At 47.5% G+C, this 69,947-nt stretch overlaps 3 protein-coding genes across 12 annotated transcripts; 2 read left to right on the top strand and 1 right to left on the bottom strand.

Annotated features, from left to right (window-relative positions):
• The first annotated feature begins 14,908 nt into the window (after nt 1–14,908).
• Nucleotides 14,909–26,455, top strand: LOC147349085 (interferon alpha-inducible protein 27-like protein 2A). Of its 3 annotated transcripts, none has more exons than XM_086363123.1 (6): nt 14,909–15,048; nt 15,678–15,799; nt 16,166–16,303; nt 24,437–24,466; nt 25,515–25,676; nt 26,212–26,455. In XM_086363123.1, exons 2-6 carry the CDS (start codon nt 15,727–15,729, stop codon nt 26,319–26,321), a joined length of 513 nt encoding a protein of 170 aa, XP_086219249.1. In that variant the 5' UTR covers nt 14,909–15,048; nt 15,678–15,726; the 3' UTR covers nt 26,322–26,455. The 3 variants fall into 3 exon arrangements, with proteins under 3 accessions (XP_086219249.1, XP_086219250.1, XP_086219248.1); XM_086363124.1 differs by having other exon boundaries at nt 14,928–15,048; nt 15,548–15,799; XM_086363122.1 differs by having other exon boundaries at nt 14,932–15,048; nt 15,674–15,799.
• Nucleotides 26,456–35,022: 8,567 nt separating this feature from the next.
• LOC147349084 (interferon alpha-inducible protein 27-like protein 1) lies at nt 35,023–43,375 on the top strand. Of its 8 annotated transcripts, none has more exons than XM_086363112.1 (6): nt 35,023–35,106; nt 35,952–36,101; nt 37,567–37,695; nt 39,513–39,542; nt 40,335–40,496; nt 43,116–43,375. In XM_086363112.1, the coding sequence occupies exons 2-6, from the start codon at nt 35,978–35,980 to the stop codon at nt 43,211–43,213; spliced, it is 543 nt and encodes a 180-aa protein (XP_086219238.1). In that variant the 5' UTR covers nt 35,023–35,106; nt 35,952–35,977; the 3' UTR covers nt 43,214–43,375. The 8 variants fall into 8 exon arrangements, with proteins under 8 accessions (XP_086219238.1, XP_086219239.1, XP_086219240.1 ...); XM_086363113.1 differs by having other exon boundaries at nt 35,934–36,101; XM_086363114.1 differs by lacking the exon at nt 43,116–43,375 and adding an exon at nt 40,982–41,222.
• Nucleotides 43,376–50,916: 7,541 nt separating this feature from the next.
• Nucleotides 50,917–53,429, bottom strand: IFI27L2 (interferon alpha inducible protein 27 like 2). Its single transcript, XM_086363121.1, has 4 exons — nt 53,006–53,429; nt 52,841–52,870; nt 51,916–52,077; nt 50,917–51,137 (listed from the first exon to the last, which is right to left on the bottom strand). Exons 1-4 carry the CDS (start codon nt 53,010–53,012, stop codon nt 50,935–50,937), a joined length of 402 nt encoding a protein of 133 aa, XP_086219247.1. The 5' UTR covers nt 53,013–53,429; the 3' UTR covers nt 50,917–50,934.
• Nucleotides 53,430–69,947: the final 16,518 nt, after the last annotated feature.

The raw sequence follows: 69,947 nt of genomic DNA, 5'->3' as shown, positions 1-69,947 counted from the left end.
AATGTAGTAATAACACCGATTCTGTGAATGCCAGTGTGTCACCAAAGCTAGGCACAACAAGGGAAATTCACTCCCTTAGTCACAACTACAGATTCCTCCCCAGGCACTGGTCAGAGATGGTGCTCTTGACCATCAACCTGCTCTGCCTCCTCAGTTATTACAGATATGAGATTAGGGCTCTCTGCATTTGTTAGTAAGGAAAAACGTTTTGTATTGTAAACCTGCAAATCGTGGAGGGCAGGGAAAATAAAGTTCACAAGAATTGCAGGTAAGTTTTATAAAAAGGAGGACTAGGGATTCATCACATATCCAAGAAGGGGAATCTGAGAGGGAAAGTCATGCTCCTTCAGAAGCCCTGCCCCTCATCCTCCTATTAGCATGCAAAGGTGAGGTCTACATGGCACCCAGCCTGGGATGAAGGGGACTCACCTCTGCCTTGGACTCTTGGGATCAGAGGTCTTCCAGAGAGGGACTATTTAGCCGGCTGGAGTTCTCAACAGCCTCACTAAGTGCAGGGCTTCACACACTACTCTTCGATCCCCAACAATTATTAAGCAGCGTAAACAGGGGCCTGGGAGGTGGGGAGAGGAGGAAGCAAAGGGACTCCGCTCTCAGCCTCCCTCTCCACTTCCATCAGGACTGCTGTCCCTGTGACCAGAGCTGAATGTGCAGAGGGGGCTTGAGCCCACCTTTACCATGGGGTGTTGGGAACCTCTGGTCTTGTCTTGACCCAGGTTACTATGAAGCCCTGAAACTTAGACCAGCTGGGCAGTGAGCAGGGGACAGAGATGGGGTGTTAGAAGTGGCCAGGATTCTGGAGATCAGGGAGCCAAGCAAAGTCATTATTAACTTCAAAACTGTGGTCTGACCAGATTAAAGGGGTGGGCTGGAAATGGTCCATAGGCTGCAATGGGACAGAGGGCAGGGCTGGAATGGCAGAGAGATACCCCCCTGAAAGTCGCTCAGTCATGTCCGACTCTTTGTGACCCCATGGACCCCAAGACCATGGAATTCTCCAGGCCAGCATACTGGAGTCAGTAGCCTATCTCTTCTCCAGTGAATCTTCCCAACCCAGGAATCAAACCAGGGTCTCCTGCATTGCAGGCAGGTTCTTTACCATCTGAGCTATCAGGGAAGCCCGAAATCAGGCAGAGCAGTTTTAACTTCACACTCTGTTCCTCAGAAAGACAGTGGGGTCCTTGGCCCCAGAACCATTGTTCCCACACTGCCTCCAGAATGTTAGATAAAGCCATAGAGAGTGGGGAAGGCGATGCCTTGGGCCCGCTCCTGCCAGAATTGCTGTCTGAAGGTGAGTGCCTTTGGGAAAGCTCCTGAGGGTGGGTGGCCCAGAGCTTGGGGTTCCTGGACGTGAGCAGCGGGGGTCTGGGTTCTGGCCTGGTGCTGCCACCAGGGGCTCTGGGCCCATCAAGGCTCTTTCCCCTGGGCTTCAACCTCCTGCTCTGTGCAGTCAGGACCCCCAGCTCTCCACTGGTGCTGGGCCTCCCTGTCTCTGTCTTCTCCCTGGTTCACCTCTAAGCACCCTTGACACCTCTCAGCTCAGCTTCCCCTGAGGTCCCCTCCCTACATCAGAGATCCTGGGGTCTTCAGGAAAGGGTGGAGGGGGCTGTGTGGAGTCTGTTCCTGCAGCTGCTCCCCCCCACCCCCCCGCTGTGTGCTCCCCCATTATTTCTTTCTTCCAGAGGGAGAAGAACCTTCCTAGTCAACCAACCAGGCCTCCTATGGCTCTTCTCCTGGGAAGGCACCACAGGGACCACTTCAGCGGCCAGATGGTTCTGGCTCTCACCCCAGAGACCCATCCACGTTGGAAGGCAGCAATGTCTACCATTATGCAGGTAATGGGTCTCTGAGCACCAATCCATGGATTCTCACCCCACACCCACTGCTCAGCTCTACCTGCTAAGTTGTCAGTGTAAGGACAGTCTTCCTGATGGAATCTCTCTGACACACTGTCAGAAAAAAGCCACAGTGTCCAGGAGATGAAATAAATGATGCTGTAGAGTCAGAGGGACCACACTTCAGGGTTTAGCTCTGCCTCTGACTTGCTGAGTGACCAAGAGCCAGTCACTTGCCCTCTCTGGGCTTTCATAGGTTTGTTTTTAAGCACAGGGATAGGATGAGGTCACTCTTAGGGGTCTCTCAGTGTCGTGTCACCTCCAATAAGGTGGGGCAGAGGTGCTGCTCAGGTTAGATGCCTGACAGCCATCTGGCACAGGCTGGGCATGGCTCTTTGCCAGTTGAAGGTCACTGCCCATGATTGCCCTGTTGCCCCACAGCACCCAAGGCAGGTAAGTTTCATTTCTCCATTTGTGCTCCTCCCTTGATACCCTAGAGCCTGGTCCTCCCAGAACACACCCTCCAAGAGCAGTGTTGTCTCTAACATGAAGGCAGCCTAGGGCCAGGCCACCAAAGGTATCAGCTTCTTTTTTTAAAATCAGGTGACAATACACAATACAATGTAATTCGACAAGATGACAGTCTGTCAGCAGAGGTTGAATAGTGTTAACTACATTTGCATTGCTGTGTACTTGATCTCTAGAATTCTTTCCATTACGGAAACTGAAAGTCTATACCCGTTAAACATTCACCTCCTCCTGCCCCCAGATCCTGGCAACCACAATTCTTTTTGTCTCTCAAATTTTGAGTAATGTAATCTGATTTCCATATCAGTGGAATCATACAGTATTTGTATTTTTCTGACTGGTTTGTTTTACTTAGCATAATGTTCCCTAGGTTCACCCATATGTCATAACTTCCTCTAAAGCCAGAATGGTATTCTCTTGTGTGTATCTACCACATGTTTATGACTCATTTATCCGTTGATGGACACTTAGATTGCTTGCACTTCTCGGCAAATGTGAAAAATGCTGCTCTGAACATGGGGTGCAAATATATCTTCAGACCCTGTTTTCCATTCCTTTAAAACTATATCCAGGAATTGGCTCACTGGATCATATGATTTTCTATTTTAATTTTTTCAGGAACTGCCATACTGTTCTCCATAACTCCTGTAGCATTTTACATTCCTACAAACCTCTCAGCTGGAGTGCTACCTCCTCCACATTCTAACCAAGACTTGTTATTTTATGTTTTTTTTTGTTTTCTTAGTAGTAACTATCCTGATGGATGTGAAGTGGTATCTCATGGTTTTGATTTACATTTCCCTAATGTTGACTGAATTCAAGGATCTTTTCATATGCCTGTTAGCCATTTGGATCTTTAGGGAATCAGATATGACCTAAATCAAATCCCTTATGATTGTACAGTGGAAGTGAGAAATAGATTTAAGGGCCTAGATCTGATAGATAGAGTGCCTGATGAACTATGGATGGAGGTTCATGACATTGTATAGGAAACAGGGATCAAGACCATCCCCATGGAAAAGAAATGCAAAAAAGTGAAATGGTTGTCTGGGGAGGCCTTACAAATAGTTGTGAAAATAAGAGAAGCGAAATGCAAAGGAGAAAAGGAAAGATACAAGCATCTAAATGCAAAGTTTCAAAGAACAGCAAGGAGAGATAAGAAAGTCTTCCTCAGCGATCAATGCAAAGAAATAGAGGAAAACAACAGAATGGGAAAGATTAGAGATCTCTTCAAGAAATCTCTTGAAGAGATACCAAGGGAACATTTCATGCAAAGATGGGCTCGATAAAGGACAGAAATGGTCCTTTATCAAAAGCAGAAGATATTAAGAAGAGGTGGCAAGAATACACAGAAGAACTGTACAAAAAAGATCTTCACGACCTAGATAATCACGATGGTGTGATCACTCAGCTAGAGCCAGACATCCTGGAATGTAAAGTCATGTGGGCCTTAGAAAGCATCACTATGAACAAAGCTAGTGGAGGTGATGGAATTCCAGTTGAGCTATTTCAAATCCTGGAAGATAATGCTGTGAAAGTGCTGCACTCAATATGCCAGCCAATTTGGAAAACTCAGCAGTGGTCACAGGACTGGAAAAGGTCAGTTTTCATTCCAATCCCAAAGAAAGGCAATGCCAAAGAATGCTCAAACTACCGCACAATTGCACTCGTCTCACATGCTAGTAAAGTAATGCTCAAAATTCTCCAAGCCAGGCTTCAGCAATACGTGAACCGTGAACTTCCAGATGTTCAAGCTGGTTTTAGTAAAGGCAGAGGAAGCAGAGATCAAATTGCCAACATCCATGAAAAAGCAAGAGAGTTCTAGAAAAACATCTATTTCTGCTTTATTGACTATGCCAAAGCCTTTGACTGTGTGGATCACAATAACCTGTGGAAAATTCAGAAAGAGATGGGAACACCAGACTACCTGATCTGCCTCTTGAGAAACCTATATGCAGGTCAGGAAGCAACAGTTAGAACTGGACATGGAACAACAGACTGGTTCCAAATAGGAAAAGGAGTTCGTCAAGGTTGTATATTGCCATCCTGCCTATTTAACTTCTATGCAGAGTACATTATGAGAAACACTGGGCTGGAAGAAGCACAAGCTTGAATCAAGATTGCCGGGAGAAATATCAGTAACCTCAGATATGCGTATGACACCATCCTTATGGCAGAAAGTGAAGAGGAACTAAAAAGCCTCTTGATGAAAGTGAAAGAGGAGAGTGAAAAGGTTGGCTTAAAGCTCAACATTCAGAAAACGAAGATCATGGCATCTGGTCCCATCACTTCATGGGAAATACATGGGGAAACAGTGGAAACAGTGTCAGACTTTATTTTAGGGGGCTCCAAAATCACTGCAAATGGTTATTGCAGCCATGAAATTAAAAGACGCTTACTCCTTGGAAAGAAAGTTATGACGAACCTAGATAGCATATTCAAAAGCAGAGACATTACTTTGCCAACAAATGTCCATCTAGTCAAGACCATGGTTTTTCCAGTGGTCATGTATGGATGTGAGAGTTGGACTGTGAAGAAAGCTGAGCGCCAAAGAATTGATGCTGTTCAACTGTGGTGTTGGAGAAGACTCTTGAGAGTCCCTTGGACTGCAAGGAGATCCAACCAGTCCATTCTGAAGGAGATCAGTCCTGGGTGTTCTTTGGAAGGAATGATGCTACAGCTGAAACTCCAGTACTTTGGCCACCTCATGCAAAGAGTTGACTCATTGGAAAAGACTCTGATGCTGGGAGGGATTGGGGGCAGGAGGAGAAGGGGACGACAGAGGATGAGATGGCTGGATGGCATCACCAACTTGATGGACAAGAGTTTGGTGAACTCTGGGAGTTGGTGATGGACAGGGAGGCCTGGCGTGCTGCAATTCATGGGGTCACAAAGAGTGGGACACGACTGAGTGACTGAACTGAACTGAATGATAGCAATTCTAGCATACTGCAGAATTGTTCTCAGGGATTCTCCTGGACAGAACCAGTGCAAGTGAGGGTCCCTGAACTCAGGCTTCTTTCAGTTTAATTCAGTTCAGTCGCTCAGTCACGTCCAACTCTTTGGAACCCCATAGACTGCAGCATACCAGGCCTCCCTGTCCATCACCAACTCCTGGAGCTTACTCAAACTCATGTTGGTGATGCCACCCAACCATCTCACCCTCTGTCATCCCCTTCTCCTCCCGCCTTCAATCTTTCCCAGCATCAGGGTCTTTTCCAACGAGTCAGTGCTTCACATCAGGTGGCCAAAGTATTGGAGTTTCAGCTTCAGCATCAGTCCTTCCATTGAATATTCAGGACTCATTTCCTTTGGATGGACTGGTTGGATCTCCTTGCAGTCCATGGGACTCTCAAGAGTCTCCTCCAACACCACAGTTCAAAAGCATCAATTCTTCGGAGCTCAGCTTTCTTTATTGTTCAACTCTCCCAGGCTTCTTTCATTGAATGGTGAACTGGTCTTTGACACTAGCATCAGTGGCCACATAGATGTCTGTTACTCAGGGGCATAAAATTATGAGTCCTTGATTTCGTCTTGTTTTAAAGGTTTGCTGTCCTGAATAACACCATGAAAATCAATCACGTACAGATATTTTTGTGCACATATCTGACTCTTTTCTTACAATGAATTCCCAGAAAGAGTATTTCTGAATCGAGTGGAGTGACAGCTGTTATTACACATTTCTGTGTTGCCGGTTGTGACCTAGGTATCAGAGCACATCCCACCCAGCAAGGCGTGAGCATTCAGCTTTCCTTGCCCTGAGCCAGCACTGGGTGTTTTGATTTACTATCTCTGGAGCAACTGTGGGGGTCGTCCTCACTCAGTTCTGCTTCACCCCTGCTGTGACCCCCAGGACAAGAGTAATGACCATATTCCCTAGATTCTCTGGCGACACCGGTTCTGCAAAGGCACTGGATCTTGTGTCAGGCAGGAAGACAGGGCTGCTGCTTTGCTGCCAAGCACAGTAGCGAGGACTAGGTCTTCTGCAGCAGCAGTGGAGTCAGAATCCAGCTCTCACCTGACTGAGATGCATGGTTGTATCTGCAGACATGACATACAAGGCAGTTTGGTCCCAGAGTGGCTTCCCAGTGTCTCTGGTTCCTGATCACGGCAGCAGTCCCAGCATGCTCGGTGCCCAGTCCTTCAGTATTCCTCTAGAGGGTGGGGTGTTCATTCCTGGAGACTCAACCCTGAACCTTCTTCTCCAATCCTGGGGTGCTTTTATAGGCATGGAACTCCTTGTGTAAAAACACATTCTGCTTCAGTTAGCTGGAGTGAGTCCTGATATCTGCAGCCAAATTCTAACTGAATGATTCATGGAACACACACACACACACACAGAGCTACTTTTTTTAAAAATTATTTTTACTCTCAGCAAGATTGAATGTCTTCTCAAACATTCATTGGTAGTAAACAATTCTCTCTTTAAGAATCACCTTTTCTAGGCTGACTTTTTTTTTTTTTTTTGGCCACATCTCAGCATGCTGAATCTTTTCTCCCAGATAAGGAATGGAACCTGTGTCCCCTACAGTGGAAGGACAGTGTCCTAACCTCTGGATCTCCAGGAACTCCCAAGGCTGAGTTTCTTTTCTTTTTTTTTTTTTTAATATTTATTTATTTATTTGGCAGCGTTGGGTCTTAGCTGTGCTGCTCAGGTCTTTGTTGTTCCGGGTGGACATTTACTGGGTGCACACAGACTCTCTAGTTGAGGCCCGAGAGCTCGGTAGTTCTGGCACTTGGGCTTAGTTGCTCCTTGACATGTGGGATTTTAATTCCCTGACCAGGGGTCAAACCTGTGTCCTTTCCACTGCAGGGCAGATTCTTAACCACTGAACCACCAGGGAAGTGCCCTGACTTCCTTGTTAAAGACTTTAAAATAGTATTCCGTAAGCACTCTCTTTGGGAATTCTAATAATGCAAAGGTTTTGTTTTCCTTTCCCCTCAGTAGATCACTTCTCTCTTACCCGTGTTCACGAGTTTGTAATGTCACATGTACTCTGAAGGCACCAGTCTTTTCTGTTCCATGAGGTGTCTTTCTAGCTACCATCTCGGTTCAGTTCAGTCACTCAGTCGTGTTCGACTCTTTGCGACCCCATGAACCACAGCACGCCAGGCCTCCCTGTCCATCACCAACTCCCGGAGTGTACCAAACTTATGTCCATTGAGTTGGTGATGCCATCTAACTATCTCATCCTCTGTCGTCTCCTTCTTCTCCTGCCCTCAGTCTTTCCCAACATCAGGGTCTTTTCCAATGAGTCAGCTCTTTGCATCAGGTGGCCAAAATATTGGAGTCTCCACTTCAACACCAGTCCTTCCAATGAACACCCAGAACTGATCTCCTTTAGGATGGACTGGTTGGATCTTGCAGCCCAAGGGACTCTCAAGAGTCTTCTCCAACACCACAGTTCAAAAGCATCAGTTCTTCGGTGCTCAGCTTTCTTTACAGTCCAACTCTTACATCCATACATGACCACTGGAAAAACCATAGCCTTGACTAGACGGACCTTTGTTGACAAAATAATGTCTCTGCTTTTTAATATGCTGTCTAGGTTGGTCATAACTTTCCTTCCAAGGAGTAAGCATCTTTTAATTTCGTCTAGTTTAATTTCCTCTAGCTACCATCCAGTGACAGGAAATTCAGAGAAACGAATCTGCCTGCTTCTGTAGGTGGCAGGTGTCTCTCATGCCCTGAATTTTCCAGGAAAGTGGAGCCAATACCAAGTGACAACAAGGTGCTGCTGCTGCTGAGTCGCTTCAGTCGTGTCCGACTCTGTGCGACGCCATGGACGGCAGCCCACCAGGCTCCCCCGTCCCCAGGAGTCTCCAGGCAAGAACACTGGGTGGATTGCCATTTCCTTCTCCAATGCATGAAAGTGAAAAGTGAAAGTGAAGTCGCTCAGTCGTATCCGACTCTTAGCGACCCCATGGACTGCACCCCACCAGATTCCTCCGTCCATGGGATTTTCCAGGCAAGAGTACTGGAGTGGGGTGCCATTGCCTTCTCCGACTCCTGCAAACTCTCCGCTCTTAGCCCCATGGACAGCATCTTGCAGTGTCTCAGGGAAACTGCAGCAGGATTTGCTGAAATGTTTGGAGCTGTTGTCCTAAAGCTTAAGCAGGGGTGGGGGTGGGGGACAGACAGCGCCCTGCCTCTGGCCCCTCCTGTCCTCCTCTGGAAGGAGGGACAAGGCCCCCATTCCCAGGACAGTCACCTGTCCCAAGCAGTGCCCTCTTCCACCCCTGATTCTGCCCTTTCTTTCATTTCCTGCCCCTTGTCCTCCCACCCCAGCCCAACTTCACACTCACTGTCACTTTCCCCTTTCTTGTCCATATTCATTCTGTCATTCAAATCATATTTACTGAGCTCCAGCCCCAGGAGAAGGAGACTGACAAATGTACACTTTTCATGAGACTTATTCCACTGGGGCTAAGGGACAGAAAGAAGCAAATGTAGTCATAGCACCTAATATGTACGTGCCTGTGTGCCACCAAACTAAGGCACACCAAGGGTAAATCACTCCCCGAAGGTCACAGGTAAGGATTCCAACCCAGGCACTGGTCAGAAATCCTGCTCTTAACTGCCAACCTGCACTGCCTCCTCGGTTATTACAGATATGAGATTAGGGCTCTGTGCCATATGTCAACCAAGGGAAAAATGTTTCGACTGTAAACTTGCCAATCATGGGGAACAGGGAAAATAAAGTTCCTGAGAATTGCAGGTGAATGTTTATTTAGCATTTTATTTATTTAGTTACTTTTGGCTGTGCTGGGTCTTTGTTGCTTTGCACGTGCTTTCTCTAGTTGCAGAAACAGGGGCTACTCTTCAGAGCAGCAAGAGTCGTGGGCAGGATTCTCATGGCAGTGCCTTCTCTTTAGCAGAGCACGGATGTAGGCGCGAGGGCTCAATAGTCGGGGTGCTCGGGCTTAGTAGATCCATGGCATGTGGGATCTTCCAGGAGCAGGGATCAAATTGTGTCTGCTGTCCTGGAAGTTGCACTCTTCAATGCTGGACCAGCAGGGAAGCCCGGTGAGTTTTATAAAATGGAGGACTGTGGATTTCAAACATATGCAAGAAGAGGATTCTGAGAGGGAAAGTCATGCTCCTGCCCAAGACCAGCCCATGGCCCTCATCGTCCCACTAGCCAAGTAGGGGAGAAACCACAGCTGGAAAGAGACTGACTCACTTCCTCCTTGGACTCTCGGGGTTAGATCTCATCCATGGTGGGACTATTCAGCCGCTTAGAGGCCCCAGACTCATTCCGTGCAGAACTTGCCACACTGCTCTTCCTTCCCAGACACTTACCAACCAGGATCAACAGGGACCTGGGCAGTGCGGGAGAGGAGGGAGCACAGGACTCCACCCACAGCACCCAGGGCTGTGGTCACTGTGACCAGAGGTTAGTGTGGGGAGGGGGCTCGAGCCCACCTTTACCATGTGACTTTGGGAGCCTCGGGTTTTGTCCCAAACCTGGGTGCTCTGAACCCTAAGACTTCGACTGGGTGGGCAGTGAGCATCGGACAGAGATGGGGTGTTAAGAGGTAGACAGGATTCTGAAGGTCAGGGAGTCAAGCAAAGTCATCACTAACTTCAAAACTGTTTTCTGAGCACATTAGCAGGGCGGGTGGAAGTAGCCCACAGACTGTCATAGCACAGAGAGCAGGGCTGGGGCAGTAGAGAGGTGCCCGCCCCCTAGTCCTTCATAAATCAGGAGAGCACTTCTGATCTTCTAACTCTGTCTGTGAGAAAGATAGAGGTGTCCTTGGCTGTGCATCCTGTTTCCACACTGCTGCCAGGATGATGGCTAAAACCATAGAGAGCAGAGAGAGGAGCCACCTCTGACCTCACAGGGGTAGGATGAGGTCACTCTTAAGGGTTTCCCAGATCCAGGTCATCTCCAATTAGGTAGGACCCAGAGGCTGCTCTGGCTCCTGGTCAGCCGGCTGGCACGGCTTCTTGCCACGCCTGCCCTGTTGCCCCCAGCACCCAAGGCAGGTAAGTTTCATTTCTCCATTTGTGCTCCTCCCTTGATACCACGGGGCCTGGTCAATAATGTCCTCCAAAGACACACCCTCTGAGGGCAGTGTCACCTCTAAGACAGGGCCAGCCCAGGGCCAGGGCACCAAAGGCACATGCTTTAAAAATGAATCATGGCAGAATGCACATAGCCTTAAATACCAACATGACCTTTGTCAGTGTGCATCAAACGGTGTTTACTGTATTCACATTTTGTGCACCCGATCTCCAGACCTCCTTTCCCCACCCCACAACCTGAACTTCTATAAGCATTAGTCTTTAACTACCCTTTTCCTCCTGCACCCAGCTCCTGGCAGCCACAGTCCTTTCTGCCTCTATGAATCTGACCAAATTAAACTAATTTCCAAGTAAATGGCATCATGATGTATTTTTCTCTTCCTGACTGATTTATTTCAATTAGCATAAGTTTCCCAAGGTTATAGAAATAAAAACAAAGGTAGACAACTGGGAGCTGATTACACTTCAAAGCTTTTGCACAGCAGAGGAAACTAGATGGGAGGTGAAAAGACAACCCTCAGAATGGGAGGAAATAATAGGAAATGAAACAACTGACAAAGGATTAATTTCCAAAAGATACAAGCAGCTCATACAACTCAGTGCCAGAGAAACAAACAACCCAGTCAAAGTGGGAAAAAGACCTAAACAGACATTTCTCCAAAGAAGACACACCGATGGCTAACAAACTCAGGAAAGGATGCTCAGGATCGCTCGTTATTAGAGAAATATGAATCACAACTACAGTGAGATGTCACCTCGCACCAGTCAGCATGGCCATCATCAAAGAGCCTAAAAGCAGTAAATGCTGGAAACGATGTGGAGAAAAGGGAACGCTCCTGCAGCGTTGGTGGCAACGTAACCATAGTACAGCCGTATGTACAATGCAACCATAGAACAGCCGCTATGGAAGACGGTATGGAGATGCCTTAAAAAGCTAGGAATGAAAGCACCATGTGACCCAGCAATCCCACTCCTAGGCATATACCCTGAGGAAACCAAAATTGAAAAAGACACATGTATCCCATTGTTCATTGCCGCGCTATTTACAATAGCTAGAACATGGAAGCAACCTAGATGTCCATTGACAGATGAATGGAGAAAGACAGTGTGGTACATATACACAATGGAATATTACTCAGCCATAAAAAGGAATGCATTTGTGTCAGTTCTAATGAACTGGATGAACCTAAGACCTATTATACAGAGTGAAGTAAGTCAGAAAGAGGAAGATAAATATCGTGTTCTAATGCATATATATGGAATCTAGAAAAATGGTACTGAAGAATTTATTTACAGGGCAGCAGTGGAGAAAGAAACATAGAGAATAGACTTACGGACATGGGGAAGGGGCAGAGAGGGTGAGATGTATGGAAAGAGTAACATGGAAACTTACATTACCATATGTAAAGTAGACAGGCAACGGGAATTTGCTGTATGGCTCAGGAAACTGAATCAGGGGCTCAGTATCAACCTAGAGGAGTGGGATGGGGCAGGAGATGGGAGGGAGGTTCAAAGGGAGAGGATATATGTATACCTATGGCTGATTCATGCTGAGATTTGACAGAAAACAACAAAATTCTGTAAAGCAATTATCGTTCAATTAAAAAATAAATTTACAAAGATACAGGACAGAGAATAACATTTGTGTAACTGGATGTTTCTACCTGGGAAATGCCACGGACAGAGGAATCTGCCGGGCTACAGTCCATGGAGTCACAAAGAGTCGGACACACCTGAGCAAGCAAACAACAACATCGGAACCTTGTGACCAGACCTACCTGGATAGCTGCAAGAAGAAGGGCATCAAGAAGGTTCCAGTAACCAGCTACACCATTCTTTCATTATCAGAGAAGACTGAATTGCAGCCCTGCGAAGAGAGTTCTTGGGAACACTGGTCTACCATCTTCTCAGTCTCCTGGCATTTTGAATAAAGTCTCTATTCATTGCCCAAACAATTTTTCTCTCAATTTCTTGCCCTGTCATGTGGCAAGCAATATGAGCTTAGATTCTGTAACAGGTGTAGACTTCGTGGTGGTGGGGGATGGGGGTGGAAGGCACACACACAGATGATGTCATTAAGGGTCATTTACCATACCCCCTCGATTACCAGGATGACCATATTCTCCATGCCCTTTCAATGTATCTGTAGCGCTTCTGGATGTCACCTTGCTTATTTAACTCATATGCTGAGTACCCTGTGTGAAATGCCAGCCTAGATGAAACACAAGCTGAAATCAAGATTGTTGGGAGAAATACCAGTAACCTCAGATATGCAGTTCACACCACCCTTATGGGAGAAATTGAGGAGGAACTAAAGAGCCTCTTGATGAAAATGAAAGAGGAGAGTGAAAAAGCTGGCTTAGGACTCAACATTCAAAAATCTAAGGTCATGGCATCTTGTCCCATCTCTTCTTGGCAAATAGGTGGGGAACCAATGGAAACAGTAACAGACTTTATTTTCTGAGGCTCCAAAATCATTGCAGATGGTGACTGCAGCCATGAAATTCAAAGACGCTTGCTCCTTGGAAAAAAAGCTATGACCAACCTAGACAGCATATGAAAAAGCAGAGACATTACTTTGCTGACAATGGTCCATCTAGTCAAACTAAGGTTTTTCAATAGTCATGTACGGATGTGAGCTGCTGCTGCTGCTAAGTCACTTCAGTCATGTGTGACCCCATAGACGGCAGCCCATCAGGCTCCCCTGTCCCTGGGATTCTCCAGGCAAGAACACTGGAGTGGGTTGCCACTTCCTTCTCCAATGCATGAAAGGGAAAAGTGAAAGTGAAGTCGCTCAGTCGTGTCTGACTCTTCTCGACCCCATGGACTGCAGCCTACCAGGCTCCTCCATCCATGGGATTTTCCAGGCAAGAGTACTGGAGTGGGGTGCCATTGCCTTCTCTGATGGATGTGAGAGTTGGGCTATAAAAAAAGCTAAGCACTGAAGAATTGATGCTTTGGAACTGGGTGTTGGAGATGACTTTTGAGAGTCCCTTGGATCGCAAGGAGACCAAACCAGTCAATCCTCAAGGAAATCAGTCCTGAATATTCATTGGAAGGACTGATGCTGAAACTCCAAAACATTCACCACTGGATGAGAAGAACTGAGTCTCATCAGTTCTTAATCACCCACCTGTTGCTGGGCACTAGGACTCTGGGGCAACAAGCCTGGTTTGCATCAGGTGACCCTCAAGTCTCTAGGCGGGGTAGGCATGAGATGGGCAGGGAAGAGACAAGCGTTAGGAGGGAGCAAATAAGAGCCATTCCAAGACCTCACTTTGGAAGCAGCTGGACCTGCATTGGGTCCTGCTTTGCATAACAAAAATAGTGAAACAAAATTAAGGGTAAAACAACTAATTTGCTATTCTTTCTTCAGTTCAGTTCAGTTCAGTCACTCAGTTCTGTCCTACTCTTTGTGACCCCATGAATCGCAGCATGCCAGGCCTCCCTGTCCATCACCAACTCCCAGAGTTCACTCAGACTCACGTCCATCGAGTCAGTGATGCCATCCAACCATCTCATCCTCTGTCGTCCCCTTCTCCTCCTGCCCCCAATCCCTCCATCATCAGAGTCTTTTCCAGTGAGTCAACTCTTCGCATGAGGTGGCCAAAGTACTGGAGTTTCAGCTTTAGCATCATTCCTTCCAAAGAAATCCAAGGGCTGATCTCCTTCAGAATGGACTGGTTGGATCTCCTTGCAGTCCAAGGGACTCTCAAGAGTCTTCTCCAACACCACAGTTCAAAAGCATCAATTCTTTGGCGTTCAGCTTTCATTTCCTTTTAGCAGATAATGTAAAATAAGTAAAATATATACACATATAAAATATATAATATTTACATATGTCATATAATAATAAGGAACATATATATATATATGTCTTAGGGGGCTTCCCTGGTAGCTCAGCTGGTAAATAATCTGCCTGCAATGCAGGAGACACTGGTTCAATTCCTGTGTCAGGTAGATCCCCTGGAAATAGGGAACCCACTCCAGTACTCTTGGAGACTTTCATGGACAGAGGAGCCTGGCGGGATCACAGAGAGTCAGACATGATGGAGCAACTAACACTTCCATACATCAAGGGACAAAAAGAAGTAAATGTAATAATACCACCAATTCTGTGAATGCCAGTGTGTCACTTAAGTAAGGCACATCAAGGGTATTTCACTCCCTTAGTCGCAACTAAGGATTCCTCCCCAGGCACTGGTTAGAAATGATGCTTTGACCATCAACCTGCTCTGCCTCCTCAGTTATTACAGATATGAGATTAGGGCTCTGTGCCATTTGTCAGCGAAGGAAAAATATTTTGTACCATAAACCTACAAATGGTGGAGGGAAGGGAAAATATAGTTCACAAGAATTGCAGGTAAGTTTTATAAAAAGGTGGACTAGGGATTCCTCACGTATCCAGGAAGGGGAATCTGGGAGAGAAGCTCAGCCCCTCATCCTCCCGTTAACATGCAAATGTGAGGTCTACGTGGCACCAAGCCGGGGATGAGGGTGACTCACTTCCCTCTTGGACTCTTGAGGTCAGAGGTAATCCAGGGAGGGACTATTTAGCCTGCTGGAGTTCTCAACAGCCTCACTTTGGGCCGGGCTTCACACACTACTCTTTGATTCCCAATAATATTAAGCAAGGTAAGCGGGGGCCTGGGAGGTGGGGAGGGGAGGGAGCAAAGGGACTCCACTCTCAGCCTCCCTCTCCACTTCTATCAGGACTGCTGACCCTGCGACCAGAACTGAATGTGTGGAGGGGGCTTGATCCCACCTTTGCCATGGGGTGTTGGGAACCTCTGGTCTTGTCTTGACCCAGGTTACTATGAAGCCCTGGAACTTAGACCAGCTGGGCAGTGAGCAGGGGACAGAGATGGGGTGTTAGAGGTGGCCAGGATTCTGGAGATCAGGGAGCCAAGCAAAGTCATTATTAACTTCAAAACTGTGGTCTGAGCAGATTAAGGGGGTGGGCTGGAACTGGTCCACAGGCTGCAGTGGGACAGAGGGCAGGGCTGGAACGGAAGACAGATGCCCTCCTGAAAGTCGCTCAGTCATGTCCAACTCTTTGTGACCCCAAGGACTATACAGTCCATGGAATTCTCCAGGCCGGCATGCTGGAGTGGCTAGCCTTTCTCTTCTCCAGGGGATCTTCCTAACCCAGGAATCGAACCCAGGTCTCCTGCACTGCAGGCCGATTCTTTACCAACTGAGCTATCAGCAAAGCCTGAAATCAGGCAGAGCAGTTTTTACTTCACACTCTGTTTCTCAGAAAGACAGTGGTGTCCTTGCATCCAGAACCAGTGCTCCCACACTGCCTCCAGGATGTCAGCTAGAGCCATAGAGAGCGGGGAAGGCGATGCCTTGGGCCCCCTCCTGCCAGAATTGCTGTTGGAAGGTGAGTGCCCTTGGGAAATCTCCAGAGGGAGGGTGGCCCAGAGCTTGGGGTTCCTGGACGTGAGCAGCGGGGGTCTGGGTTCTGGCCTGGTGCTGCCACCAGGGGCTCTGGGCCCATCAAGGCTCTTTCCCCTGGGCTTCAGTCTCCTGCTCTGTGCAGTCAGGACCTCCAGCTCTCCACTGGTGCTGGGCTTCTCCCTGGTTCACCTCCAAGCACCCTTGACACCTCTCAGCTCAGCTTCCTCTGAGGTCCCCTCCCTACATCAGAGATTCTGGGGTCTTCAGGAAAGGGTGGAGGGGGCTGTGTGGGGTCTGTTCCCCAGCTGCCTGCCCCGCTGTGTGCTCCCCCATTATTTCTTTCTTCCAGAGGAAGAAGAACCTTCCCAATCAACCAACCAGGCCTCCTATGGCTCTTCTCCTGGGAAGCCACCACAGGGGCCACATCAGGGACCAGATGACTTTGGCTCTGACCCCAGAGACCCACCCAATTTCTACCATTATGCAGGTAAGCTATCTCTGAGCACCAATCCATGGATCCTCGCCCCACACCCACTGCTCAGCTCTACCTGCTAAGTTGTCAGTGTAAGGACAGTCTTCCTGATGGAATCTCTCTGACACACTGTCAGAAAAAAGCCACACTGTACACAGGAGATGAAATAAATGATGCTGTAGAGTCAGAGGGACCGCACTTCAGGGTTTAGCTCTGCCTCTGACTTGCTGAGTGACCCAGAGCCAGTCACTTGCCCTCTCTGGGCCTTTATAGGTTTGTTTTTAAGCATAGGGGTCACTCTTAGGGGTCTCTCAGAACCAGGTCACTTCCAATTAGGTGGGGAAGAGGTGCTGCTCAGGTTAGATGCCTGACAGCCACGTGGCACAGGCTCGGGCATGGCTCTTTGCCAGTTAAAGGTCACTGCCCATGATTTCCTTTTGCCCCCCAGCACCCAAGGCAGGTAAGTTTCATTTCTCTATTTGTGCTCCTCCCTTGATGCCCCAGGGCCAGGTCACTAATGTCCTCCCAGAACACACCCTCCAAGAGCAGATTTACCTCTAATGTGGGGCCATCCTAGGGCCACGGCAGCAAAAGTCACAGAGTTTTTTAAAGTCCTTTCAGAATACACATAGCATGAAATTTACCAAAACAACTGGGCTTCCCTGGTGGCCAGGTCACTAATGTCGTCCCAGAACACACCCTCCAAGAGCAGATTTACCTCTAATGTGGGGCCTTCCTAGGGCCACGGCAGCAAAAGTCACAGAGTTTTTTAAAGTCCTTTCAGAATACACATAGCATGAAATTTACCAAAACAACTGGGCTTCCCTGGTGGCTTATATGTTAAAGAATCTGTCTGCAATGCGGGAGACCTCGATTCGATCCATGGGTTGGGAAGATCCCCTGAAGAAGGGAGCGGCTGCCCGCTCCAGTATTCCTGCCTGGAGAACTCCATGGGCAGGGTTACAATTCATGCAATCAGAAAGAGTGGACTGGACTGAGTGACTAACAAACATGACCATTTGTTAGCATACACTGAATTGTTGTTTTTTGTTGTTCGGTCACTAAGTCGTGTCTGACTCTGCAGTCCCATGGACTGCAGCACGCCAGGCTTCACTGTCCTTCACTATCTCCCAGAGTTTGCTCAAACTCATGTTCATTGAGTTGGTAATGCCAGCCAACCATCTCATCCTCTGTCACCCTCTTCTCCTCCTGCCCTCAATCTTTCACAGTGTCAGGGTCATTTCCAGTGAGTCGGCTCTTGAACAGTGGTAACCATATTCGTGTTACTGTGCCTCCCATCTGCAGAACTCTTTTCATCTCCTCATACTGAAACTCAATTAGACATTAACTATTGTTTTCCTCCTGCCACTTCCTGGCAACCACAGCTCCTTCTGTCTCTTTGCTCAACTAATCTAATCTAATTTCCATGTGACTGGAATCATACAGCATCTGTTATTTTCTGACAGGTCTATTTTAGTTAGCATAAGGTTCCCCAGGTTCCTCATATGTCAGAAGTTCCTATTTAAAGTTGAATGATATCCTCTCGGGCATCTATACTACTTGGTAATGATCCATTCATCCATTCATCGACACTTAGTTTGCTTCCTCTTGGCAACTGTGATCACTGCTGCTATGAACGTAGGATGCAAATATCTCTTTAAGACCCTGTTTTCAATTTCTTTGGATCTATATCCAGAAATGGGATTGCTAGGTTATATGATTTTCTATTCTTAATTTTTTCAGAAACTGTCACACTGTTTTCCATGTTTGTTGCACCATTTTATATTCCTACCAACAGTGCACAAATGTTCCAGTTTCTCCACATCCTCACCAACATTTGTTATTTTCCATTTTTGTTATTTTTATATAGTGGCTTTCCTGATGGGTGTGGTGTGATATCTCGTTGCAGTTTTGATTTGAATTTCCTAATGCTTACTGATATTAAGTATATTTTTCTATTCTTGTTGGCCATTTGTATATCTTTAGGGAAATGTCTATTCTGATTCTTTGCCCGTATTTTCTTTATTTTTTTTTATCTGCACTGTGCCTTCATTGCTGCATGTGGGCTTTCTCCAGTTGCGCTGCACATTTGCCCATTTTTAAATCAAATGATTTTAAATCAAGTTTTCTGTTGTTGGAGGAATTCTTTATACTATGTCCTGAATATGAACCTCTAAACAGATACATGCTTTGCCAATATTTTCTACCATTCTGTTGGTTGCCTTTTCACTCTGTTGATTGTGCTCTATCTTAGTGAATTAGGGCTGCTATAACTAAATGCGGTAAATCCGATGGCTTAAAAAACCAGAAACTTATTTTCCACAGTTCTGGAGGCTGGGAAATCATGATCTAGGCAGCAGTGCACTCTGTGTGTGATGACAGCTCACATCCTAGAACAACCATCTTTTCGCATTAACCTCCCATGTTGGGAGGAAAAGAGGAACTCTCTTGGATCTCTTTTATAAGGAAATTGATCTCAATCAGGAGGGCTCTGCCTGCAAGTCTTAATCAGCTCCCATAGGGCCACCTCCTAACATCATCATATTGGGCATTAGGTTCCAATATATCATTTTTTGGGGACACAAACATTCAGACCATAGCATGACTTAGGATGCCCAAAGGTGCACTTTGGATTAGTACTTCTTTCTCTGAACTCCTCCTTCGGTGCCTCCTTGATCCCAAGCCTGTGCCTGGCACAGGAGAAAGCAGCAGTGAATGCAGCTTGGCCCTTGACCTGAAAGAACTCAAATTCCAGCAGAGATTCCAGAGAATCATATTGCCTTGTGGGAAATTTTGTGGCAGCAGGAGCACAACTAATTCACACTTAGGAGTCTATAGGTGAAGGTGGCCGAGGAAGACTGGGAACGTGTGCTCAGAGCAGGTTCTGGAAGATGTGTTGGATGGCAGAGTCCTTAAAAATGTGCCTGGATTTGGCCAGCAAAAGATTGAACATCAGGAGGCAGGAAGGTGGCTTCTATTCATTCCCTAGTATCTAAGCAGAAGCCTGATCATGCAGGGACCCCCTCATGCTCATGGAACAGGTGGACTTTAACTTACGGGCCACAGGGGGCAAAGAGGGGATTTAACACCTTCATTCTTCTTCCCTGTACCCAGTGGCCAACATCCTCTGTATTGTCCCCTTCCCTGTTCTGGGACTACAAGAGGTGATGGTAACTAGGATGGCAGTGGTAGAGCCAGAAACAGATTGGAGAGATGCGGCCACAAGTCAGAGTTTGTCACCAACAGCTAGACAATGATGCTAGAGAGATAAGGAAGGATCCTCCCCTAGAGCCTTCAGAAAAAGCCTGACTCTCTTTACACCTTGATCTTGGATCTCTGACTGGGAGAAAACATGAGAGAATTAGCACAGTTCCTGGTAATTCCTTACTGCAGCCTCAGGAAACTAACACAGGCACGCGCTTTGTAAGTTGAAGATTTGTAACAACTTAAGAGTTGGCAGGTGGAGGTTCACATTTTTAGCAATGAAGTATTTTTAAGGTATGCACATTGTCTTTTTAGACATAAGGCTGTCACACCCTTAGCAGACTAGGGTATAGTCTAGTTATGCATAAATATAACTTGTATATAGACATAACTTTTATATGCACTGAAAACCAAAAAGTTCACTATATTCCCTTTACTTTGGTGATCTGTAACCTGATCGACAGTATCGCCAAGGTGTGCCTGGACAGAGATTGAAAATCTCATTGCGTTTGCTGAAATGTTGAAGGCTGTGTTAGAGTCAGAATCTGTAAGAGGAGGAGGTGAGAGTGTCCACGGGAGCGCTGGTCATTGATCATAGAGAGAGGGATTTTTCACTGGTGATGGGTCTAGGGCAGCACTCTCTGGTAGTGCCCTCTGTGATGGTAAGCGTGTTCCCTGCGTGATCCAGTATGGTAGATCACACTAGCCAGATGCAACTATTGAGCACTTGAGCAGTGGTCCATGCAATTCAGGAACTGAGTTTTAAGTTTCATTAAGTGAGATTTAACTCGAACACTCGAATGGGTAGTTGTTCCCATAGTGGTGAGCTTGGGCTAGGGCCCTAGTCCCCAACCTTTTTGGCGCCAGGACCAGTTTCAGGGAAGATACAGGCACGGAGAGGGAGGATGGTTTGGGGATGATTCAAGCACATTGTATTTATCATGCACTTTATTCATATTATTATTGGATTGAGATATATAATGAAATCATTGTACAACTCACCATAATGCAGAATCAGTGGGAGCCCTGAGCATGTTTTCCTGCAGCTAGATGGTCCCATCTGAGGGTGACAGGGGACAATAATACCTGAAGTGTCTGACTTATGTCCAGTCTACCCGTCATCTCCTTTGGGTTACTGTTACTGCAGAAAACCCTGCTTCACAAAGATAGGCTGTCGGAAACAGAAGCAGGCTTTTCAGTGCTTTTGTGGCAATCTCAAGCTATTCTGCCTTGATTTTAATCTAGAACATATGGAGATTTGAAATCATCTCAAACATACTTTCGGAGAAGGCAATGGCACCCCACTCCAGTACTCTTGCCTGGAGAATCCCATGGACGGAGGAGCCTGGTAGGCTACAGTCCATGGGGTCGCTAAGAGTCGGGCACAACTGAACAACTTCACTTTCACTTTTCACTTTCATGCATTGAATAAGGAAATGGCAACCCACTCCAGTGTTCTTGCCTGGAGAATCCCAGGGACAGAGGAGCCTGTTGGGCCACCTTCTATGGGGTCGCACAGAGTCAGACATGACTGACGTGACTTAGCAGCAGCAGCAGCAGCAAACATACTTCCAAGGCCACTGTTATTTGTGATCTCAAGCAGTTGATCCTCTTCTAGCAGGCACAAAGTCAGTTTTCCTGGATTATTTACAAATGGGTCAGGGATCCATTCCTTCCCAGTTCAGGGGTCTTCTGTGGTTGAGAAGTAATGGTCAAACTCTTTTGAAAGCTGAAATAAGTGGATCATGCACCAGTTGGGAGAAAGACGACCCTGACCGAGTCTCTTTCCAAATCTCTGCTAATATTTGAAACACGTCAAAATTCCCAGTGTTCATTCATTGCCTGCATAATTCCAGTTTGGCTCTAAATGCAGCCACTTGACCTGGTGACTTGAACAGTTGACATTCTCCCCTGAAGTGTCAGACTGAGTTCACTGAGCAAGTTGAATACGTCACACAAGTAAGGATGTTTTTCGACACCTTCTGTGTCACTGAAATATGCTGCCAGTGGTGACTGCTTTTCTAAAAGAAATCCCTGGAGCAGCTCTCACAACTCAAAACTGCTGGCCAGTGATCTACTTTTAGAAAGCTGTCTCATTTCTGTGTGTAAGAGAAGACATTTGTGCTCTGCATCCATTTCCTCACAGAGCTGCATGAACAGACATGAGTTAAGGGCATGTACTTTAATGTGGTTGATAATTTTCATCACTTCCTGCAAAACGTTAAGTTCAGGTGACATTTTTCAGCGGGTGAGCATTTCTCTGTGGATGACAGTGTGTAGACTCACATTCAGAGGTGACCACTTTGATCAATATAGTGAAAACCAGAATTCCATCCAGTCATGGCACGCACTCCGACCGTGCATATAGCAATGCAAAATGACCAGTTCAGGTTTCCTGATATGTAGTCATTCAGAGACTTGAATAGTTTTGAAGCTGTGGTTTTGCTTGGCAAGAAAAGGGTACGTAAAACATCCCCGTGCACATCCTCCTGAAGAATATATCGCACAAAAACAAGTAAAGTTGCCTTGTGGTCAACATCGGTAGATTCACCAACCTGGATTGCATACCACTGCTGCTGCTGCTGCTGCTAAGTTGCTTCAGTCGTGTCGGACTCTCTGCGACCCCATAGACGGCAGCCCACCAGGCTCCTCCGTCCCTGGGATTCTCCAGGCAAGAACACTGGAGTGGGTTGCCATGTCCTTCTCCAATGCAGGAAAGTGAAGAGTGAAAGTGAAGTTGCTCAGTCGTGTCCGACTCGTAGCGACCCCATGCACTGCAGCCCACCAGGCTCCTCCGCCCATGGGATTCTCCAGGCAAGAGTACTGGAGTGGAGTGCCATTGCCTTCTCCGATATCATACCACGGTGACTCATTAATCCTTTCTAACAATTGGCCTCAACATGTCTGCTGTTTCACATGCCAGCTTTTGAACTTCAGCCTCTCCTAAAGAGGAACACATGCCAGCTTTTGAACTTCAGCATCTCCTAAAAGTTCATGACAAATGACGTTAGCAGCAGGCAGGATCAATTCTTCACCAATAGTAAACAGTTTCTTAGATTTAGCAATGCAGTTAACCACTAAGAATGATGCTCTCAGTGCAGATACATTTGATAAAGTGAAGGCCTTTGATAATTGCTTCCGTTCTTCATGTTCACATTTTCTTTTTAAATTTTGAAAAACCACAAAGGCTTGTCTTTTAATGCAGGGTGCTTGGTCTCCATGCGGCAAAGCAGTTTTAAAGGTTTCAAAGCTTCATTGGGTAGCTGGTCCCACGTGTTACACAAAGCAGGATTGGAGAACGTGAATCACCTGCTGCAATGAACTTGTACTTTAGCAGTCTTGGTATTTTCTTTTGAATGTAGCTTTCTCTTCGTTGGCCATCTTAGAGTCTTCTACAGTCTCATCATTGGGTCTTTCTCCATTTTCAAAGAAACCCTTCAGCGACATTTGCTTAAAAATTTTTTTTTTTTTACTTATTTTGTCAAGGGTTAGCTTGTGGGCTTACCAAAACTGTGACTAAAACAAGTGCACAGTGCAGGAAAGAGGCAAGGATGGAAGTGGTAAAGAAAATAGTGAGTGGGACATGTGGGGACTAAAATAAGTGTCGGATTCTGACTGAAAGCCTGCCACCAGATACAGCTTGTCACTTGCCACTCACTAGTAGGGTTTTGATATGAGTCTGCAAGGTATTCATTTATTATGGTCCCTGTGCAGTCAAACCTTTCTGTTAGTGATCATCTGTATTTGCAGCTGCTCCCCAGTCCGACCATCACCATCTCAGCTGCAACTCAGAGCATCAGGCATTAGACTCTCATAAGGAGTGGGCGACATCAATCTATCACAAGCACAGTTCACGGTAGGGTTCAAGCTCCTACGAGAATCTAATGCTGCCGCTGATCTGACAGGAGGTGGAGCTCAAGCGTTAATACGAGCGAGGGGGAGCGGCTGTAAATGCAGATGAAGCTTCGGTGGCTCACCTGCCACTCAGCCCCTGTTGTGCGACTGGGTTCCTAACAGGCCAGGGACCAGTATCGGGGTTGGGAACCCCTGGCCTAGGGTATGACCTTGGGTGTATGTGGCATAGGATCCAAGATTCTTGAAAGTGAGGAGGTGAGAACTGTAAGATCAGTTCGTTGAAAACATCGTCTGTGCAGAAATGGAAACCCTCAAGACAGGTCAGGGGTCCTGATGGAGAGAGATGTTGGTGAGCCACGAGCTACAACCTTCCAGAAATGACAGGGGGATGGAGACTGCTTTTCCAACTTCTTTCCCTTGCCTGGGACCTAGACTCTTTTTCATGGAGAGCTATCTGAGCTCACTCTTGCAGATCCTGAAATCTCTGGAACTGTCCCAGGTGTCCAAAATCCCTAGTCCCTGCCAGACCCAAGAGCTCTGAGCAACTCAGTCTGGTCCAGGCGTGCTCTGTCCAGTGTAGGCAGGGGCTCCAGCCTCAAGGCAGGACATGCAGAGGAAGCATGGTGCCTTCTAATGGGGGAATAAGGGGTGCTTCCTGCAGAAAGTCACAAGTAGGCTGAGCCCTAGAGGATGGGGGGCTTCCACTCCAGCTGTAGGCTGGGATGGGCACAGGGTGTCTGGAAGATGAACAGACAGAACAGTCAAATATATTCCATTGCAAAAAAGTAGCATGCTTTTCTTGATTTTTTTTTTTTTTAATGATACCAAAATGTGTTAAGTTCAAAGAGCAGCATGAAACCTTTTCAAGGCAGATTCCTCTCCCCATCTGGAGCATCACAGAGCTCTGGACTCTTGTCCATCCTCCTCTGATTTCTGGAAAATCAGACTTCTCTGTAAAAGCAGAGAGAGCCACACAGGGCTTCTGTCTCCTGTGATCCCAACTCCAGGGAACCCTTCACACTGGGACAGCAGCAGAGACTCAGTGGAAGTCCATTGCTGGGCACTCACAGGGGTTCTTTCTGTCTCCAGGCATGACTGCAGCTGCTGTGATTGGAGGAGGTAAGTCTCCTTGGGAAGAAGCTCAAGGACCCATCTGCCCCTGTCCCTGGGCTCCTGGGAGCAACCTTCCTTGACCAAGTCCAAGATTGCCTTCAGCCCCAAGACCTGGGTGGGTAGGGGTGGGGTGGACAGGGAACAGAGGTTGAATTCTTGAGGTAACAAGAACCTAGCTGAGAAGGAACTGAAGGAAACTCATTCATAACAACCACTTCCAATCTCAGCTTCTCCCAAGTGCAGACTGGGATCCAGGCAAGTTGGTAGATCTGTCTGAACCCATGATTCCTCCCCAGAAAGCAGTGCCAGGGGCCCTTCCAAATGGCTGTCAGGAGTGTGTGAGCTGAGTTGTGTGGATTACTCAGAACTGCTCTGCCTACGACCCTCTAGTCATCCAGCAAGCCTAGCGGTTTCCTGCTGGGCCTCTGGCCAGGGTCCTCCCACACGGTGGCCAAAATTAAAGAAAATGAAACATTTCTGTCATACCAGCCACAGTCTCAAGTGCTCAGTGGCCACATGTGTCCGCCATGTGGACGGTACAGACACAGAAGGTTCCTGGCTGCAGAAGGTCCTATGCCTGCACTGTCTGGAGATGTAGAGACCCTGGGGGGATGCTCACCGGTGGCCTCAGGGCAGAGGACAGAAGCTTCCACCCGGCAGCTTTTCAGAAGAGCAGTTCTGTCCTCATACTCTGGGCCTGTGCTTGCAAGAAAGACACCAGTTCCCACCAAAAGGGGGCATTTGAAGACCCCTCCTTGTTTCAACTTTATTTCATAAAGGGCGAACTAAAGCCCAGGGAGGACTGCTGACTCTTCCAGGGTCACAGGCAAGCAGAGTCAGGAGCAGGCCTGGGTTCCAGGTTCTTGGAGGAGGACGGGGTGTCGGGGTGGGTGTCCACCCAGTTGTGTCCACACCTACAGCCTTCCCTTGCCTCTGGCCCTGTGGTCTGAGGAGAGTGAAGAGGACCCCTCACCTCAATCCCCCAGGAAGGTGTCAGGGAGGTCTGGCGAGCCTGTCCCTCACAGCTAGCCCTGAAGTGTCTCTGCCCTTACAGTCATGGCCGTGAGGGCTGTGCCTGAGTTGCTGGACACCGTGGGCTTCACCAGAAAAGGAATCTCCCACTCCTCCTTAGCGGCCAAGATGATGTCATCAACTGCAAGAGCCAATGGGGGCGGAGTTCCCTCTGGGAGCCTAGTCTCCAATCTCCAGTCCAAGGGTAAGTGTCTCCCGGGGAGGAGGCGGGGGAGGGGTAACAAATCAGCACAAGATTGATCCAGATGCTAAAGAAGCAGACAGGCTTCTTCCAGCTTCGTGGTCCTCAGTGTCCCACTTATCCTTTGTATCCCCGTCACTGTTCCCTCTTCTGGTTGGGTGTGGGGTGGTGGGACGAGGGGTGTGTCGCTCAGGAGGCCTGCATTCCTCATCAACCCTAAAAAACCTGGTTAGGTGCCCACTCCTCCCCGATCCCAGCCTGGTGCTGTGAAGGGGAGGGACAGCCTGTCATTTCTCAGAGTCTGTCCTGTCACTGATGGACTGATCATTGGCGTTCATGTCTCCTCTTTGGGCAGCCATGTGCAGCCGCCCCTCCCTGAGCAGATATCCTGGGGTCTCAGAAGTAGAGGAGGAAACAGGGGTGGGATGTTGGTGTCTAGGGCCTCCAGTCAGTCCTGGGGTCTCTGACACCCACAGTCTTGCCAGGGACTGCTGGGTCTGCCTGTCCTCTTGTGCTCTAAACTTCTCCTCTCCCCTAGGGGCAACTGGACTTTCCACACCATCCAACATCCTCCTGGGATCTGCTGGGGCACTTTTGGGGGCCTTGCTGTGGGATTCCTACAGCTCCTCCAGGAGGACCCAGTACTGAAGCAGAAATGAGCTCCCATTCTGGAAATGACCCTCCAGGGCATCAGGATGTCAGTCTCCCAAATCACAAGTCCCCTGCCTCCCCAAATTCTTCAAAGAATCATAAGAAATAAAGTTGAGATGCAGTGACCTTCAGTAAGTGTCTGTGCTGTGTTCTTGTTCACCAGGCAGGTGCGGGGCACCTGCAGAGCCCTGTAGGTGTTGGGTGTAGGGCAGGAACTCTGTAAGAATGAGCACCAATCCAGAACAGGAAGCCAAGTCTTTTCCCAGTCCTGCCACTCAGTTTTGACCCTGCGAAGACTGTGTCTCTTCTTTGAGCCTCAGTTTGTTGCTTTTCAGATGGGAACTTGGACCACGTGTCTTCAAAGACCTCAGCCAGAGGAGCCAACGGCTTGGCCCTGGGGTCAGTTTGAGGCACTGACCCTCAGTTACCAAGCCCTTTATCCTCAGGCAGTATTCATTCCCTCTCCTCCCCACCCAAGACTCTGGGTCTGGCTGTTTCATGACTCATCAGTAACACTGTCTGTCTGGCCTGGTGGCCTTTGGAATGCTTAAGGTGGGAAGAGAATCTGCATTTCTTTTTTTTTTTTAATTGTAAATTTTATTTTATTTTTAAACTTTACATAATTGTATTAGTTTTGCCAAACATCAAAATGAATCTGCCACAGGTATACATGTGTTCCCCATCCTGAAATCTGCATTTCTTGAGAGCTGTGTCTCTGTTGTCTAGAGCTCAGTTCACTGGCCCCAAGTGAGACCGCCCAGAACCTGCAAGGACGGACAGGTCTCCCCACCATGGGGCTCCCAAGAGGCTGGTCAGTGCAGAACACTCACTTCCTAAGACCCACTGGGTGCCTCGCCCTGGATCCAGTGCCAGGCTCCGTGTGTGTTAACTTGGCACCTGCAACTTGCCAGCCCATGTGGATAACCCACACCAGGTTCTGAAAGACCTGCTTCTACTTAAACGTGAGTCTCGGATCCCAACCTGTTGGCTCCAGTACTCCAGCCCAGGTCCCCACTCTGGCCTTCACATCTGCCTTCCCTCCTGCTCCTTCTCCACCTGACTGTCTCCTTACGATGCTGCCTCAGCTCACTCCTGCAGCTTCCAGCTGGCTTCAAGGGCTCCATCCCAGTCTCCTATGGCTGCAGTAGATGGGCGGGTTCCCTCTCAGCCCAGTGTGTGTAACATTGAACAAAGCTGACTCCACACTGGGTCTATTCCTTTAGCTCTAACTTTTGTTCTCTGTTGCCTGTGCTTAGTCATACTGGCTTGCACCTTTGTAAAAGAATGTTTCCTGTAGCCTGAAATACACAGGACAGCCCATTCTCAAGGCTCTGGCTCTTAATGATAGAACACTTCTTTAAAAAGCTGCAGAACAGAGCATAACGTTTGTTTAGTTGGAGGTTTATAGGAACATTGTGACCAGACCTATGGGAATAGTACCAAGAATAAAGGCACCAAGGAGATTGAACAATCAGCCACATCCCCTCCCCTTTTAGAATAAAAGAAGCCTGAATTCTAACTCTGGGAAGATGATTTTTTGGGACATTTGACTGCCATTTTCTCAGTCTGTTGGTTTTCTGAATAAAGTCTCTTTTCATTGCCCCAACAACCTGTCTCTCAATTTATTGACCCGTCATGTGGCAAGTAATATGAGCTTAGACTCCAAACAGGTGCAGTGTTGGTGGGCAGTTTGAGGAAAGCACAGATATAATGCCATTAAGAGACCTGTGGTCAAGGACAGAAATGACCACGTCCCAGTGCCCTTTCAACGTACCTGTACAGTTCATCTCACTGAGAGCTGGAATTTATTATCCCTCCCTGAAGCCGAGCTGGCCTTCTGGAGGAAAACTAACACAGAGACCTAATGGAGGAGTCAGTTCTTTTTTCCCAGACAAGGTTCAGGAGTGAGCCCAGCTAAGATTCACAAAGCCAGCCCACTGCTGACTGCAGGTGTAGGAGGGAGCTCAGCTGAGACCAGGAAAACCACATGCCTAAACTACTGAATTGATGCTTTTGAACTGTGGTGTTGGAAAAGACTCTCGAGAGTCCCTTGGACTGCAAGGAGATCAAACCAGCCCATCCTAAAGGAGATCAGTCCTGGGCGTTCATTGGAAGGACTGATGTTGAAGCTGAAACTCCAATACTTTGGCCACCTGCTGTGAAGAGCTGACTCATTTGAAAAGACCCTGATGCTGGGAAAGATTGAAGGCAGGAGGAGAAGGGGACGACAGAGGATGAGATGGTTGGATGGCATCACTGACTCGATGGACATGGGTTTGGGTGGACTCCAGGAGTTGGTGATGGACAGGGAGGCCTGGCATGCTGCTGTTCATGGGGTTGCAAAGAGTCAGACACGACTGAGCGACTGAACTGAAAACTATTGACCCAATGAATCACGAGCTAAATAAATATTTTGGAGTGGGGGGGAGGCATTTGTTACCCACCAATAACTAACCGATAACATGAAACAATGTGTGTAATCCATTGAGAGATTCGAGCTTTATGACATGGAGGACAGAGAAGGCAGACATTAATTGTAATTGTAGTTATCTGGGAAGACTGCTTGGAGTAGGTGTTGCTTTACTTAAGGCTTATGTAGTTATAAGTAATAGAATCTTGGTTATAACTGGCTCAGAGTTCAAGAGAATTTGCTGGCTTGCTGAACTGAACAATAAAAAGGTCATTTGTCTTCAGGCAAAGTGTAAATTAGCAGCTCAACACTGAATCCAAGGGGCTGTTTTTTCCTATCCCTCCTGTTTGTGTTACCCAATGAAACATTGTGTGCCCAAGGCACAATAAGCTTAAACAAACCAAAATGGAGTTTGGGGATTATGGCAGGGCCATGCAAGGGTAATGGGTGGCTTGTGCCCAGAAAAACCCCATTTTTTGAGACCAAAGGCACTTAGGTTTTATGTTTAGGTGGAAGAGCAGGGTTCCCCGAGGCAGGGCTTGTGCCCAGAAAAACCAAACTCCCCATAGGGTTTCAGCAAAGCAGTTTTAAAAGCCAGGTGAGGGAAGGCATCCCTGAGCATCCCTGATTAGCTCTTGTACAGTTCTCTGATTGGTTTATGGTGAGGCAATAGGGCAGTGAACATTATCAGTCCTTAGGCGCCAGCAGATCTATGGGCTACATGCTCATGGTCATTGAGTAATTAATCTCTTCCACTTGGTGGTGGACTTCAGCAGCTGAAAACCTCAGGAAATATGCATGAGATACTATTGTGTACTTCAGAGAGGAACTTCTGTTGTTGTTTGGTCATTAATCACGTCCAATTCTTTGGACGTGAACTGTAGCCCACCAATCTCCTCTGTCCATGGGATTTCCCAGGGAAGAATACTGGAGGGGGTTGCCACTTCCTTCTTCAGGGGATCTTCTCGACTCAAAGATCGAACCAGCATCTTCTGCATTGGGAGGTGGATTATTCGCCACTGAGCCACCAGGGAAGCACTCAGAGAGGAGCTACAGTAGAGGCTATGGGGGTGAGGTCTGTCCCAGGGAGACCCCATAGAGTCCTGCTGGGTTACATCTACTTTCTGAGGTATCAGCTCCATCCTTTGGCTGCCACACTCCTGGTTTAGTAGAGGCCTGTTTGCACGCTCTGGAGGTTATCTGCTTCTAAATTCTGGTCTTCCCCCTAAAAGGTATTTTTTCATGAACTTCTGTTGATAAGCAAGGAAACTTCTTTCCCAAATATCTCTGGTAAATGTTCCTGTAAATATCCTAAATGGAGTCATCTATTTATTCCTAAACTGGTTACTTTAGTCCAAAGGATGGGATATGATGATTGGTTTCATTCATTCTGGGCTCACGTTTGGAGGCTGACAGGAGCGCTCAGCCCTCTGACAAGCCCAGGGTCGGGGCAAGGACTCCAGTACCTGAAAGAGAAGTAAGTTCCTGTTTCAAAGAGAACAGGGACACAGGACAGTTGTGTGGCCAAAGACAGTGACTGTGCCCTATGGACAGGATGTGGTTTGTCCTCTGTTAAAGGGCTGGTCCTTGTGGGAAAACTGGAGCAGCCTCCTAATCAGGCTTGTGTGTCTGTCTCTGCCTTTTTAAATACTCCCTACCTCTTCAGTGAATAGGAAAGAGCGTTATGGATTGGAAGGCAGGCCATCAGCAGAATTTTGTCTTTTTATTTTATGTTTATTTTTAATCAGTCTTTATTGGAGTGCAGTTGTTTTATAATGTTGTGTTAGTTTCTCAGTTCAGTGGCTCAGTCATGTCCAACTCTTTGCAACCCTATGGACTGCAGCACGCCAGGCTTCCCTGTCCATCACCGACTCCAGGAGCTTGCCCAAATTCATGTTCATTGAGTCGGTGATAGTTTCTACTGTACAGCAAAATGAATCAGCCGTACATATACATATATCTCCTTCCTTTCGGACTTCCCTCCCATTTAGGTCACCACAGAGCATTAAGTAGAGTTCTCTGTGCTATACAGTCGGTTTTCATTAGTTATCTATTTTGTACATAGTATCAGTGTTAATGAGTCCAAGCTTGCTTTGCTCACCCAGGACAGGCCAATAAATTGGAGACAAGGTGTTGAGGCAAGAAATATAATTTTATTCTGAAAGCTAGCAGACCGAGAAAATGGCAGACTAATGTCTCAAAATAATCATCAGATGGGTCTGGATGCCAGTTTCTTTTACAGAACATAGAGGAGGGGGGCAAGGTGAGGATGTAAAATAAAAAGGCCATTAATCTTGCAAATATCTCCTGGAATGATCAGTTTTGGGGAGGGCACATATAACTTTCTTCTTTCTTGCAGCTATTCATTCACAGGTGGACAGGGTCATGTTGTCTTCCTGACCAAAGGCACTTAGGTTTTATGTTTAGGCAGAACAGCAGGGTTCCCCGAGGCAGGACATTAAGTGTGGACACTATCCTGTCAGTGAACAGAAACAATGGGAAGCAAAAGTTAAAGAAACAGATACAACAGATACAAGATTTTATTCTTCCCTGTAACATCAATAGTGTATATGTGTCAGTCTCAGTGTCCCAATGCCTCTACCACCCCCTTGTCTTTTTACTTTAAATTTTACAAAATGGGGTTGCATTGCTTGCTAATGAAAATTGACATTTTACTGCAAATGAATTATCAAAGTTGCAGCATTTTGATAATGGGGGAGGCTGTGCATGTGGCCGGGGGCAAGGGATATAGGAGAAACCTCTGTTATGAACCTCAGTTTTGTTCAGAACCTAAAACTGCTCTAGGAAATAAGGTCTATTAAAAATTACCTAGTAAAAATTCACCTAATTATATAGTCCTTCTAATAATAAATTCACACCTGAGAAATATTAATCATTGATAAACACATTCTGCTCTTAACAATCTAAATGACTCCAGACTAGGCTGAAATTGATTTGGATCTGACAACCATCCTCTCGAATTATCGCTGTTCCTGACTCCCATTTCCAGAAATAAGTGCTGCTGCAATTGATAAGTACTTTTAATGCCCTTTTAAAGTGACTTCTGGGACTTCCCTGGTGGTCAGGGGTTAATTCTCCCTGCTTCCACTGCAGAGGGAGCAGGTTCATTCCCTCGTTGGGGAATAGATCCTGCTTGCAGCAAGGTGTGGCCAAAAAATTTTTTTTAAGTAAATATAAAGCAACTTCTCTTGATGGAGGATAGATAGATAAGTAGAAGGACGAGAGATAGAACTACAGAGATAGATAACTTCAGAGAAAACATTTAATGTAATCCTCTTATATGTCTTCTCATTGATAGAGTTTTGTTTTGACTCACACATATGGTTGTGCAGCTGGTCTTCTGTTCTACAGGTCTTTCTTGTAATTTTTAGCTACGGCTTGGCATTCCATGATAATCATATACCATATCATATTTAGCCTTTTATCTATTTTACTAATACTTGTGTAGCTGGATCTTTAAAAAGAAAAAGTTTCCTACTTCGGAAGAATCTCAACAGAAACTTTAAAGTTGCAAACAGTGGGAGACATGGACTCCCATTTCCAAGAGAGCTGCTGGCCCTGCCCCTTTGGGCTAACAATTCTGTGACTATCAGCCCTTAGTACCTATATCCAGTCTGTCTAAGGGAGGGCTTGGGATTCATTGGAAAAGATGCTTTAAAAGGAAGTCCTTCAACCAATGTGGGCTGAGTGCCCACTCGTGCTGAGTGCTGTGACACATGGCTTAACGAGAAGAGACATCGTTCTTGTGGAGCTTTGATGGGGGCCTGGAGCATGCCTGAGCTTTTTTTGGTCCTGTTCTTGGAGCCCCTGGGATAGGCAGTGTAAGAACTTTCGAGACCTGTGATTGTTGGGTCCATCCAGGGCTGATCATCCACAGTGAGTGGGCAGTGGAGGAGAGACTGGGCTGTTGGAGTTCGGCTGTATGAGGAAGGCTGCATGTTCCTGAGGGTCACAGAGAGGCTTGGAGAGGCGATGGGGCACGAGCCGTCTTTGACTCAGCCAAGAGGGTGCTCACCTAGGTGTGGAGACCCAGGAAGAAATGGATGCAGCAGGGGCAGGAGGCAGGGAAAGAAAAAGGGTCCAGAGAATTCAGGTAAAGAACAAAATGAGAGGGCTCCATGCAGAGTCAGCCAATACTCATCAGCTCATCTGTGAAATGTGGATAGTAGTATCTCTTCACGGGGTGGTTGTGAAGATGAAAATGCTTAATACCTGAATGCACAGTACTTGGGCCAGAATGAGAGTCTGGCCCAGAAGTGTCCGTTTGTAGGAGCACTCTGCTGATGCTGTGTCAATCTGTCTTTGACACCCTGGTGGGAGACATTCAAACTCCCAGCTGTTTGTAGGCTCTTGGACCCTGCTGCCAGCTGGGTGCACTTACCCACAAGGTCCTTGACAAGGGGAAGCTTCCCTGGGCCGGATACCTCCGCCTCTGTTCTCCACCACCGCCCTCCAGCCATGCACCCGTCCTGGGCTCCCCTCCACCTCTGGGCAGTGCTGGCGATAGTTCTTTTCCAGCTCTGCCTGCCTGGTTCTACATTTGGTCCACGGGAAATTGTAAGGAGCTCTAAAGGGGCAGCTCCCCACACCCACCCACCCACCTTCAGAGTAGTCCCCGTCCTTTCTCAGGAAGGTCTGCCCACCAGTTTCCTGCCTTTAGCCTTTGGAGACCCAAGTGAGACACGTGTCATTGCTTCCCTCAAATTTCACGGGAGTCTCGTCAAGCTTTCCAAGGGGGTCCCACTGAGGTCCAGCCGGGAGAACCACTCACCCTCCTGTCACCCTTGGGACTTGGAGGAAAGCACTGGCCACCAAGCCTCTCTAGTTCTCTCTTTCTCCTTCTCCCTTTCCTCTCCAATCTCAACTCCCTAACTCATTATTCTACTTCTTTGAAAACTAGTTTTCTCATTTCTTAGCATAGTGTTCCAACAGAGGTTACGTGGTCAAGGTTCTTGGCATGTGATTGACACGTTCCCTGTCTTTGAACCCCAATTGAAACAACAATGAACATTCAATCAATTCCAAGAAAATTATGCATTTAATATTCATATGTGTTAAAAATATAAATCCATGCCCGGCAATCCGTGTGTGTGCGCTTAGTGTCCGACTCTTTGACCCCATGGACTGTAGCCCCTCAGGCTCTTCTGTCCGTGGAATCTTCCAGCCAAGAATACTAGAGCAGGTTGCCATTTCCTCCTCCAGGGGATCTTCCTAACCCAGGAATGAAACCTGTGTCTCTTGCATCTCTTGCATTGGCAGTCGGATTCTTTACCACTAGTGCCACCTGGGAAGTCCCTTGCCAGGGACTAATCAACCCTAAATTCTCAAGGGTGACTACCTGTGAGAAGGCAGACAAAGTAGGAACATGAGAAGGGATTCTCAGGTCACGTAGATTGTATCTGTAACATTATGAAGTCCTGAGCTCAAGGGTGGGTGAAGAAGTGTTTGTTTTTTATTATCTATAGCTTTTTGGACGCCTGAAAGTATTTCATGTTCTGTAATATTTCATATTATATATTTAAAGAGTAAGGTGAAAAAGAGGAGACCAATTGTCTACAACTCTTTTAACAATTTGTAGTAAAGGCAGCAGAGAAATTAAATGGCATTTGGCAAGATCTGGGGAGCAGGAAGTGGTTAGAAAGTTGATCTGTGTAGTAAACAGTTGGTCCTTTGCGGAAGGTGTTCTCAAACACAAGTTCATGGGCCCCAGGCCAACAGGGAGGCCAAACAAACCCAAACTTTGGAGTTTGAAGCAGAGAAAGGTATGTGGCAGGGCAGTGCAAGGAGAGCGAGTGGCTTGTGCCCCCAAAACTTAAACTCCCTGAACGGTTCAGTGAAGTATTTTTAAAGGCCAGGTGAGGGAGAGGTGGCCAGGGTATTTGATCAGCTCCTACACAATTCTCTGATTCACTGATGGGGATCAACCCTTAGGCACCAGTAAGTCTGGGGGCTACGAGCGCAGGATCATCCAGTAGTTAATTTCTTCCATTCAGTGGTGGTTTTAGGTGGTGGTTTTAGCGTTTGAAAAATTCAGGAAATTAGCATCAGCTACTATTATCTCGGAACTTCGGAGAAGAGCTAAAGCACAGGACATGGGGGAGGGGTGTCCAGGAAGCATCCAAAGGGTTCTGTGGGCTTATCAAGACAAGAGAAAATCAGTTGTGACTTTCGTTTTCCTGAGAAAATGAAAGCTATCTCATTGGCTGCCTGCATCCCGTGGGAGCTCTTCCTCTGTTATCTCCAAAGCTGCTGTAAACGTCCTGCTTCAGATCTTCCCTGAACTCAGCCAAGCTCGAGATCAGGTCCAGGTCCTGGTTCTGGTCCACGTCTTCAGAAAGTCTGCTCTGCTGGGTAAGGCAGGGAGGGGTGGGCAGGGGCTGCTCCTTCCTGCGGCCCCCACCCTCAGGGAGCTGGTGGGCCTGGTGACTGTAGGGGAGACCCCTGTGGATCCACTGGGGAATCTCATCTGGGCGGCTGCAGTCAGAGAAGCTGGGTCTCCAGAGGGAAGGGACTTAAACCTCTACCTGTCCCTGGGCTCTTGGACTCTGGGAGCAGTGAGCCTCATCCGTGCCCGAGTGACCCTCAAGGCTTGAGGCTGGGTGGGGGTGAGATGGGCAGGCGAAGAGACAAGCAATAGGAGGAAGCAAATCAGTGCCACTCCAAGCCCATGCTTTGGAAGCCCCGAGACCTGTATCAGTTCCCATGTACTTTGCCAAGCAAAGCTGTGTGACCTTGGATGAGTCACTTACCCTCTCTGTGCCAGGGTTTTCTCATCATAAAATGGGGATGATAATTTCCTTCTTCTCGTTGAGTTAGTAAGGAGAGGGCATGAGAACAAGAGCTTGACCAACTTGACCCGTGGCATATGCCTTAAAAACGTGATTGTTTCTGATTTCCTAATTCTGGCACCTTTTAAATGGCTCCATGGAGGTTTAAGGGCGTTCTAGAAACGTGAGTTTTGGGAGGAGGGAAGCAGACCACCTCAGGAAGTAAAATCTCCTTCCACCTCCCCCATCTGCCTTCCCCTCACTCTGTCACCCCAACACCATATCTTTGGGCCCTTCCCAAGCCCGCATTCTCCACAAGCTCAGAGCAGCCTCTCTCCCCGCTGGAGCCCCTTGAGATTTTCCAGGGCAGTGGGCATGTCCCCAGTTCTGGTGTCACTATCCCCCATCCAGGTTCCACTCTTTCGGCAGGTTTGGTGCTGGTCAGTTTTGGTGCCATGGAATTCACCAAGGCTGTCCTCTTAGCCTCTAACCTGGCTTCCAAGATACTGTCTGCAGGGAGCCTGGCCAAAGTGGGCGGGGCGGCCTCCAGCAGCGTCTTGGCAGGACTTCCTTCGCTGGGTGAGTGTTCCTGCTAGGGACTGGTAGGGGGCCGGGTGTCGGGTCGCCAGGGAGCACACAGGGTCCTGCTCTAGGAGCCTGGGGTGGGGAGAGTGGCATCACCCTCAGCCCGTCTCCCTCCCCTGTCCTTCCCCTTGGGCATCTGCCCTGGCTTTCTCTCTGAGAAGGGCCAGAGGGAGGCAGGACTCTAACATGCGGGACATGGGGGAGGTGGGGTGGTGGTACCAGCGATCTGGATCCCTTGCCTCTCCCATCTAGACTAAGGGACCCTGTGGCTGGGACCCATTCTCAGGCTCTCATTTCCCCAGGGATACACCCCTAGAATTTAACTCCTTTATGTTTTACCTCAGTGACCAGCCAGCTTTTTGTAAGTTTGTCCTGCTAGGTTTCAAATCCAGAGCATTGATTTGAACAGAATTCTTCAATTCAGGTCCATTTCCTTCTTGCAAGCCCCATCTTTGGTTTTATTAGTCTCGCTTTTTATCTTGCCTTTTGTCTGCAATTCCCCCTCCCCAAGTCAACCTTTCTAATATGTTGAACGTGCGTCTGCTTTTCTTTTTTTTAATTTTATTTATTTATTTTTGCTCTTTCATCTAACTTATACCATAGTGTTTCTAAATAGTTTAAATTATTTTTATATGATATTATACATGTTTTAATGCCATTCTCCCAAATCATCTCCCCTCTCCCTCTCCCACAGAGTCCAAAAGACTGTTCTATACACCTGTGTCTCTTTTGCTGTCTCACATACAGGGTTGTCGTTACCATCTTTCTAAATTCCATATATATGCGTTAGTATACTGTATTGGTGTTTTTCTTTCTGGCTTACTTCACTCTGTATAATAGGCTCCAGTTTCATCCACCTCATTAGAACTGATTCAAATGTATTCTTTTTAATGGCTGAGTAATACTCCATTGTGTATATGTACCACAGCTTTCTTATCCATTCATCTGCTGATGGACATCTAGGTTGCTTCCATGTCCTGGCTATTATAAACAGTGCTGCGATGAACATTGGGGTACACGTGTCTCTTTCAATTCTGGTTTCCTCGGTGTGTATGCCCAGCAGTGGGATTGCTGGGTTGTATGGCAGTTCTATTTCCAGTGTTTTTCATCTACATTTTTGCAAAATAGGTGTTGCTTTTTGTTTGCACGCTTTTTAATTTACGCATAGAAGAGTGTGTGGAATATCTCATTTTATCGCTATCCCCCCAACCCCACCCCGAGAACTTTGCTTTTGAGCCCATCAGGTCGATAGGTGAGCCTGTGCCCCTTGCTTCCAGCTGCTACACGAAGTGCTCCCATGCGCACCCGCCATCACCCACCTTTCTGTGCCCTGGGGTGGACCCCCGGGATCGCTCCCCCTCTGCCAATGCAAATAGTACAAGATGGAAGTGGCAGTGGGACAGGGCGGCCTGACCTCTGACCTCTGACTCCTGTGCATTCACCCTCTGTTCTTTCTCAGGGCTCACTCTGCCATCCAGCACTGCCCTGGCGGGGGCCACGTCTACCCTGGGATCCTTGGTGGGGACGCTGAAAGGCTCCTTCCTGCTCGGATCCCCCGCTGCGGCCCTGAGCACTTTGCCAGTAGGAGGTAACTAGCCCTGAGTGATACATACCCCTCCTTGGACTCCCACTCAGCACGGGAGTGGGACAAGAAAGTTAGGACCTTGGCCACAGCTGGTAATCCTTCCTTTTGATCAGAAATAAGAGGACTCCTCAGCGTATGAGAAGCAATTCATAAGATGAAATAATCAAAACTACTATTTATCAAATGCTGTGATATTCTAAGGTTAGCACTTGGCATTTGGCAATTCATTTAATTCTCATAACAACCCCAGAGGATGATGATATGGCCTCTTATTTACAAATGAAGGAACCATTGTCCAAGGGCCCTGGGCTGGGAGGTGGGGTGGATGGCTGCATCCGAGCTTGGGACAGGAAATAGAATAGAAATGTAGGGGCCTAGGCCTGGGAGGAAGCCTCGGGGCAGAGGAGGTTCTGAAAAGCCCAGAAGGGCCAGGCCCCTCTCCCCGAGGGTATCCACTGGGTGAGCCCAGCAGACAGGCCATAAGAGACACAGCACCCTCTCCTCTGGACTGTCTGTGCTTCGGGGCCCAGGCACGCCACGCTTGTCGTCCTCTCTCCTCCCTAACAGTAACACTGAGCTTCAAACACTCTAATGGGCTCTCGATCCTTGAGTCTCCAGTTCCATACCCCAGCCAGGTGGCTCACTGGTCACTTTGTTGTTGTTTAATCGCTCAGTCATGTCCGACTCTTTTGCAACCCCATGGCCTGGGGCCCACCAAGCTCCTCTGTCCATGGGATTTTCCAGGCAAGAATATGGAAGTGGGTTGCCATTTCCTTCTCCAAAGTATCTGCCCAACCCAGGGACCAAACCCACATCTCCTGCATTGGCAGGCAGATGCCTTACCACTGAGCCACCAGGGAAGCTCTACTGGTCACTTAGGGTTTGATTTTCATACCTTCTTTACTTGCTTAACTGCCACCCCAAAGCTCTCTTCTTGGGAGGTTGGCTGAGCTCACTCCTGCACACCTTGCTGTTTTTAGAACTCCTGGTCCCCACTGGCCCCAAAGATTGCAGTCTTGGCTTCTATGGCTGCCACAGGCTAGGACCTCTGCCAGGGAGTTCCAGGAACTCTGTTTCAGGGAACCATGGTCCCGTGCTGTGAATGGCTCCAGCCACAGGAAAGCAAGGATGGTTCTGATTGGGAGAGTCTGGGGCAGCCTTCCAGAGGAGGAGGCAACAGGTGTGGCCTTGAAGAATCAGGAGCATTCAAGGCGTTCCAGCACTGTTCTCAAGTAGCACTCAAGCATTCAACAGTGTTTGCCCAGATTTCAGTTAAGTCCTGCAAACTGAAACATGTCTCTCTATGTGAGGATTTACTGCTGTCTGAAGAGCTTTCTCTGGATGATTGGAGAAGGTCATATAATACCTCTGACTTCCACACTCAAGGACTTCCCTGGTGGCTTAGTTGGTAAAGAATCTGCTTGCAGTGCAGGAGAACTGGGTTCAATCCCTGGGTCAGAAAATTCCATAGAGAAGGGAATGGCTACCCACTTTGGTATTCTTGCCTGGAGATTTCCATGGACAGAGGAGCCTGGCAGGCTACAGTCCATGGGGTTGCAAAGAGTCGGACACAACTGAGTGACTAACATTTTCACTCCACATTCATAAAATACTGACCCTCTTTCAGATGAACTAACATCAGGGCCCAGAGAGCCGCTTCTTAGGAAATCCCACTTCTCTGGGTGAAGCAGGCAGGTTCCTTCCTTCCTGTGTCTCCCAGGCTGGGGCAGCCCCCTCCGAGTAGGTGGACTGTGGGCTCAGGGAGTGGAGGGGTGGTGGCCAGTGTAGGTCAATTCACAGAATGTTCTTTTGGTTTCCAGCCAAGGCTGCTGCAGCTGTGGTGGGCGGAGGTGAGTCTCTGCCAGGCCAGGCTTGCCCTTGTCTGTCCCCAGGCCCTGGTACTGGCCTTGTACCTGCCCCAGCCTGCCCCAGGCCTCCTGTCCATGGTAGGGGAGGAGGCCCTGGAATGAGAATGAGGAGTTTCCATGGAAACTCGTGTGGAGGCAGCCCCCGGGGCCCAGGTTTCTTGCAGACCCTTTACCGTGTGACCTTGGATGTGGCTTTGAAATCCTCTGCGCTCAGCTTTCCTCGTGAAAGACATGCCAAGCCTGCTCTTTCAGGGTTACCGTGAGGACTACGCAGGATGACACATGTGCACAGTTTGGACACACGAGATGCACTGAGAAGCCCAATGGCTCTGGCTTCCAAGGGCTCTGCAGCTATGCCATGGAGGCCCAGAGTTGGGACTCAAGTGGGGCTCAGAATGTGTTCCTTGCTTTATGCTGGGCCCTCGGTAAAATTTGCTTAAAGATTTCCTCAGCAAAGACAGGAAGCTTGCAAATGTCCCCCTCCCCCTCCCCAGTTCCGGCATCTTACTAAGGCAGAAACTGAGCCCTTTCCCGAGGAAGGTCCTGCTGAGAGCCAGCACCGTGCTCCCGGCGACCCCACAGCCCTTCCCTCTGCTTTCCCCATCAGCTGGGGCTTCCCTGGACTCCTGACTGCTGACCACGCCTCCTGGAGTCTCTCCCAAGCTCAGACTTAACCTTCTCCAGACCTCCCAAAGCCCCCCAGGCTTGATGTCATGTGTATGTTTGGAGGGGGATATCCATCACCCCCTCATCCTAGCTCCTCTCCCTGTTCAGCTTCCACCGTGGCGGCTGTGCCCATGGTGCTTAGCGCGGTGGGCTTCACCAGTGCAGGAATCACTGCCTCCTCCTTGGCGGCCAAGATGATGTCAATATCTGCCATCGCCAATGGGGGTGGAGTTGCCGCCGGCAGCCTGGTGGCCACGCTCCAGTCCGTGGGTAAGTGTCCCCCGCATGGCTTGCTCGTAGAGCTGAGGGAGAAGGACAGGAACCTCGGAGCCTCAGTGCCTCTGGCCCTGACCTCAGCCCCAGTAAGCCCCAGTCTGCCTGTCCCTTAGTATTGCCTCCGTGGTCCCTCTCTCTCTCTGGGTTTCTCTGAAGCAGATATAGGAAGGAGGGAAGATGCTCTGGCCTGCAGCTGTTCTGGGATCAGGCTGACTCCGCCCAAAGCAGATTTTCTGGGTTAGCTGGAGCATCTCTGTCCCACCTGGGGTTCAGCTTTCTTCCCTGGAGTGGGAGGCAGCTCCCAGCTCTTGACTTCATCACCGGAGTTCATGCCTTTGAGTACCTGCCTGCAGCAGCACTCCCGCAAACAGAGATCCTTAGGGGCTGGGGAAAAAGAGGAGGGTTCAGGGTGGGATCTCTGGGCCTGACGCCCCCGAGCCTGCCCACCCCACTCTACTCACCCTCTGCTTCTCCCCCAGGAGCAAGTGGACTCTGCCTGTCATCCAAACTGCTGGTGGGCATCGCTGGGTCCACCCTCGTGTCCAAACTGGTGGGCCTGTAACAGTCCCCTGTCGCTCCCTCGGCAGAGAAGAGGATCAGGTGGGGTCCTGCCCGCCAGCCTGATGCAGTGAGGGACCCAGACCTGGGGTGACAAGTGCCAAACGCTGCACCCCCAGAGGAAAATGAGAAATAAAAACGAGTTGTGGAAACAAAACAAAATGAGTTGTGCCACGCCTCTGGGTCCCTTCTTTCTTGTTGGCCTGAAGTCATTTGGGGGGAAGGCTCACCACTCTTAGAGTGACATGGTGTTGGGGTGCCCAGAGTTGGACTGAGTCTAAATGTGAAGACTGGAGGTTCCCCCTGCCTGGCTTAGGGCTGTGTGTGACCCCAAGGGGTCACCTCCACTCTGGGTCTGCATTGACCCTTCTCTATTTGGGGAGCTCATTTAAATAAACTCCAAGGTCTCAGCTAGGGTGGGTGTTAGGCACAGTGCCTGTGCAAAGTCAGGAATGGAATGCAAGGGCGCTCCCTCTTTGGAGCTTCATTTGCAGGCACCCTACCCATAGCTGTTTCCTAAGTGGCCTGCCTCAGGCTCAGAAAGCAAGGACCTCAGGATGTCACCGCTTCCTTCCGAAGACAAAGTCCGGTGTTTTGGCTTTTCTTCTCCCCCAACAGCTAGAAAAGAAACCTAGTTTGTCAGAGGGGCCTGACTTCCCAGCTAGTGGCGCTAGTGGTAAAGAACCCGCCTGGCAATGCAGGAGACATAAGAGATGCGGGTTCAATCCCTGGCTTGCGAAGATTCCCCTGGAGGAGGAAATGGCAACCCACTCCTGTATTCTTGCTGGGAAATCCCATGGACAGAGAAGCCTGGCAGGCTACAGTCCATAGGGTTACAAAGAGCCATTTACGACTGAAGTGACTTAGCACACCGCACTGATCTTTCCGCTTCAGGGCCTTGGTCCCTAACTACCCTTCTCACCCCAGTATAAGGCCTTTTAGAAACTCCTTATCAGCAGGATGGGTTCCATTCCAAAACATCAGAAAATTCACTTAGGGGTTGATTCAGTCCTCCTTGCTACGAAATCTTTGAGCATGTGCTGTTGGAGAGGCACTGGGCTTGGTGCTAGGGAATTTGGCCTTCCCAAGGCAGCACTCCTAGTGGCTGGGTGGATGGACCACCAGGCATTGGTCCGCTGATGCTGGCCTCTGATGACACCACGGGCCAGCCCAGGGCTCTGGGCATGCCCAGAAGGAAGCACAGAACAGTACTGTCTTAGTCCGTTCAGGCTGCTGTAACAAAAACACTATCAAATGGGCAGCTTATAAACAATGGAAATTTATTTCTCATAGTACTAGAGGCTGGGAAATCAGAGATCTAGGCTACAGCAGATATCGGTTCCTAGGTGACTGAGTTTTCTCTGGATCCTCACATGATGGCAGGGGCAGAAGAGCACTCTATGGCCTCTTTTATAAAGACATTGTCAGCTTTAAAAAGTCAGAACCTAAAAGTTGAGAGTTGGGTTTTATTTGGTGGCAATTTTAGGACTTCAAGCCCAGGAGACAGCATCTCAAGTAACTCTGAGAGAACTGCCCCGAGAAGGTGAGGGGAGGAATCAGGTTACATAGAAGCTTGTAACAGAGGGGAGGTAGTCTGAACATCAGAAGTATTGTTGTGAATTAAAGGAAACGAGATATCTCAAGTTAAGAAATTTAGTGCTTTTCTGTGCATGGGGCTTTTCAATGTTATGGGAAGATGCAAGCGTCTGGGCTCACTGAAATCATCTGTTTCATATGCATCTCAGCTATCTGGGGCCAGTCTCCTCTGTTTTTCACATCTCAAGTTCCTCAGTGCTCACTGTAGGGACGGGCTGCAGCCTGAATGAGGCCAGACGGAGCAGGTATCCTTCTCCTTCCTAGCTGCCCTGGAGGGCTGGAATCACTGACGACTGTGACATCCTTGTTTATTGATATGGCAGGAAATGCTCCATTTCTCAGAGGGGTACAAACATTCAGACCATAGTAGGCATACTGGGGAAGGGGAGCTTGAATTCTACCCGGAGGGTTTTGGAGAAATGCTGAAGGGTTTTCAATATGACTGTGACCCTATCACAGGCCCGACACCCGCTGAACACCCTCTCCTTGGAGCCATCAGCAGCCTGCCAGGATCTCAGTTCCCAACAAGCAGAGTAGCCCCTGCTCACAGCAACTAGAGAAAGCCCCCAAACAGCAGTGAAGACCCAGCACAGTCATAAATAAGTAAAATTTTTTTAAAAAATTGACCACCCCATATTTCACAGCTTCTTGCCTTCTGAGAGAGCCCATAGTCTGTCTATTGAATATGTCTCTCTCTAAATAAATCCATTGTTACCTATCACTTTGCCTCTTGCCGAATTCCTTCTGTGCTGAAATATAAGGAACCCGAGCTTCCTTAAGTCCTGAGACCAGGTGTGTGATCTTGATTAAAAGACAGTGGATTCAAGTCCCAACTTGGGTTTTGGCTGGGTTTGAGTCCCGTCGGAGTTGTACAGTTCCAGTAGGGCATGAGGAGGCAAGGCAAATTCCCACTGTGGGAATCTAGCTAGGATGGCTTCCTGTCTTCATCAACATGGCAGAGGACTACTCTTTCCTGCTGGCAAAAATCAGAGCCCTGATCTTTGGTTGGTACATGATTCCCAGCCAAGGACTGCATTCTCAGTCCTCTTGCAGTGAAGCGCTCACAGCACTGGGTCTGGCCAGTGGGAAGTGAGTGGAAATGTATGCAACTTTCTGGGCATGCCCTTAAGGGGAGTGGGGGGCTTTGCCTTGCCCCTTGGCCTCTTCCCATGGGCTCTGCTGTCGTCAGGGGGGATGACCATCCTCCACCTTGCAGATGACAGCAGCATTTTGAGGAAGGCAGAGCAACAAGACTGCAGGAGTCTGGGCCTCCCTGAGCTGAACCACCATTCCGGCTCTTATGTGACTGAGTAACAGAGAAAGAAACCGCTCATGTTTAGGTCAAGAGGGCTTCTTTTACAATAAGCAAACGTATACTCTCATGAACACGGGGGAATCTTTTGATCGCAAGTAATAGAGAAATCAACCCAATAAAGAAAGTTACTTTTACCTGTTCCTTCTCAAAATCCCACTAAAACAACAGGAAAGGACTAAAGATAGGCTTAAACCCATATCAAAAAACAGGCTGGGAGAGAAGATGACAGTAACATAATTTAGGAGGCAGAAATCACACAGACCTGGGGCTCCACTTGGCAGTCCCAACAAAGTTGAATCTTAGGGTGTCAGTGGATAAAGGGAAAAAGAGGCAACTATGCCCTTAGGACTCCAGAACCTTGGACATCAGAGTGGTGTGTGCTACTGCAGGTTGGCAATAAGGTGGACTGGCAGCAAGAGGGCTGGCTGAAAGTCTATTTAGGAAGCAGGCAGGCCCCCAGCTAGTCCCCTCTGGCAGACTCCTGGAAGTTTCATTTTGGTGAGGTGAGGTCCCTGGGCCAGGAGGCACCCGGAGCTTCAAACTGAGAATGAGAGTCTCCTTACATGGGTTGAGACCCTCCATCTTCCTCATTGACAGGAACTGAGAATGCTGTAGCTAGCCTACAAAATCCAAAACGGAGGGAGGATTGGGAATCAGACCAGCCCAAGAAAAGAAATTGCTCATGTTCTGACATCTGGAAGGAGATGCCTGTTGAAAGGTTCATCCAGACCTCGTGCAGTCTCCAAGTTGACGAGAGCCACTCCTGTGGCAAAGCCTGCCATGGTGTTGCCAAATTCCTGACTCCTTGTCCGCTGATGCTGAAGAGACAGAAAAACATGATCCTAAAGGATACATGCACCTCAATGTTCATTGCAGCACTGTTTAAAAGTCAAGACATGGAAGCAACCTAAGTGTCCACTGACAGAGGAATGGATAAAGAAGATGTACACATACACTCAGCCATTAAAAATTATGAAATGATGTCATTTGCAGCAACATCAATGGACCTAGAGATTGTCACACTGAGTGAAATCAGACGGAGAAGGAGAGAGATCACGTGACATCCCTTATATGTGCAAACTGAAAAGAAAATACACAAATGAATTTATGTACAAAACAGACTCACAGAGAACAAACATGGTTGCCAGCAGGAAAGGTTGAGGGAAAGGGATAGTTAGGGAGTTTGGGATGGACACGTACACACTGCTATATTTAAAATGGATAGCCAACAAGGACTTACTGTATAGCACATGGAACTCTGCTCAAGGTTATATGGCAGCCTGGATAGCAGGGGAGTTTGCGGGAGAACGGATACATGTGTATGTATGGCTGAGACCTTTCACTGTTCACCTGAAACTATCACATTGCTAATCAGCTATATCTCAATTAAAAAAAAAGAAATACGGAGATAGAGTTTGGAGGAAATCGAAAGATGGCTTTATTCCTCTACCAGGCAATGGGAGAACACAGCAGGCTATCGCCTCAAGAGCTGTGCCCTCCTCCTATGTAGAGTTTAAATTTAAAGAAGTTATGTATAAAGAAAGCTGAGCACCGAAGAGTTGATGCTTTTGAACTGTGGTGTTGGAGAAAACTCTTGAGAGTCCCTTGGACTGCAAGGAGATCAAACTACTCCATCCTAAAGGAAATGAACCTTGAATATTCATTGGAAGGACTGATGGCTGAAGCTGAAACTCCAATACTTTGGCCAACTGATGTGAAGAACTGACTCCCTGGAAAAGACCCTGATGCTGGGAAAGATTGAAGGCAGGAGAAGGGGACCACAGAGGATGAGATGGTTGGTTGAATGGCATCACTGACTCAATGGACATGAGTGTGAATAAACTCTGGGAGTTGGTGATGGACAGCGAGGCCTGGCGTGCTGCAGTCCATGGGGTTGCAAAGACTTGGACACGACTGAGTGACTGAACTGAACTGAACTGATGTAGCCTGGGTCTTGTGGTTTTAGGGTAAACGATTGGCTCAAAGTAATGAATGTCTTGCATTGTTCTTCTTGAATTATTTCAAAACAGTCACAGCTGGTGTCAGGCAGCCCAGTAATTGGATCCATTTATCTCTGGGTTATTGACCTGTGACCTTCTTTCTGAAATACAAACAGCTATAAGGGGTGATTTGCTATCAGATCAGATAAGAGAGTGCAAAGAAAGCAAATACCAAGTGCAGGATATAACTTACATGAGCTGTCCCCAGCCTTTATGGCACCAGGGATGGTTTACATGGAAGACAAGTTTTCCATGGGCCAATGGGGTGGGTGATGGTTTGGAGATGATTAAAGTGCATTACATTTATTGTGTACTTTATTTCTATTATTGTTACATCAGCTCCACCTCAGATCATCAAGCATTAGACCCCAGAGATTTGGGGACCCCGGGTTTACATAGTACCGGGGTGATAGGTTAGCTTTCTGAAGGACAGATTGAGTCAGACACTACAGATTAGTAACTATTAAAAGTGGGGCTGATTAACTCTTTCAGGCCTGTTTACGTTTCTCCTCTAGCCTGCTCCCTGTTCTCCTTACTTCCCTTGTTCTCAGGAGAGGAAAGAAACTTCTTTTCTATTGTTATTGCAATGATGCGACATCTGTGAAGGCTCAAACATGAAAGGGTTTGTGCTCAGTCATCCAACTCTTTGAACCCCTATGGACTGTAGCCCGACAGGCTTCTCTGCCCATGGGATTCTCCAGGCAAGAATACTGGAGTGGGTTGCCATGCCCTCCTCCAGGGGATCTTCCCAACTCAGGGATCAAACCCGTGTCTCTTATGTCTCTTGCATTCAGACAGACTCTTTACTGCTGAGACACCTGGGAAATCTGATATGGAAGGGAAGCGGATGTAAGTCCCTCCCCCAACCCTGGCGTCTCTGGCCCTCTCTCCTCTTTCCCCCCAGCCCTGGGGCACTCATCCTCATCCTCTGACAGAACCACAGCCTCACCACTGGCTCACCCATCCCCCGAGAGACTCGAGGAACCAAAGTGGCCCCATGGCTGGTCTGAGACTGTGGAAAAGGGAGGTGGGGGGAGGGTAGCGGGCCCAGGCAGGATACGGACTGAAGTGCCAAGACAACCATAGGATCTGCATTGGGGGAGGGAGGAAAGGGCTTCTGTTTCTTTGGAGCCCCACCCTCTGTCCTCCTGAGTCCCCCCAGCAATGTCCGAGACACCTCTGGGGCACCCTAAGCACCCCCATGTTCATGCATGCATGCTAAGTCGTCTCTGACTCTTTGAGACCCTATGGACTGCAACCCATCAGGCTCCTCTGATCACGGGATTCTGCAGGCAAGAATACTGGAGTGGGTTGGCATTTCCTCCTCCAGGGGATCTTCTGACTCAGAGACCAAACTCGGTGTCTCTTACCCCCAGAGCAATTCTAAAAGCACTGGGACAAGAGCAGCAGCAAACAACAGTAAAAATGTATTTACTCTGGTTAAGACACTGCGCGTGACGCATCACAGAAAATCCACACACTATTCCGAGAAAGGTCACACTGCCGCCCCTGTTTTTATAGACGATGTTGAAAGAACCTGTAAGACATGAACCCAAGTCCCTGACTCCGGCTGCTATTGAAGACGGGCTTCTTTCCATAACTCACATTTTCTTGGTGCATTATCTCCAGGAGATCTGGAGCCTTTACCTGGCTCGCTGCCCATCAGCTCTGTCCCTGCTGCCTGCTCAAGCAATCAGCTTGTGTTCAGGGAGATAAAATAGCTTTCATAACAACTCAAATAATTTCAAAGTGATGAAGAGACCTGAGGGTGGGGAGGGGTACACTTAAACAATTACAAGCCTTGTCCAGCCAGCCTCCGCCAGACTCTCTTGAGTGACTTTGGAAATAGGAATTTTCTAGCAGAAAAGGAAACTGAAAAGGAAAGGGAAACTGAAGTTGTGCCAGGCTTTCCCTGACAAGCTACAGAATTAGGGACTGTCCACTGGTTTGCGTGATTGCCCTCAAGGGCCTTGACCCGTGGCTTTGTGCAGGGTAGCGTTTCCCAGATCTTGGCTCCCTGTCTGCCGATGAGGAAAGGAAATATGAAGATAGAGTTTGGAGGGAAAAGAAAAGAGCAGCTTTATTTATTTATTTATTTTTGAAGCGCTAAAGGGAAACACAGTTGGCTAGAGCCTCAAGAACTGTGCACGCCCTCTCTGGAAATAGGGAGAGGTTTACTATCATCATTCTTTCTCCTTTTGCAAGGTTTCGAAATGGCCACAGCATTTAGGCAATTGAGGAATTGGGTCTGGTGTCCCTAAACGTATTGTCTCCTGACCTTTTTTTTTCCCCCCTTGAAATGCAGAATGCTGCAAGAGAGTGTAGGGAGAGAAGAATGCCAGGGGCAGAATACAACTTATTTGAAGTTAGAGAGTAATTAGCTTTGTTTAGCTTTGTGAAGGGCAAGTCTAGCTACAAGTACTTGTTAGCATTAACAGTAACAGCTAAAGAATAACCAAGATTGTTTAACTCTTGAAGATCTGTTTAGCTGGTATGTGCTGGTATGTGACCTCTGGAGGTGGGGAGTTATCTCCCAAAACTAAAACCCGTCCCTGGCTGGGGGCTATTCTGGGTGGGGGGGAAACACCTGACACCTCCAGCCTGTCTTGTAGCCCCCAGGGGCAGGGCCTGGCAGTGGGGAGCACCGGGCAGGCCCTGGGAGCCAGTGCTGGGGAGACCTGGACAAAGCTCCCACAGGATCTGTTGCTCTAGCGAAGTGGAGAGAGTGGTGAACCAGGATTTATTCCGGGCCCTGCACGAGGTGACAGGGAGGAGGAGAGGGAGGGGCGAGGAGGGGGCTTCCCAGGTGGCTCAGTGATAAAGAATCCACCTGCCAATGCAGAAGACGAAGATTCGACCCCTGCGCCCCCCGCACAGAGTCTGGCATGACTGAGCACGCATGCACTGCCGCGCAAGAGGTCGATCTGATCAGGAGTTCAGCTGGGGGTTTGGAGTTCTTGTTCCTATGGCTGCCGTCTGTGACCCAGCAACTTCACATCTGGGTTCCCTGGCCTTCCCGCCTGGCGGCCAGGGCCAAGGGGTTCTCTGTGGCCCCAGCGGGTCTCAGTCTTTGCAGGCGCTGTGGACCTGGACTTGGGGGCGCTGTTTTCTGATTACCGTTCCCCTTCCCCTGCTGCCCCAGTGGTGGGCGGAGCCTTACTATCCCAGTCCAGAAAGTTTAGCACCCCAATTTAAGGGGGAAAGGTTTTTTTTTTTTTTTCCTCTCTCTTTTTCTTTCCCGTCTACAGTGATCTTCACCTGTGCTCTGCGGACTACAGTTTACTCTCCTTGCCCTTGCAGAATAAGGCTTTTGTTCCTAGGGGGTGGGGCTGCAGCTCCCCTCTGCCAGTCTTGCCTCAATGAGGGATGTTTTCCTTGGGTGTCCTCCTGCCTCCAGTCTTTCTTGGGAGCACCCAGTGTGTCGCTGGGAGAAGAACCTTCAGGCTGGCCTGAAGCATCCATCCTTGTGACTGTAGCTCCCCAGGACCCGCTGCACTCACACAAGCCTATCCTTGCCCTTGAGTCATCAGTTAAGGCTTTCAGCTGAACTTGCACCCCCCTGCACCGGCCTCAGCTCCCTCCTGTGGTCTGCCCAGGGTGGTCTCCAGGGCTCTCCTTGGAGGAACCTGACCTCCCTGAGAATTCAGGCCCATCTGGTGGGCCCCTCTTCAGCTCTTTCAGGGGTTCAAGGAAAGTTACGCTTTTGTAAGTTTTCTGGCTTTTTCTTATTGTTGGGGGGAGTAACACTCTCTCCAGCTTCCTGTGTCCTAAGCATCCCCTCCTTCTTCATAGGGTCAGGAGCAGCAGTTTTAGAACTGATTATCTCCTCCTTTAAAGAGACTCCAGAGAATGAGGCCTCTCTGGAAGGGAGAGCTCACTCTGGGTGGGAACAGAGTCTCAGGGGAGACCAAGAACTCTTGTCGCCAGGGGAGGAACTGGTAAACGCCAGTTCCCCTTCAATTTTCCAGACACAAAGCATAGGGACCACTCCTGACCACATCTCTTCCACTCGAGGTACCCACTGTAACACTTGGCACACGGCACTCTCCTTGTCCTGGTGGTCTGCTGGTCAGCCTCCCCACAGCATTCTGAGAAAGGCCAGTGCCCTGATCAACTCTGGATGTCCAGTGTCCATTAATGAGGAAGGGCAGAGGGATCTGGGGTCAGTGGCTCTATATGCATCCTGGATACCCCTCATCTCTGCCTACCTAGGAATCTCTGTCAACCCCACTATTGAGTGTGACCTCCTAAATGGCTCAGTGGTAAAGAATCCACCTACCAATTCAGGAGCCAATGGAGACGTGGGTTTGATCCCTGGGTGGGGAAGATCCCCTGGAGGAGAAAATAGCAACCCATCCCTGTATTCTTGCTTGGGAAATCCTACGGACAGAGAGGCCTGGTGGGCTTTAGTCCAGGCGGTTGCAAAGAATTGGATACAACTGAGCAACTAAGCACTCAAGCATCATTAAGTGAGTGGTAGACTGAGACCCACCGATGGCCCACGAATGGCCCTGGGTTATACAGCCCATGCTCTGTAAGATGGGGACCAACGAGAGCCTCCTAGCAAGTGATACTGTGCTTGATCAGCTGCCCACCCCCTTCTGCCCCCCACCAGAAGACAGGTTGGGAGTGTGGTGGTTCAGTCGCTAAGTCATGTCCGACTCTGTAACCCTATGGACTGTAGCCCACCAGGCTCCTCTGTCCACGGGATTTCCCAGGCAAGAACGCAGGAGTGGGTTGCTACATCCTTTTTTCCAGGGGATCTTCCTGACCCCAGGGATTGCACTCATGTCTCCCGCATTGGCAGGTGGATTCTTTACCGCTGAGTCACCTGGGAAGCCCATCAGGTTAGGAGAATGGGGAAAAATCGAAACTTCCAGTTCACAACTCACACTCCCCTCCACCGCCCCCCGCCCAGGGGCTGTAAGGAGCGAAGACAGAGAGGTACATCTGCAGATGATCTTTATTTCTCATGCTTCTCTGGCTCGAGTGGAGGTTTTGGAGGCTCGACTTGGGGTACGTTTTCTCCTGGCTGCTCCCCTTCAGGTCTGGATCCACCTGGAGGAGGGGAAGGAGATGCCCTTTTGGCTCCTCCAAGCAAAGCCCCAAAAGCTGATCCAACGGAGCCCAGGAGGATGTTGGATGATGTGGAGAGTCCAGCTGCCCCTGTGGGACAGAAAGAGGGTGAGGTCAGGAAGGGTGCAGTGGCTGGGACCCCCTCAGAAGGCCTGAGGCCCAGAGATCCCACGTGGATGCCTTCTCTAGGTCCTGAATCCCCCAGGGCTCTGCTTTGGGCAGAGGGAGCTAGAGGTGGCTGAGAGAGAGAAGGGGGTGAATTCATGGGAGAGTCAGCCACAGACCCCAAAAGCGACAGGTCCCACTGAGGCTCAGAGAGGGGAAGGGACCTGCCAAGGCCACTCAGGTGTCAGATTTGGGCAGGGCTAGACCCAGAGCCCACGCTTCCCTGGTGGCTCTGTGGTAAAGAAACTGCCAATGCAGGAGACGCGGGTTTGATTCCTGGGTTGGGAAGATCCACTGGAGAAGGAGATGGCAACCCACTCTGGCATTCTTGCCTGAGAAATTCCAAGGACAGAGGAGCCTGGTGGGCTACAGTCCATGGGGTCACAAAGAGCCGGTCATGACTTAGCGATTAAACAACAAAAACAAAGACCTAGAGCCCAGCTATCACAAACCCTGGGATCCCTCCCTTCTTCTCTTTCCCAAGACCCCCTCACCCCTCCACTCCACTCCTGCCTGCAAGGCTCACCCAGGACTCAGGGAGAACAGTGAGGGAGAGACGGAGAACCAGGGACATTGAGGACCACGAAACTGGAGGGGAGGGACCGGCCCTCCCGCAGGCTTAGCCTCGGGCAGACTCTTGTGCTGGTCGGACCCTCCCCGCCCCCTCTGTTCCCCCCGCCCCGCATCCGGCCCGGACCCTTACCCACGGACTGGAGAGTGGCCACCAGGGTGCCGGCGGCAACTCCGCCCCCATTGGCCACGGCGGCCGCTGACATCATCTTGGCCGCTAAGGAGGAGGCGGCGATTCCAGCCCCCGTGAAGCCCACAGCGCCCAGCACCGCGGGCACTGCCGCCACGGCCAGGGCTGCAGGGAGAGAGGAGCTTTGAGGAGTCGGGGACATGGGCTCAGGGGAGTGGACCCCCCTTTAGGGATCCTTGACAGTTTCTGGGGACTGTCTGCTGGGAGCAGATGCGAGACAGCCGCTTGGAGAAGGGTCCGAAGGTAAAGAAAAACGTGTGGGAGGGGAGTTGTGGAGCCAGCTAGGGACAGTAGTTTAGGGGAGGCACCTATTTGAGTCTTTAACTTGCTGTGTGACAACCGGGAAGTCACTACCCCTCCCTGGGCTTCAGGTCTGTGTGCGTGTGTATCAGTGTACTGCTACTGCGAAGTCACTTCAGTTGTGTCCAACTCTGTGCGACCCTGTAGACGGCAGCCCACCAGGCTCCCCCGTCCCTGGGATTCTCCAGGCAAGAACACTGGAGTGGGTTGCCATTTCCTTCTCCAATGCATGAAAGTGAAAAGCGAAAGTGAAGTCGCTCAGTCGTCTATCAGTGTAGGGGTGAAATAAACCAATAAACCACTTCTGTTTTTAGCAGCAAATACCCTTTCAAATGAAATCTTCTCTACATGCTTTTTACATATAAGGACTAGAGGAGCAGCTACGTGGGGGAATCGCGGGGTCGTCTTCCTAGGGAATACCGCTCTCGGTCCCTAAGAGTCACCCCAGCGGCTCCGGGAGTGGAGGGGGCGGGGGGGCGGGGGGGCTCTCTGAGGCCTCCCATCCATCCCCGGGCCGGGCCAGGTGAAGGCCTGGTGATGCAGGGATGCAGGGACGCAGGGAAGTCACCTCCTCCGATCGCAGCGGCCGCCGCTCGTTCTTGAGAGAGAGGAGAGAGAGAGAGTTGGTTGAAGTATTGAGGGAAAGAAGCGAGTCCTCTGGCCCTTGGTGGGTGGGGGTCTGGGAGGGCCGCCCCCTGCCCAGGACGTCCCCTGATGGGAAGGAGAAACTCACTTATCATGGTGACGCCCTCTTCGCAGCAGCTGAGCTCAGGAAGTGACTAAGCTCCAGGAGGTGCTGTGATTGTCCGAAGAACCAATGGGGACGCGGCTGGCCCCTCGCAGCATCTCTGCCCCAATTAGACGCAGGAAAGTATTTTCTGCTCGCCTGTTCGCCCGCCCCCACCAGCTTCCCATCCCCACGCCGGGGTCTTATTCGCCCGCTCCCACCTTCACCCCACTGGTCCTTCTCTTCACCAGCCCCTCTCCTCCGGCTCTCTTCTACCCACCGGTGGTTGCCCCCCCCCGCCCCCAGCTCGAATGGGTTTCTCTCTTGTTTGGTGGCTCCACCAAAAGGAAAAGAACCTTAAAACACCCAAAAGACGCTGCAAGTGGACCGGGGTTCCAAGTGTAACATTTTGCCCCCTGATGACAGAAGAGTTGTTCGCGGCAAAACACACACACACACACACACACACACACACACACACACAATACAGAACGCAGGGAGAAAATTTAATTCACTTCCAGAGGGAGATACTGGGTGATCTTAGTGCATTTCCTTCCAGTCTGTCTCGCCGAGACCACCCCCTCTCCATCACTCTCAGAACGTGTAACCTCACTTCCAAGTTCCAATCACACTTGCGTGCTACTTTGCAAATTACTTATTTAATCTACCGTTTATATTTCCCCAAGCTGTTTAATGGGCTTCCTTGGTAGCTCAGCTAGTAAAGAATCCGCCTGCAATGCAGGAGACCCCGATTCGATTCCTGGATGGGGAAGATCCCCTGCAGAAGGGATAGGCTACCCACTCCAGTGTTCATGGGCTTCCCTGGTAGTTCAGAGGGTAAACAATCCGCCTGCAATGTGGGAGACCCAAGTTCCATCCCTGGGTTGCGAAGATCCCCTGGAGGAGGGCATAGCAACCCACTCCAGTCTCCTTGCCTGGAAAATCCCCATGGACAGAGGAGCCTGGCGGGCTACTGCCCGTGGGGTCACAAAAAGACACGACTGAGGGACTAAGCACAAGTTGTTTGATATTCTTCAACCGGATTTTTTTTTAAGTTATTTTTATTGAGGTGTAATTTACACGGAGTAAAACTCAATGAGGGGCGGGGGGCAGTGTGTTACATGGGACATGCCAGGATTAAAATCCCTGACCAAGGATGGAGCCTGAGACTCCTGCAGTGAAAGGGTGGAATCTTAACCACGAGAGTGCCGGGGAAACCCCCAGACTCAACTTTTGAGTGTGTATTTTTATGAGTTTGGACAAACCTTTACAGTTGTGCAACCACCAGCTCAGATACAGAACGTTTTCATCACCAATCCCCCTAGCCCCCAGTTCTCTCATGGTTATTTGTAATCAACTTCTCCCTGACCCCAGCCCCTGGCCACTTCTGATGTGTTTTCTGTCCCTACGCATTTGGCTTTTTTTCAGAATTCAATGTGATTTTTCACTTGTCATCAGACATTCTGTCCTGGGGGTAAGCTATAGTTCGAAGCATCGGCCCTGCCCCACACCACCTTTAAGGATTTAAATTTTTGCTCTATAGCTTATCCTGGCTTGAAGTGCTTATGTCATGGTGCTCAAGTATTGTCTGATAATATAGTCCTGGAGGAGGAATTGCTGGGTCAGAAACTATACATTTCTTGTGGCACTTGATAGTTTCTTGTTAGGTTATATTCCAAAAGTGTTGCTTCAGTTTATACTCCCTCTAAAAGTATAGGAGGGGATCTATTTTTCTCTACTCCTAACCAACAATTAGCTTTGTCATTAAAACAAAACAAAACAAAAAAACACTTTCTGATGAAAGATGAAAAAAATGACAACATTTTAATTTAAATTTCTTTTTTACTGCTAATCAGGCTAAATTATTTTTTTTAATTAATTAATTAGTTTGTTTTTGGCTGCTCTGGTCTTCCTTGCTGCTTGAGGGCTTTCTCTAGTTGCAGGGGACAGACTTCTCATTGCAAGGGCCTCTCCCGTTGCAGAGCACAGGCTCTAGGGCATTTGGGCTCAGTCACTGTGGCCCATGGGCTTAGTTGCCCTGTGGCATATGGGATCTTCCAGGATCAGGGATCAAACCTGTGTCCCCTGCATTGGAAGGATAATTCTTAACCATTAAACCATCAGGGAAACCCCAGGCTAAACTACCTCTATGTTACTTAGGCTTATGCAATCTTATTTGTGAATAAGGTCTGGTATTCTCGGGTGTTTCTTCCATGGATGTGTTACATTTTTTCCTTACAGATATAGGAATTTATTTATATTTAGCTATCTTAATTCTTTCTTATAGATGTTGCAAAATTTTGTTTCCATTTCATCATTGTCTTTTTCTTCAAGGGGGTAGGGGGACTTTTTTAACACAGAAAAGTTTTTAATATTTATGCTAATATGCCAATACTTTAATTTATTATTATTATTTTTGTACGTCTAAAAAAATAGCTGTTCCTGCTAGGTTTCAGATACATCATCACCTGTATTTTGAAGGAGTGGGGGTGGCGGTTCTTTTGTGGCTTCACTTTTTAATCCATCTGGAATTTAGTTTGTACATATAGGGTGTTTTACATATCTTTGTATGTCTTAGCCAATGAGCTCAGATATAAACACCATTTATTAAACTCCAACATCATTTATTAAATCATCTTCCATTTCCTCTTTGATTTGAAGTTCTAACCTTATACTCAAAATACATATACTTGTGTATAAACCAGTGTATCTGTTTTGGAATATTCTATTCTGTCCTAATGAGAATCTCTTCTGGCAACAATGTAACACCATTTTAATGTTTATACACTTAATATTTGATTTCATGTCTGTGACCATTTTCATTTAGGTTTAAAACACTTCTGATTCTTCCTACTGATTAGTTCTTCAGATGAAATTTACAAATATCTTTTTCAATTTCAGAAAATTTTTTTTTTGCTATTTTGATGGAAATTGAGCTAATTCTTAAAATAAATATTCAGGGAGAAATATTTTTACAAAAGCAATTTTTTTATCCAGTAAAACGATAAGTCTTTCTACTTATTCTTTTTCCATATTCCTGGGTAAAATTTTGTTGTTGTTTTTGTATGCCTGTGTGCGTGCTAAGTCAATTCAATTGTGTCTGACTCTTTGCGACCCTAAGGACTGTGACCTGCAAGGTTCCTCTGTCCATGGGATTCTCCAGGCAAGAATACTGGAGTGGGTTGCTGTGCCCTCCTCCAGGGGATCTTCCCTACCAAGGGATCACACTCTCGTCTCTTACTTCTCCACACTGGCAGGCGGGTTCTTTACCACTATAAGGACTACATATTTTAAAATAAACTTTATTTTCAAAGAAAAAATTGCAAAGATAGTACAGAGAGTTCATATATATCCTGCACCCAGTTTTCCCTATTATTAATGTCTTATATTAGTAGGATACACTTGTTACAAGGAATGAACCAATGTTGGCATGTTATTATCAAAATCATATTTTATTCAGATTTTCTTATTTTTAACCTAACATCCTTCTGTTCCAGGATCCAGTCCAGAATATCACATGACATTTAGTCTTCATGTCTACTTAGGTATTTCTTTGCTGTGACAGTTTCTCATGCTTTCCTTGCTTTTGTTGACCTTAATGTTGAGCAGTACTGTTCAGGTATTTTGGAGAATGTTCCCTCACTGGATTTTGTCTGAAATTCCCCCCATGATTAGATAAGTCTCATGGAGGAAGATCACAGAGGTAAATTGCCATTCTCATCACAGCGCGTCAAAAGTACATGCTATCAACTTACAACTGTTGGTGTTGATGGTAGACATTTTCACATATTGTGGTGTGGGGAAGTCATTTGGCTTATATGTGATTTGGCTGCAACATTATGATAGCTAGAATGACTTGTCTTATGACCTGTCAAATATCTGTGGTGCATCTGCTTCAAGTACCACAAAAGAATGCAATTCCCAGGTTGTTTAGAATGTCCATTTTGGAGATAAGGATAGATGCTTTCCCCCTTCCCGTGACATCAACACAAGACAAGATTCCTTCACTAGATAGCAAGGTCATGTGTATGTGATTGTGGATGCGGTTTCAGTCACATTCCTGCATCACTGAGAACTTAAATTGTCTGAAGTATATCAATCTGAAGGACCCTACCAGCCATTCTCAAAATAGTATCTGCTAGTGCCAGCTGCCACCTTATGGTCTCAAGGTCTTTCCTGGTAACCATGAAACCATTTTGGATCCCAGGCAATTCTTGCTTAAGAAGGACCCTTCTTACCAACTGTGCTGAGGGCACCCAGAAAACTCACAAAGGGAGGCAAAGTTGGAGCCAGGCATTCAACTTCTGGATTTGCTGTCAGGGGGATGAACCATGCTTTTCTCTATGGTCAAAGCTTGCTGGCCTTTAGCAAAGGACCAACATACCCAGAGATGCAGATCTTGAGCAAAAAAAGAAGGATAAAAAGGGTCCAACTGATGAGTGATGACTTCAGCCCCAGTGAATGTTGTGGTTGGAGGGGGTGAAGGTAAGAGAGTCTGGGAGCCCAGCCCATCCACTGGTCAGCTGGGGAGACAGAAGCCCATAGATGGGGACGCCTGCCTGGGTCACTCTGCTTGTTGTGGACAGTGCCGGGGGGCCAGGGTAATGGCGTCTCAATTTTGGTCTCAAAAATTTCCCTCTGCTTCACCTCTTTGCCTTTTCATAGGCCAGATCTTGTGTGACTTTTTTTTTTGTCTGCATCACAAGGCTTACAGAATCTGAATTCCCAGACCAAGATTGAACTCATGCCCTTTGCAGTGGAAGTGCATAGTCCAAACCACTGGACCACCAGGGAATCCTTTTGTGTGACTTTTCTTAAGCAGGACAAGGGGCTCTGGATGAAAACAGGTGAGAGGACTTCTCTGGTGGTACAGAGGATAAGAATCCACCCACCAATGCAGAAGACACAAGTTCGATCCTTGGTCTAGGGAGATGCCGCATGCCACGGAACAACTAAGCCTGCGCACCACAGTTACCGAGCCCACCCTCTAGAACCCTTGAGCCACAGCTACTGAGCCCATGAGCTGCAAGTACTGAAACCCGCGCACCTAAAGCCTGTGCTCTGCAACTAGAGAAGCCCCCAGAAGAAGCCTCCACAATGTAATGAAGGGCAGCCCGCACTTGCTGCACTAGAGAAAGTCGAGAGGGCAGTGAGGATGCAGTGCAACCAAAACAAAAAGTAAATGAATGATTTTCAAAAAGAAGCATTAATCCAGCGCTATGTATCTTTGGTAAACATTTAAAAATACTTTGTAATGATCTCTATTGTCTTGAAATGGAATTCATAGGTAATGCCATCTTGTTGCTAAGGCATTTCAGTCGTGTCCGACTCTGTGTGACCCTATAGAAGGCAGCCCACCAGGCTCCCCCATCCCTGGGATTCTCCAGGCAAAAACACTGGAGTGGGTTGCCATTTCCTTCTCCAATGCATGAAAGTGAAAAGTGAAAGGGAAGTCGCTTAGTCGTGTCTGACTCTCAGCGACCCCGTGGACTGCAGCCTACCAGGCTCCTCCGTCCATGGGATTTTCCAGGCAAGAGTACTGGAGTGGGATGCCATCGCCTTCTCCAGTAACGCCATCTGCTGCTGCTGCAGCTAAGTCGCTTCAGTCGTGTCCGACTCTGTGCGACCCCCTAGACAGCAGCCCACCAGGCTTATCCATCCCTGGGATTCTCCAGGCAAGAACACTGGAGTGGGTTGCCATTTCCTTCTCCAATGCATGAAAGTGAAAAGTGAAAGTGAAGTCGCTCAGTCGTGTCCGACTCTATCGACCCCACGGACCGCAGCCCACCAGGCTCCTCCGTCCAGGGGATTTTCCAGGCAGGAGTACTGGAGTGGGGTGCCGTTGCCTTCTCCGCTCCAGGCATCTAGCTACACACAAAAAACATGCCAACAATTTCCCAGGATGTCCCCTAGGTGGCAGTACCATCCCAGTTAAAAACTAACATTTAAGAGTTAAAAAACCTGGAATGCTTATAACTATTTAAAAATGAAATAAAATTAATAAAACCAATGATATTAATATTTTAGGCATTCTCTTAAGAATAATTTGTGCATATTGAACATTTAACTTATGCATAAGAATGTGGTATATGTGCCATTTGAGTTATGATCCCAATTTTGATGGTATACTTTGGCAAGAGGTTTCATCTTGTGATTATAAAGATGAAAAATATTATATTTAAAACCAATTTTATAAGGAAAACTTAAAGTTCAAAATTGTATAAGATAGACCATGTGCTGGGCCATAAAGCAAATCAATAAATTTCCAAAGACTGTGCACAGAGCACATTATCTGACCACAAAAGTGTTAAATTAGGACAGAGGAGCCTGTAGGCTGCAGTCCATGGGGTCACTAAGAGTCGGGCACGACTGAGCAACTTCCCTTTTGCTTTTCACTTTCATGTATTGGAGAAGGAAATGGCAACCCACTCCAGTATTCTTGCCCGGAGAATCCCAGGGACGGGGGAGCCTAGCGGGCTGCTGTCTATGGGGTCGCACAGAGTCGGACATGACTGAAGCCACTTAGCAGCAGCAGCAGTAGCAACAATAAGATATTTAGAAATTTCTCAAATATATGGAAAAGAACAGCATAATTGTAAGTAATCCATAGGACAGATTAAAAAGTCACAAGTGAAATTAGAAAATATTTTTAGTTGATTAGATAAAACACTAAAATTTGTGGGACACAATTAATTAGTACCTAGAAATATTTTTTGTACAGTTTTAAATGTTCATATTAGAAAAAAGATTTAAAATAAATTAGCTAAGTTTCCAAATTAAGAGGAGCAAATTAAACCCAAAGTAAGTAGAAGGAAAGACATATAACAGAAACTAATGAAACAGAAAGCACACAATAGGGAAAAAACGCACAAACTCAACCTTTTTATAGTAAAACATTAGAAAAAAATATATCCAGTTTTCCTTGATCAAGAAAACAATGAGAGAAAACAAAAACTACCATCATAAAGAATGAAAGGATAGTTATCACAGTGAAAGGATAAGAAGGAACTATAACCAACTTTATGTCTGTACACGTGATAATATAAATAAATGGATGCATTCCTTGAGAAATAACAAACTGACCCAAGAAGAGATAGAAAACCTGAAAGACTCTGTGTGTGTGTGTGTGTGCGCACGCTCGTGCACGTATTAGTCGCTCAGTTGTGTCTGACTCTTTGCAACCCCAAAGACTGTAGCCTGACAGGCTCCTCTGTCCATGGGATTCTCCAGGCAAGAATACTGGAGTGACTTGTCATTTGCTTCTCCAGAGGATTTTCCTGACCCAGGGATCAAACCCTGGTCTCTTGCATTGCAGGCAGATGCTTTACCATTTGAGCTTCAGGGATAGGGGGAAAGATTCTCTATACTGAATTAACTTAATATGTAATTTAAATTATTCCCAGAAAAAATTCCAAGCCCAGATAGCTTCAGTGATGAAGTCTATCAGATATTTAAAGGGAGAAAAGCTACCAAGTTTATACAAACTTTTTCAGAAAATGGAAAAGAGAAATTTTCCATAACTCACTCTGTGACGTCAATATAGCCTTATTATCAACATTTAACAAAAGCATTGCAGAAAAAGAAAACTATAGAGCAATATCCCTTAAAAATTTGGATGCAAGTAACTTGAACAAAATATTAGCAAATTAAATCTACCAATATATAAAAAAGACAATGTCATGAAGTAGTGAAGTTTATCCTGGCAAATAAGGCTAGCCCAATATTTGAAAATGAGTTAAGTAACTTCCCACATGTACAGAAATAGAGGAAAAAATAATCATATTCTTATCTAGTAGATGCTTTGATTAAAAATTCTAAACAATTTAGAAATAAAAAGAAACTTTGGCAATCTTGTTTTCTATGGAAAAAAAATCAACAACAAACATCATTCTTAATCCTGCTATATTGAGTGCATTCCCATTTCTGTTGGGAGGAGGCAGGATGCCCACTCTCACCACCTCTGTTTGGTATTTCCCTGGACATCCTAACCTGTGGAGTGAAGAAAGTGGGGAGGGGGAGGAGGAAGTAAGGCATGAAGACTGGAAAGGAAAAAGTAAAAACCTTTTTCATGTACAACATGATTGTTTATGTAGTGAGTCCTAAGGAATCCGCAAAAAACTGCTAGAAGCAACTTAAAATATTGCAAAAATCAATTGTATTTATAAATACTACCAACTAAACTAAAAGTGACACAGCATCAAAGCATCTTCCAAATGACACCTGCAATATCATCAAAACCGTACAATACTTAGGAATATATTATCAAAACATATGCATGATGTGTACAGTGAGACTAGAAAACATTGCTGAGAGGAATGCAAGGGAACCTGAAAAATGGAAAGGCAAACCATAGCATGGGTTGGAAGGCTGGATGTTAAGCTGTCGATGCTCCACAAATTGACCTATAGATTCAATGTGATCCACTAATGCCTCTCCCAGGTTTTTGCTCAAGAGAAATGAAGATATACGTCACACTTCTGGACTTGTACAGAGAGGCCAAAACAACTTTATTCAGAATAGCCCCGTGTGAAAAGAATCCAAGATGTACAGTAACAAGTGAATTATACGAGCAGTCCTTGTTCATTGAACTTTTAAACATTATTAGATATGCAAAGTGGAAAAAATTAAAGCCCTCTGTCTCCTATCACTAACCTCTGTTGATGCTTTCAGGTTCAGAGCTTTGCCACTTTGCCTGGTATGTAGTCCTTGGCTTCCCTGGTGGCTCAGCAGTAAAAAAAAAAAAAAAAAAAAATCTGCCTGACAGTGCTGGAGATGTGAGTTCAATCCCTGGTTCGGAACGTTCCTTTGGAGAAGGAAATGGCAACCCACTCCAGTATTCTTGCCTGGAGAATTAGTTAGACAGCTGAGCCTGGTGGGCTACAGTCCACGGGGTCACAAAGAGTCTGACACGACTGAGCAACTAAATGACAATATGTAGTCCTTAGGGCTGTCTCCAGCTAAGGCCTCCTGCCACAGCTCTTCTGGAAATTCTATTGGGGTTGAGCCAATCCTCCAAGTCATAATAAAGGGACTAAATTTGCCTGAGATGTGTCATGCTTCAGGAGACGTGGCATCGCTGGGCACCAGGCCAAGAATTCCGAGTCTCTGCCAGCTTTGCAGACTGACTATCTACAGCTAACCCGTTCGGGTCTGCTGCCGTGGAGTTCTGAGGACCAGCCTTGGGGAGAATTAGATTCCCTGCTTTGTGCGCCCTCTTGTGGCAGCACCTTAAACCGAAGCACAGTTGCAAGTGAGCTGGATACCACACATACAGCATCCAACTTGAGATGGAGATTCATTTCGTGGGCTGGATCAAACTTAATCATGGATCATAAACTGGAAAAGCTGCAAGGCTAGTTCCCTCTCTTGGAGCAAACTTTTGTATTCGGCAAGGAGAGATCTCTTTATAGAAGAGGTTTTCCAGCGCCTTCTTTTTTTGGACGTCTCCCCGACTGTCACTTACAGCATTAAATGTTGTTTCTTTCCCATTCACAGGGTGGGCTCCTGGTATGCATGTTCGCGAACATGACCTCCCTTCCCAGACCACAGTGATCGGATCAGGGCTGGGCTCTTGGCAAATCTGGACCAACCAGGGATCTTACCCTGGAAATTTGCAAAGAAAGTGACACAGAGACACTAACTGAGTAAGTAGGTGTATAATAAAGGACATGAGAGTTTTAGGGTAGCTGCTTCCTTGGTTCTTCTCTGCCATCTCCATGAGGACTGAGCAGGAGAGAAAGCTGATCCATTAATAAGGAGTAACAGGGCAAATGTACAGAAAGAAGCCAGAGTGAGGATGTAGAGAGGCCCCTCTGTGTTCGCAACTTTAGGCCCCACTGATGTCTGGCTGGGAGAAGGCAATGGCACCCCACTCCAGTGCTCTTGCCTGGAAAATCTCATGGACAGAGGAGCCTGGTAGACTGCAGTCCACGGGGTCGCTAAGAGTCGGACATGACAGCGATTTCATTTTCACTTTTCACTTTCATACGTTGGAGAGGGAAATGGCAACCCACTCCAGTGATCTTGCCTGGAGAATCCCAGGGATGGCAGAGCCTGTTGGGCTGCCGTCTCTGGGGTTGCACAGAGTTGGACACGACTGAAGTGACTTAGCAGCAGCAGCGGCAGATGTCTGGCTGTATCCAGCTTTCAGGCTCTAAGATGCTCCTAGACCTTCTTATTTATGCTTCCCTAGATCTTAAGCTGTCTGAAGTCCTACCACATCCCTCTAGGTGCTGGCCTCTACTGCTATTCAATCATTCTCCCATTTGTTCAATCATTTAGCAAATAACGATTGACCATTTGTATGTATCAAGTATTGCTATAGAACTTGGGGGAAAAACATAAACAAAAAGAAAAATGTGCTCTCATCTCTCTCACAGAGAGAACAGCAAGTGCAAAGGTCCTGAGGTAGGAGGTGTTTGAAGAGCAGCAGGGAAGCAAGTATGACGAGAGGAGTGAGTGAGGATGGAGATGAGGTCAGAGCTGTGGAGGGAGCGTGCGGTGGGGGAGGCTGTGTGTCTATGTGTGTGGAGGTACCCCAGTGCCTTGTGGGCATTTGAAAGGACTTTGATTCTTGCTCTGAGTTAGACAGGAAACAATCAGAGGGGCTAAAGTATGGAAAACTAGGTAGGGTTCAATCCCTGGATTGGGAAGATCCCCTGGAGGAGAAAGTGGCACCCCACTCCAGTATTCTTGGCTGGGAAATCCCATGGACCGAGGAGCCTGGCAGGCTACACTCCATGGGGTAGCAAAGAGTCGGACATGACTTAGCAACTGAGCGCGTGATTCTAGCACACTTTTTAAAGGTTATGTGTAATCAAACATTGGTGTTCATTTCAGAGTCTGGGAAGATCCATTCACAATGATGAAACTGCTAAAGCATCCCAGGGCAGGTGGCGAACACTCCCTGGAGGGTGCAGGTCTGGGTCCTTGGCAGCAATTGGGATGCATTTGTAGGAAGAATGGGGGCTTAGAGAGGCTGGGCTTGGGTTCTGGCTTCTTGACATCCTCAGGTCTTTGTCTATTTGATTTATTCTCTTGGAAGAATTTCCATCTCTCTTCTCCCAAAAGACTGGGAACTGAAAGGTGGGCTGGGCCTCGTCTCCTCCTGCTTGGGAGAAGGGACCCATCACCCGGCCCAGATCTCTCTCAATAGACAAAACTGTGGGGCAAGGGGGAGGGGAGGCCTGCAGTGAGCGAGACAGATCAGGGACCCCCCTGGTCTTTGTGTTTTAAACAATTGGGAATCTTTCTCAAATTCACAGTAAAAATCCTTTCTCTTATTTCATGGACACACAGGGTCTTCCCAGTGGTTCTTTCTTTGTCCCATTTTTGATAGGCATCTGTACTGAGAAGCAATGTCTTTTTTAATATAATTTTATTTATTTATTCATTTTTGGCCGTGCCGGTTCTTTGTTGCCGTGAGGGCTTTTCTCTGGTTGCAGAGAGAGGGGGGCTACTCTTCATTTCGGTGCATGAGCGTCTCAGTGAGGTGGCTTCTCCCACTGGGGACATGGGCTCTGGGATGCACAAGTTGAAGTTCCCAGCCTCTAGAGCTCGGGCTCAGTAGTTGGGCCACACGGGCTTAGTTGCTCCAAGGCATGTGGAATCTTTCCAGACCAGGGATCGAACCCATGTCTCCTGCATTAGCAGGTGGATTCTCTACTGCTGAGCCACGAAGGAAGCCTGAAACAGTGTTTAAATATAAGAAAAACTGCAGTCCAAGTGCCATGATAAATGACAACAGAGGCTGGAGCGGACGGGGCTGCCCAGAGAGCTGCCGTCCTATCCAAGGGAGGGTCAGATTTGAGCTGCTGCCCTATGGGATGGGGGTCCAAGAAGGCCAGATCATCTGAATTTTGAAGACAAGTAAAGTCTCCGGAGAGTCTTCCATTGAGCCAGCATCAGCCTCCAAAACAACAGCCACATCCTGGTCATCCCAGCCTTGGGCAGATCTGGCCTGCAGGTCACCAAACCTGGGCCCCAGGCCTCTGGAGAAGGGCTTTCCTCCCCCAGTGTTAGTTTTGCCCCTTGATGCTCAGTTGGAGCCAGGTCTGTGTTGCCCCTGGAATGACCCACCTCCATCTCTTTTGCATGGGAGGGGACTAGCTTATTTTAGAGTTGCCTTGGTCTGTTTCTTGCCATCCTAGAGAATGAGTCAGAGTGCTCGTTGGTCTATGGGACAACCTCTCATTGCCTCAAAGTGAAGTTAATGGAGTCGTATCAAGGTTCAGTTCAGTTCAGTTCAGTTGCTCAGTTGTGTCTGACTCTTTGCAACTCCATGAACTGCAGCATGCCAGGCCTCCCTGTCCATCACCAACTCCTGGAGTTTACCCAAACTCATGTCCATTGAGTCAGTGATGCCATCCAACCATCTCATCCTCTGTCGTCCCCTTCTCCTCCTGCCCTCAGTCTTTCCCAGCATCAGGGTCTTTTCAAATCAGTCAGCTCTTCACATCAGGTGGCCAAAGTATTGGAGTTTCAGCTTTAGCATCAGTCCTTCCAAAGAAATCCCAGGGCCGATCTCCTTTAGAATGGACTGGTTGGATCTCCTTGCAGTCCAAGGGACTCTCAAGAGTTCTCCAACACCACAATTCAAAAGCGTCAGTTCTTCTGTGCTCAGATTTCTTTATAGTCCAACTCTCACATCCATACATGACCACTGGAAAAACCATAGCCTTGACTAGATGGACCTTTGTTGGCAAAGTAATGTCTCTGCTTTTCAATATGCTGTCTAGGTTGGTCATAACTTTCCTTCCAAGGAATAAGTGTCTTTTAATTTCATGGCTGCAGTCACCATCTGCAGTGATTTTGGAGCCCCCCAAAATAAAGTCTGACACTGTTTCCACTGTTTCCCCATCTATTTGCCATGAAGTGATGGGACTGGATGCCATGATCTTCGTTTTCTGAATGTTGAGCTTTAAGCCAACTTTTTCACTCTCCTCTTTCACTTTCATCAAGAGGCTCTTTTGTTCTTCACTTTCTGCCATAAGGGTGGTGTCATCTGCATATCTGAGGTTATTGATATTTCTCCAAGAAGTCTTGATTCCAGCTTGTATTTCCTCTAGCCCAGCATTTCTCATGATGTACTCTGCATATAAGTTAAATAATCAGGGTGACAATATACAGCTTTGACATACTCCTTTTCCTATTTGGAACCAGTCTGTTGTTCTATGTCCAGTTGTAACTGTTGCTTCCTGACCTGCATACAGGTTTCTCAAGAGGCAGGTCAGGTGTTCTGGTATTCCCATCTCTTTCAGAATTTTCCACAGTTTATTGTGATCCACACAGTCAAAGGCTTTGGCATAGTCAATAAAGCAGAAACAGATGTTTTTCTGGAACTCTCTTGCTTTTTCCATGATCCAGCGGATGTTGGCAATTTGATCTCTGCTTCCTCTGCCTTTTCTAAAACCAGCGTGAACATCTGGAAGTTCACGGTTCATGTATTGCCAAAGCCTGGCTTGGATAATTTTGAGCATTACTTTACTAGCGTGTGAGATGAGTGCAATTGTGCAGTAGTTTGAGCATTCTTTGACATTGCCTTTCTTTGGGATTGGAATGAAAACTGACTTTTTCCAGTCCTGTGGCCACTGCTGAGTTTTCCAAATTTGCTGACTTATTGAGTGCAGCACTTTCACACCATCATCTTTTAGGATTTGAAATAGCTCAACTGGAATTCCATCACCTCCACTAGCTTTGTTCATAGTGATGCTTTTTAAGGCCCACTTGACTTCACATTCCAGGATGTCTGGCTCTAGCTGAGTGATCACACCATCATGAGTATCTGGGTTGTAAAGATCTTTTTTGTATAGTTCTTCTGTGTATTCTTGCCACCTCTTCTTAATATCTTCTGCTTCTGTCAGGTCCATACCATTTCTGTCCTTTATTAAGTCCATCTTTGCATGAAAAGTTCCCTTAATTTTCTTGAAGAGATCTCTAGTCTTTCCCATTCTATTGCTTTCCTCTATTTCTTTTCATTGATTTCTGTATTAAGGTGGGGTTTATTTATTCACTCAGTAAATATTTATTTACATTTCCTACATGTCAAACATTGTTTATCCTCAAAGAGACGTTAACAGAGCCTCTGTCAGGAGCCTGTCCCTGAGGAGCAGGTGCAAAACCAGGCAGGTGATCTGACTATTCAGTGATGCCCTCTTTTCCCACTTTTTCAATCTATTAAAGATGCTGTTGCTAGAAAGTTAATCCCAAGACACAAGTCTTTGTTTGCATAACATTGGAACCATTCTTCAAGTGTTTGTAATCTCACTACTTAACAACTTCAGTTCAATCGCTCAGTTGTTTAGGAAGGAGTTTCATAATTTTTTTTAAAGTCAGATCAATTCTTCCTACTCTTTGTGACCCTATGGACTATACAGTCCATGGAATTCTCCAGGCCAGAATACTGAAGTGGGTAGCCTTTCCCTTCTCCAGGGGTTCTTTCCAACCCAGGGATCAAACCCAGGTCTCCCGTATTGCAGGCGGATTGTTTACCAGCTGAACCACAAGGGGAGCCCAAGAATACTGGCGTCGGTAGCCTATCCCTTCTCCAGAGGATCTTCCTGACCCAGGAATCGAACCGGGGTCTCCTGCATTGCAGGCGGATTCTTTACCAACTGAGCTATCACGGGAGTCCACGTAACAACTTACCATGATGCTTTAAAAGTCTTGTTACTTGATGTCCAGCACTTGCACAGTGAGACCGTGCTCTCTGGAAAAAAATTATGAAACTCCTTTCTACCAGTTCTGCCAGGTGATCTTTATACACATCCGGAACCAGCTTTAACTGAAGGAGTCCCACAGTGCTCTATTGTACAAAATAAAACAGAGGCCACTCCTTAGGGTGAGACACTTTTTCACTTTATTTTACAAAGTGACACTGGTTTTTAACATTATATATGTTTCATGTGAACAATATTGTGTTTCTACTTCTGTATGTTTTACAGTGTGCTCACCACCAAAAGTCAGTTTCCATCCATCACTATACAGTCGATCACCCTCCTCTCCCTCCCTTCTGAGAACCACTATCTGGTCTCTGGACATATGTATCTGTTTTTGTTTGATTTGGTTTGTTCTCTTGGTTGGTTTTTTATCGTTCACATGAGTCCAATCGTATGGTATTTACTCTTTCTCAGTTTGACTTATTTCACTTAGCATAATACCCTCAAGATCCATCCATATTGTTGCAAATGGCAAGATTTCATCTTTTTATACCTGATGGTATTCTATTCTATATATACATACCATGTCTTCTTGGCTTCCCAGGTGGATCTAGTGGTAAAGAACCTGCCTGCCAATGTAGGAGATGCAGGAGACACAGTTTTGATCAGGAAGATCCTCTGGAGGAGAAAGGGGCAACCCACTCCAGTATTCTTGCCTGGGAAATCCTATGGACAGAGCAGCCTGGTGGGGTACAGTCCAGTGGGGTCACAAGAGTTGGACATGACTGAGTGACTGAACACACACATGAACACACATATCTTCTTCAACTGTCCATCCCTCAATGGACACTTAGGTTACTTCCATGTCTTTGCTATTGCAAATAATGCTGCAGTGAACATAGGCGTGCATGTATGACTTCAAATTAAAGTTTTTGTATTTGGATAAATACCCAGAAGTGAGATAGCTGGATCATATGGTTCTACTCTGGATTTTTGAGGAATTTTCACACTTTTCCAGAATGACTACCCCAATTTATATTCTCATCAACAGTGCATATGGGATCCCTTTTCTCTACATCATTGCCCAAACTTGTTATTTCTTGTCATTTTGTTTGTTTGTTTTTTGGCCATGCCACATGCATGCAGGATACCAGTTATCCAACCAGGGACTGGACCCGTGCCCCTGCACTGGGAGCACAGAGTCCTAACCACTGGACCACCAGGGAAGTCCCTCTTGTCTTTTTAGTAACAGCCATTTTGACAGGCATGAGATGATATCAGGATGAGACACTTTACATATGCTCATGTATGAAGGGACTCTTCTGTGGGATATGTTTTAGGGGAACTCTCCCCTCAGCTCAGTATGTGAACCGAGAACTTCCAGATGTTCAAGCTGGATTTAGAAAAGAAAGAGGAACCACAGGTCAAATTGCCAACATCCATTGGATCATAGAAAAAGCAAGAGAATTCCAGAAAAACATCTACTTCTGCTTCATTGACTATACCAAAGCCTTTGACGGTGTGGATCACAACAAACTGTGGAAAATTCTGAAAGAGATGGGAATACCAGACCACCTTACCTGCCTCCTGAGAAATCTGTATGCAGGTCAAGAAGCAACAGTTAGAACCAGACATGGAACAACAGACTGGTTCCAAATCAGGAAAGGAATGCGTCAAGGTTGTATATTGTCACCCTGCTTGTTTAACTTCTATGAAGAGTACATCAAGTGAAATGCCGGACTGGATGAAGCACAAGTAGAAATCAAGATTGCTGGGAGAAAATCAACAACCTCAGATATGCAGATGACACCACCTCCTTGGAAGAAAAGCTATGACAAACTTAGACAGCATATTGAAAAACAGAGACATTACTTTGCCAACAAAGGTCCATCTAGTCAAAGCTATGGTTTTTCCAGAGTCATGTATGGATGTGAGAGTTGGACCACAAAGAAGGCTGAGCACCGAAGAATTGTTGCTTTTGAACCATAGTGTTGGAGAAGACTCTTGAGAATCCATTGGATGGCAAAGAGATCAAACCAGTCCATTCTTGCTGAATCTTCATTGGAAGGACTATAGCTGAAACTGAAGTTCCAGTACTTTGGCCACCTGATGTGAAGAACTGACTCATTTGAAAAGACCTTGATGCTGGGTAAGATTGAAGGCAGGAGGAGAAGGGGATGACAGAGGACGAAATGGCTGGATGACATCACCAACTCAATGGACATGAGTTTGAGCAAGCTCCAGGAGATGGTGAAGAGCAGGGAGGCTTGGTGTGCTACAGTCCATGGAGT

The sequence above is a fragment of the Bos grunniens genome, chromosome 21, assembly GCF_055505025.1.
Source record: "Bos grunniens cultivar Pamir isolate PY7600 chromosome 21, Bosgru_T2T1.0, whole genome shotgun sequence".
Lineage (NCBI taxonomy): Eukaryota > Metazoa > Chordata > Mammalia > Artiodactyla > Bovidae > Bos > Bos grunniens.
The sequence above is the reverse complement of the archived record's forward strand: the minus strand, read 5'-3'. Positions and strand labels throughout refer to the sequence as shown.

What these genes read in the sequence shown, in the direction of transcription:
- LOC147349085 (XM_086363123.1), top strand. Translation starts at nt 15,727, where the DNA reads ATGTCAGCTAGAGCCATAGAGAGCGGGGAAGGCGATGCCTTGGGCCCC. An exon ending in CAATTTCTACCATTATGCAG is followed by an intron (nt 16,304 to 24,436) that starts GTAAGCTATCTC and finishes TTCTGTCTCCAG; the next exon opens with GCATGACTGCAGCTGCTGTG. An exon ending in AGCTGCTGTGATTGGAGGAG is followed by an intron (nt 24,467 to 25,514) that starts GTAAGTCTCCTT and finishes CTGCCCTTACAG; the next exon opens with TCATGGCCGTGAGGGCTGTG.
- LOC147349084 (XM_086363112.1), top strand. Translation starts at nt 35,978, where the DNA reads ATGGAATTCACCAAGGCTGTCCTCTTAGCCTCTAACCTGGCTTCCAAG. An exon ending in TGCAGCTGTGGTGGGCGGAG is followed by an intron (nt 39,543 to 40,334) that starts GTGAGTCTCTGC and finishes CTCCCTGTTCAG; the next exon opens with CTTCCACCGTGGCGGCTGTG. An exon ending in GGCCACGCTCCAGTCCGTGG is followed by an intron (nt 40,497 to 43,115) that starts GTAAGTGTCCCC and finishes ACCCTATCACAG; the next exon opens with GCCCGACACCCGCTGAACAC.
- IFI27L2 (XM_086363121.1), bottom strand. An exon ending in GGCCGCTGCGATCGGAGGAG is followed by an intron (nt 52,078 to 52,840) that starts GTGACTTCCCTG and finishes CTCTCCCTGCAG; the next exon opens with CCCTGGCCGTGGCGGCAGTG. An exon ending in GGCCACTCTCCAGTCCGTGG is followed by an intron (nt 51,138 to 51,915) that starts GTAAGGGTCCGG and finishes TCTGTCCCACAG; the next exon opens with GGGCAGCTGGACTCTCCACA.